General features: G+C 38.0%; 1 protein-coding gene and 1 long non-coding RNA gene across 3 annotated transcripts in view; both read left to right on the forward strand.

Moving 5' to 3' along the window:
• Positions 1 to 14,553: 14,553 nt before the first annotated feature.
• GALR1 (galanin receptor 1) lies at positions 14,554 to 34,313 on the forward strand. 2 transcript variants are annotated; one of them, XM_048939881.1, is made up of 3 exons: positions 14,554 to 15,705; positions 22,453 to 22,518; positions 27,310 to 34,313. In XM_048939881.1, exons 1-3 carry the CDS (start codon positions 15,016 to 15,018, stop codon positions 27,625 to 27,627), a joined length of 1,074 nt encoding a protein of 357 aa, XP_048795838.1. In that variant the 5' UTR covers positions 14,554 to 15,015; the 3' UTR covers positions 27,628 to 34,313. The 2 variants fall into 2 exon arrangements, with proteins under 2 accessions (XP_048795838.1, XP_048795837.1); XM_048939880.1 differs by lacking the exon at positions 22,453 to 22,518 and having other exon boundaries at positions 14,826 to 15,705.
• Positions 34,314 to 70,722: 36,409 nt separating this feature from the next.
• Positions 70,723 to 72,089, forward strand: part of LOC125690885 (uncharacterized) — a 12,397-nt gene continuing 11,030 nt past the window's right edge. The window contains exon 1 of the long non-coding RNA XR_007375820.1: positions 70,723 to 70,762. This is a non-coding gene — a long non-coding RNA (uncharacterized LOC125690885). The remainder of the gene's footprint in view (positions 70,763 to 72,089) is intronic.

The following is a 72,089-nucleotide window of genomic DNA, read 5'->3' on the forward strand; positions in this document are numbered from 1 at the left end:
ATATTTTCAAGAATATTATCCTAAAAATAGTGATTTCTGAGGAAATTACGTCTCATTACAAAAGGTAATCAGCATGTCCTGAGTTTGATCATAAAGAATGGCAGTATTAGAATCAGTCACTACAAACATATACCAGTTTAACCAGCCCTACAAACTATCATCCTTGTCTAGCATAATTTTGATTTTATTTGCAGAAAATATGGAAGCCGTTACAAACCAAATGGCAACAGTTTGACATTTGATTTTTCTTTCCAAGCACCTTGATGGAAAATACTCCCTTTGACTTCAGTGCTGCAGAATCAAATAAATTTTCTCTTTTTGCTGTACTGAGGATTTACTTATTTAGGTATTATCTCCTGTATAGATCTTAGAAAACATGTTCAAGGCAACTGCTAAATTGAAGGTTGCTCCATTAAATGTAATTCTGCTTGTTTTCCATGACACTGGATTTGGGATGCAATTTCTTTCCTTACTGGTGTATTCTAGATAAATTATGGTCTGTAGGTTAAATTTAAATGAAATTCATTTTTCTGACATTTCATGTCCATGATGGAGGATTGTTTTTACCAGACTGCCTGATTGAAGGAATTTGTGCTGCAGCAAATATCTCAACTGACCCTGAAGTTTCACTGAGTTGAAAGACAGTGAGTGCACAATTGCAGTCAATGAGATATCCTATGATCCCTCCCGTTTCTTGTCATATTTCTATATTCTTTTTTTTTATTATTATTCTTACTACCACTTTTTTTTTCTGACAGGCTGTAATGTCAAATGCAGTGCAGACAACTAATGCTCACTTCTGTAAGAACTGAACTCAGCCTTATCTTCATCTGTGATGCGGGCCATAACGCTTTTGCTATTCCAATCATGAAAGGCAACAAGTGCTGTTTTATAAATCTTCCTGAGTGGGCAAGAGCTCCGCTTCCTGAGGTTTGACTGTTGTTAGTGATAAAAGAGTACTGATTGAAGAGATTTTTTTTTTTTTTTTAATAGCAATACCATGCTATTTATGCTATTTTAGATGGATAAATAAGGAGAAATGAAAATTAAAACATTTTGCATGGTTATTCAGCTTTATACCTATGAATACTATATCAAAATATCTTCCAAGGATTTGATGGTGCTAGCACTGAAGCACACGATTAGCTATCCTATCAGTTCTACTGAAATCAGTGAGATATCCCACCATGTTCCTATCTACAGAAGCTATGTAACTTTCTACATGTCCTGGCATTTGCTGCATGCATTTGCATGCAACTGAATATTCGCATTTCCTTTAAGTGTGTGAAGTAATTAGATACTGTTTGATCACAGACACTTGTCAAAACGGTAGGAATTTAACAATTGGAAGATACTGCCTTTTTAGAACAAATGAAAGCCAGAAGAGTTTTTAGAATTGATCAAAAGAGGGAATTGCTTAGAACGATCAAACAGCTGCATGTTTGAATGATACTGCAATTTCAGATTGGAGCACAGGGTTACTATTCCTGTTATTAATCAACTCCTTTTCACTTTGTAGGAAATGAAGAGGGAACTATTCTTTTACCTGTTGTTTTGGAGAGGAAAAATAACACAACAATACAAGCAGGGAACTGAAGCACAGTTCATTTCACCTGTTGCCATTGGGTCTGGAAGAAAAAATAATATTTACTGTTTTCTACAAGCAGCATTTGTTTGTCTCTGAGGTGAGCAGTTTATCTGAGCATCTGAAGAACTCCCTGGAACTTTACTAAAGGCAAGGGAGAAAAACACAGATTCTGATCAGTTTCTCAGCATTGCACAAAAAACAACAAAACAAAGCAAAACAAAACAAAAAAACTGCTATGGAAAGAATTGAGTTTATGTCTCTTAGAATAAGTCTTTCAGCCTTAAGCCTTTTCCCAGGCATAGCAGTTTTCTTCTATGATTTACAAATACAACTCATCAAAGCTGAAAAACTCACCCTGCCCTTTTTGACTTAAGTAGTCAAAAGAAAAAAAGAAAAGAAAAAAAAAAAAAGAAAAAAAAATCTCACCATATGACATATGAGACAAACAAAGAGAACTCTTATATTTTCCCTTATTTCTTACCAACAGTGCAGGAACTCTAACCATAGAGAAACTTTTGTTCTCTTCTGTTCTCATGAATTTTGTCACATTGTGGAGCAATTTGTTAATCAGAGAGACCGTACCATAGCACAAGGAACATAAGGTTTCACAAACAGAAGCTCTATTTCTGTTCTGGAGTATTTAAGGCTTGGTTCAGTGCATTACTGTTCATTCCATACATACCCCCACTCAGAGAAACCGCTGGAGGGAAACTATTGCACACAGAATGGAATATTGTACCTTTACTGTGCTGTGTGGACAAGGTATAAACTAACATTCAATCTGATGTTGGGAACTGAAGATGTGGTATTGAATAAAAATCAATTTCTAGCTCTAAGAGAAATTGTTCTGATAAATCACACTCATATTCCTTGTACCATGCAATCATTATGAATTTTATGAAGTCCATCTACAGAGTGGAAGTCAAAATGTCGACATATACACTCATAAATCACTGAAGCTTTTTCTGGGATATTTTCACTGGCTTAGCTACAACTGCAACTAAAGTAGTACTTCACCTGATGTTAAGTAGGATTATATTCAAATTCCTATAGTAATTATCTTAAATACCAGTTTTATACAATGATCTAACATGCAATTAAAAGATTATGTGATGCTACATTGACTGCTATCCTAAGTGATTGAAACAAACATATTTTTGTACAAATTCATAGCAACATAGAATGCATCATAGAATGCCTTGGGTTGAAAAGGACCACAATGATCATCGAGTTTCAACCCCCCCTGCTGTTTGTAGGGTCACCAACCACCAGACCAGGCTGCCCAGAGCCACATCCAGCCTGGCCTTGAATGCCTTCAGGGATGGGGCATCCACAGCCTCCTTGGGCAACCTGTTCCAGTGTGTCACCACCTTCTGTGTGAAAAACTTCCTCCTAATATCTAACCTAAATCTCCTCTGTCTCAGTTTAAGGCCATTTTCCCTTCTCTTATCGCTATCCACCCTCATAAACAGCCATTCCCCCTCCTGTTTATATGCTCCCTTCAAGTACTGGAAGACCACAATGAGGTCTCCGCAGATCCTTCCCTTCTCCAAGCTAAACAAGCCCAGTTACCTCACCTTTCCCCACAGGAGAGGTGCTCCAGCCCTCTGATCATCTTAGTGGTCCTCCTCTGGACCCATTCCAAGAGCTTCATGTCCTTCCCGTACTGGGGACCCCAGGCCTGGATGCAGTACTACAGATAAATTCTGTAATTACTGTCAATACAGTAAGAAGGTGCAAGAATTCTCATTTGTCTTATACGTGTATTTGAAGTAGACATCTATAAGCTATAAGACTTTCAATAATGAACTTTCCTATCATTGTATTTTCATCAGTTCATAAAGCACAAAGTAACTTATTTTAGCCAAGATTTTCAGAAGACAGATTTATTCATTTATTCTAATATGTATTTGGTTTTTCATAATCATATCATGTTGTTTATTCATTGTCTGTCTATCTACAGTGACCCCTAGATCGTTTTCCTACAGCACTGTTTCCTCACCTGTTACTCCTCACCTGCATTGGCTCAGATACCATTCCACCACAAAGTGATATTGGTGTTCAGCTTATTTCAGATCATTTTGTATTTCAAGCCTATTCTTCAATGTAATGATAACAAAGCTGTCTGCAAATTTACCAACTGCACTCTTTATTCTGCAATTTAGATAACTTCTGAAATTATTAAAAAGGACATTACTAAAGTAAAACTTTTGGCTGTTATTCCATTCTGTACATTACTTGATTTTGACATTGAACATTTGGTAAACCAGAAAACTGTATATAGGATGTTTTCAACACCATATGTAATAATTTCATTAATATAGCTATGCTACCTTAGTTTTACTAGTTATGATTCTACTATAAGAGGGGTATTACTAGAATCAAACGAAGAAAGCACTTGTGAGTTTTCAGAATGAAGTCCTTTAATTTTGCTCTCTATACTGAATTAAAGATAGCCCTTATGAGTTATCGGTTTTTAAAAGGAAGCTACTGTTTATACAATGCATCATCAATTAAAGAAAAGTCTGTGTTTGTGGTTTAAATAAAAGAAGGTGCATCATTTAATATTCATTGCCATCTTGCAGAATTTCACTCAGGATACTGGTCAGACATTCAGATTTCATTACAAAAGATGGAAACATCAGCTGGTGCAGAAAATTCTTAAGCTTCTTGTACAGGAAAATCATACAATCATAGAGTAACAGAATGGCTTGTGTTGGAAGGGACTTCAAAGCCTACCCAGCCCAATCCCGTGCCATGGGCAGGGCAGCCCCCACCAGCTCAGCTGCCCAGGGTGCCATCCAACCTGGCCTTGAGTGTGGGATGGGGCACCACAGCTTCTCTGGGCAGCCTGTTTTAATGCCTCATCACCTTCTGAGTAAAAAATTTCTTTCTAATATCTAGCCTAAATCTCCCCTCTTTTAGTTTAAAGCCATTCCCCTTCATTCTATAACTATCTACCCATATAAAATTCAGTCCCAAAAGAAAGACTCGTTTTCATTTTTTTCTTTTTTCTTATTTTTTTTCTTTTTTCTTCTTTTTCTTTTCTTTTTTCTTTTCAAGAAAAAAACAAGCCCATTTTTTTCTCCTCAGTTTTTGTTTTTTCCCTATACAGGTTCACCTGGCTCCCTCTGGTGGTTACCTAAGAAAAATATACCTTAGCTTAAGGCCACGTCTTCCCCAAACCCACAAATTACATACTGTGAATTCATTAGGAATTTTTTCCTTAATAATAATTAAGACAAGATAAATTCATCAGAGTATGAGGCTGTGTGTAGCCTGCCATTCTTTCATCTAGACCATAATCCTTTATTTCCTGGACTAAAACATTCTAAAAATCCACTTTTTTGTTGTTGTTTTGTTTCCTTTATATCAAATCCTTTTGGGATTTGGAAAATGAGAACTAAAAAATACAATTAACCAGTAGGTTAATATCCCTAATTTCTTTCTTAATGATCCAAATTGAACAACTAAAGCTATAATTTCAGCCAAGTAACTTTTAATATCTGCAAGTATTCAGGCAAAATTCTCTTGTACACTGGGAGTGCCAGACTTTCTCTCAGCTGCTGGTAAATGCTGTTTACCTGGAGAGTGGATGTCTGGGGTACTGCAAACGAGAATGAGAGAATCTGGAGCTGGATTTTACAAAGGTTTTTGAAAATCTTTCCTTGAATGACATCGTGAAAATTCACTTCTGAAGACACAAGAAAAAAAGCAAAACAGCATTTTGATTTTCAGATGACAGTATTATTTAGTTTTCTATTGGCCACGCTTTTCACTGAATCAGAATATGAAAAAATACGTAGAGTTTTCCAGAGGTCAGACACAGATGATGGATCACATACTTTACAAAGTCTACTCTGTCTGCATCACCTTTACAGATGAACAGAAATAAAACTAAAAATCTGGGGACAAGGTCAAGCTTCTGACTCTATTGCAGAAGACTATACGTAACATCTGATTCAGGTAGAACACAAATCTACCTGAAATCTTTCTGATTTAGAGATGATTACAAATACAAAAGCAAGTAAATAAACAACAAAAAGCAACCTATTATTTCTATGATTAAGTCACTGAGTGCAGTAATGAGTTAATTTGGCACTGGTTGATACAAGTTGGTCTATATTAATTATATTACTATAATATTATATCACCTGGTGTAGGGAGCCTGCTTTGGCAGGGGGGTTGATCTCTGGAGGTCCCTTCCAACCCCTAAAATTCTGTGATTCTGTGATTAAGATGTCTGTATTTTCAAAAATTCAATGAACAGATAGAAATCTGAATTTAATAATTTCCTTTCAATTAAAAAAAAAGAAAGAAAAAAAAAGGAACAAAACCTCAAGCATTTATATTTTTCCTTCAGAATTCTTACAAGGAAATTAGTAATACAGGAGTATTACAGGATCTTTATCCTAAGATAGTAGGATAAATCTCTTTGAGTCATACATTTTTCCATAGCGCTGCAAAGAACTTCTTATGATTGCAAATTTCTTACGCTTAGAAGAGATGACAAATAATAGGACATAGAAGTAATTTTGTGAAGCCATGTCCTTGAAGTATTTTAACTTCCTAAGCATCAATTTGGATAAGCTCTGCTGAAGATTTCAGCAACAGTAGAGATTTTTTTGTTGTTTATTTTTTCCTGTGTTGAAAAAAGTCAAAAGAGTTAATGCTGTCTCCAGAAATCAGTAGCAAAAGAATATCCTTTCTGTCTCCAAAAGAGCATATTTCATGAATAAAATCATACTTTTGCTATGGAAATAGTTTAACAAGCATCAATGTGTTGTCATACGGATTGAAGGAACTGTAGCTACACTCTGTATGCAAATTTTGCATATTTTTCTTTTGAATGTCTTTAATACGAATGCACACAAAAAAAGAAAAAGAAAAAAGAAAAATGAGATAGAAGTCAGTGACAATTGTTCTTGCTGCTTTGTTTCTGTATCCATACATTTCCTTCTCAGTGTTTAGATTTTTCTTTTAGAAAAGTCTTACCATAACAAAACTGAAAATCTTGCATTTTAAGTACTACTATTCAATCACTATTATTTAATTGCTACTTAAGTCTAAAATGAATACATAAACAAAGACTTTTGTTAGTTGCTTAGTTGCTTTCATAAATGAATTCTTACAAAATTTATGAATCAGGTACAAAATTGGTATTTCATCTGAGCCAAATTATATTAGTAGCAGATTTCAATCTTAGAAACTAACAGTCAAATCTTGCTGTACATATAAAGGGGTTCACAAAGTTACATAAATTATACAGTCTATAGACCCGATAATGTGATCTGTTAAAGCATACCTGGACATGGCTTACCTCATGGGACAGCATTGGAATAATTTTCTTCAGGAATATCTGAGATAAGAGCGACTCGAAAGATTTTCAGATTTTCATGAAATTGCACTACTGCTGTTAATAAAATCCTTTCAAAGCACTGGACTTTCAAAATATTGTACAATTTATCCATTATGGAGAAAGATGCATTAGATTGGTTTAACAGACATATGTACTCTGTAATAGGAAAAGAGTGGGACTTTGTTTCTCACACCAACTCCTGCATCCTTCTTTCTGTATACGCTCAACCAGCGCTAAGCTTGAAACTGCCCTGGTTGTGTGCTGATTTTCATAGGTGATGGGTGAATCTCCACAGTGAAATACGTAAAAAATAATGGAAGGGGAAAGGCCACAGGTTCCCTTGTTCCATGCTGAGGCCAGTGACACAGGAGTGAAAGGAGCAGTGGGACACGTACATAAAGTACCCACACTTTTCCCTTGTATCTACTTTCAAAGCTTCTTTAGGATAGCTTATACTATCCTCTGAATTTCATAAAAATGATCTGTTCTTATCAAAGTGCCTTGCTGCTATAAAGGTGTTGCAGTTTCCAGAAAGACAAGCACAGGCTGCCTTTTTGCTTTGGATCTATCTCCTTTCCTCAAATCCCTCTGTCAGGTGAACACCTCTGCCTCTGAACTCTAAGATGAACTGTCTTCAGATACTCAAAAGTGCATGCAAAAGGAAGGAGAAAAAACTATTTCCCATGTTCACATAGCAGAACAGAGTACATTAATTGCAGCACTGGAAATGTGACACGATAGCAAATAGCTGTCTGACTGTAAATAATGGCTGAGTACTAAAACAGTTTCTGCAGAGGTGGTAGGGTTTCCAGCAATGGGGCTTCTAAGTGTAAATAGGTACTTGTCTGAAGTACTGAGATTAGTGATACATAACTTGGATCTCCTTTATCTTATTTCTCTGTTCCCTCTGCACGGCAGGAATTCTTCCAGCAGAACTCTCTTTCACAGTGCTTTTCTCAGTGAGCTTTGTGAGATGAAGGAAAGGAAGGCCAGAGGGAATGGTTTCAAGTTACGGCAGGGGAGATTCAGGCTGGACATGAGGAAGTATTACTTTTCAGAAAGGGTGGTCAGGCACTGGAATGGACTGCCCAGGGAGGTGGTGGAGTCACCGAGCCAGGGGGTGTTCAAGGAAAGGCTGGATGTTGTGTTGAGGGACATGGTTTAGTGGGAGCTATTGGGAATAGGTGAACGGTTGGACTGGATCTTTTAGGTCTTTTCCAACCTTGGTGATCCTATGATTCTATGATTCTATGATTCTAAGGCAACCTTTGCAAGATTTACAGAGAACTTCAACTAAACTATGAGTAATAACATCTCTATCTCAGAACAATGAAAAACAGAATCTGTCTAATAACATGAACAAATTCCATCCCAGAACAAATTAAAATACCGTACAGCTGTGCCTGAATCAATAAGCACCAACTTGAATAGTTACTATAATCAATAAAGAAGAAAAGTCTGGCTCAAACAAAATCAAGTGTAAGATGCCTCCATCTACTGTAATAAAAAGTCTCATTAATTACCTGAAAATAAAAACAGTTTCTCTTCCATCAGAACAATGATGAGAACTGGAAAAAGGAATTGCAGAAATTTGCCAACAGCAGCCTGACACCTGGCTTCTGTGAGCCAAACTAAAGCTAAGATCTAAGGCAACCTTGTGGTTTTCTATGTTTACCTTTTCACAGTGGTCTCTGTATTTCAATGCCTTTTTCTTAAATTCTGAAATAGACGAAGTCATAAATGCAGTGAGGTGATAAGCAGCATAAAATCCTCTGAAAGAAAACAACCTTCTAGATATCCCTAAGACTTCACAACTGAAATTAGTTTTAATTAACTAGAATCATAGAATCACAGAATCGACAAGATTATAAAAGACCTCTAAGATCATCCAGTCCAACCGTCAGCCCACCCCCACCCCACTGACCACGTCCCTCAGTGCCACATCCACACAATTCCTCAACACCTCCAGGGATAGCAATCCTATCACTCCATGGGCAGCCTGTGCCACTGCCTCACTGCTCTTTCAGAGAAGCTTTCCTAATATCCAACCTGAACCTTCTGTGGTAAACTTAAGGCCATTTTCTCTCATTCTACTGCTGTTACGCAGGAGAAGAGGCTGATCCCCATTTCATGACAATCTCCTTTCAGGTCCTCGTAGAGAGCAGTACAGTCTCCCCCCACCCTTCTCTTCTCCAGACTGAACAATCACATTTCTCTCAGCTGCTCCCCATAAGACTTGTGCTCCAGACCTTTCACAACTTCACTGCCCTTGTCTGGACACGCTCTAGGACCCCAATGTCTTTCTTGTAGCGAGGAGCCCAAAACTGAACACAGCACTGAAGTGCAGACTCACCAGTGCTGAGTACAGAGGGATGATCACTTCCCTGCTCCTGCTGGCTGCACTATTTCTGATACAAGCTAGGATGTCAATGCCATTGGCATTGTCTTATAAAGCATTCAGAATCTGTTTCTGATAGTAATTTTAATGGAGACCATTAAAAAGCCTTAAGGCTTTCTGTTCCTGCCTCACTGTTCATATGATCACAGTCTGCTGTAAAAGAAACAGCGAAGACTCTAGCAGATTTTGGCTACAAAAAAGCCTGCTCTTCCCTGCTGCACCTTCCATAACCATAGAAGAATAGTTGTGCCATTTTATGGAAACCACAATGCTCTGCTTATATAGGTATCCATATAACAAGTTTTCAATATCCCAAGAACAATCAGAATCACACAGTGTACATATTTGGTGACGCTATATCTGCATGATGCCTATTATTTTTCTTGCAGACTTGTACTTGCAGCTACCTCCAGGCTCTTCAGCAATGCTAGCAAATTGGATTTTGCTTCTCTTGAGCATAAGCCAGGGGTGATGGCAAGGCCAGGCTGCAGCTGACACCAGAGCTCTTTCTGAGGCTCACCCTCTCTCTCTCAGTTAATGTACTCCTACGTGCCAGTTTTCTCTCTTTGCCCAAAGCGCAGATGTGCTGTCCAAGATCCCCTGGGGTCCTGCTCTTTTTACTAGCATCTTTGCCCTGAACTGACCCTGTGCAAAGCAGCCTGCAGCCCTTTGGTTGCTCTACCAGCAGAACACTGCTGCTGCTGCAGCAGCCTTACTTTCCAAGTGATTTCTTTCCACTACTATCTCCTTAAATATAGTTAGCTTCGGTGTTTTCCATATGACTGAAGTATCTTTTCTAACCTGTATTTCCTACATGAGGACATGAAGTTGATTTTGCAGAACTTAGCATTGTCTATTCTTCCTCTGTTACTTCAAACCTGTCAGGTGTCCATCTTAAGCAGCTGCTTGAAGGGTCCACTGAAATGACTCTTGCATATGCTCTGCCCATGGCGAGGGTGCCTGCTGCACTCCTCCAAGTCTGCAGTACTTGCTCTGTTGTGCTCTGTTACAAGTGCTCATCAAAGTACACTGTTACTTCAAGAGAAACTAGGTATTGATCCTCTCTGTTTTAGATGAAGCACGGTTGTGTATTTACACCCAAGCATGTCACTTTGGCACTTGGGCTTCCTATATTAGGAAGCATCCCATGGAGCAATTGTCACAAATCAAGCAAAATGAAGCAAGGAACTGTCTTCATCAGCTACAAAAAGAGAGCATGTGGCTGGAATATGCTGCTTAGTACTCATCATTTTTACAGAAAAAAAAAAAAAAAAAACCAAACAACAAACAAACCACTGGATAAATATTTAATTTTTAAATAGAATATTTAGAATACTTATTTTAAAACTAAAGGGTTTTAGAAATTATCATTTCAAAGTTAATTCCCTGATTTTGAATGTCTATACTCTAAAGGCTCTTTGAGAACAATTTAAGAACTAGAAGAGAGAACCAGGAGAAAACAATTCAGCACAAATTCTGTGATAGAACAGCAATATCTCAGATGAATAGGGACAGATGTTTGCTACCTTCTAAATGTCAGGAGCAATAAACTTCAGTTTATTACTGACACATCTCCACTACGGAAATTCAAATGTACTGACATCTGTGACCTCAGGGTTACATTGTTCCCAAGAATACATAGAGAAGGCAAGTTAATGCCAGTAAGTACTTGAATTTTCTGTATAACTGGTGAGTCAAAGGTGACTTTTGAATCATGAACTTTTAGCTCAGCTTTGGAATGATATTTAAAGTTCATTTCTGCTGAATTTCTACTCCAGGAACTGTAGTAAACAGAAGTAATGGGGTACGATTGGGGTGATTATTGTTTCTGAGTTTGTTTCAGAATTTGAAAAAAAAAAAGTCAGTCTTGAAAATCAGCCTTTTTTCAGCTTTGTGTTTTATAAACAAATCATGGAGCAGAGTACAGTAGAGTGGAATGCAAACAATATCGATACTGCTGTGCAGTTTAGAGGCTTGAAGCTTAACTCCAGCTCAACTCCAGGCAAATTTAAAAAAAAAAAATAATTATATGGAAGTGAATAGATTTTACTGAAACACATTTTCTGACAAAAGGTTGTATGCTCTATTATTTACATCGTATTCTATGATACACAATATAAAAACAGAAAATTGTGTATCAGTAAGAATAATCAGCTTCCAATTTTTGCACCTCACTTATTCATTGTGTCCTAAAACGGACAAGCTGGAATGTAACTAAAACCCAGCAGGAAATGTGTGTTAACTACTTATTCTTTCTATGCTAACTAAACATTTAAGAGGTGCTAGCTAAATATTCATTCTCAAATATAAATGGACTTTAGTGACATTACTGTGATTATATGTTTTATGTATGTAGTTTTCGTAGTGACGTAGACTATAGCAGTAATGAATGTTTTAAATCCGTTTGTTGGATTGTTAAATCATGAGTTCTCTTTTCTGGCATAAAAATTTACCAATGTAATTCAAATATTTTTATTATCAGAGCCATATGAAAAACCACGTTTCCAAACCAATCACTAAAGTGAGTGAAAGGAAGACATTTTTGTGATGTTTCCTGTCAGTATTACCTTCCTGATTATACATTAAGGAGTAAACATGTAAGCCTGGACTTCAAGAGGTACTTAAATTCCCATCCCCCTTATAGATTCCTTGCATTATTTTTACTACTAATTACTACGAAAAACTGGGGAGCTGACAAAGAATACCGAAGATGCTGTCCACAGGCATAAGAAAATTGCATTTAATTTCCTGTTATCTACCCAAAGCATCAAGCTTTGCTCTTTCTGAAGTTCATAAGCTAGTCTATTTTTCACAAAATGAGATCTTTTTGTGTTCAGGATTAGATTCAATAAAACTAGAATCAAGGAAATGCATGAATGACATGCTTAAGAGATCTCCATTGTAAAGAGATGGAAATTATTTTCCTGTAGTGTGATGTACGTTTTGTACCGATTTTTTCTTCTCCCACTTGCCCAGATAGTTTTTAAATTTGATTATAAAATTATTTGTACTGACTTCATAAGAACTTTCCCTTTAGAACTTTCTGTTGTTTTGGCTGTTTACTCCATCTAGATAATGATGGATTGAAATGTCAACACCTGCTTGTTTCCATCAGTTTTAACAGGAGTCGTGGGTTCTGTCAACACGTGAACTTTAATGATATAAAAGCCTATGGGTCTATCAACTTCTCTCCTATGAAAGAAAAGCTACAACATGGTTGTGCTCTCTGTTGTTTGGCTTGCTGCTTTTTTCTTTTTCCTCATGCTCAGCTGAGGCCTTATAATACTGTGTATGTTTCTATATGTGTTATACAAGCATAAAAGTAAAGCAGAGCTTGAGCTGCAAAACTGACAACAAAACATCTCAGGAAACTAATAGAGCCAACACTCCAGTCCAGCCCACTAATGCAATTTTCAGGTTGCTTTCTTTTAAAACTGATTTTGTTTCTATATCCATTTTCCCTGCTCATTTGTCCAATACCACAATGTGATATACTTTGGTCATCATTCAGACAATACCATTCAAAGGAAAATATTTCCTGAGAAATAGAAGAAAGCCTGAGCAATGAGGACTAATGACACATTTCAGATGGAGAGTTACAATTAATGCAATATTAGCACTGGCTTCAGCAAGGCTAAGGTTTCACTCCTGATATCCTAGAAAAGGTTGATGTCTGGCAACACGACATGATTAAACCGAGGGAATGGCATGGAGCTGTGTCAGGGAAGGGGAAGCTGGGGCTGCACCAGATGGTGGTGGGCATGGAACAGGCTGCCCAGGGCTGGGCACAGCCCCAAGCTGCTGGAGTTCAAAGAGAGTTTGGACACTGCTCTCAGGCATACGGTTTGAATTTTGTTTGATTCACGTAGAGCCAGAAGATGGACTCCATGACACTTGTAGATGTCTTCCAACTCAGGATATTCTGTGATTCAAAAGCAAAACATCAGCTTCGTGTATCTCAAATAACGGAATTTATAGCAATAAACATAGATGTCAGTAACCCTAAAGGAATCTGTGTATGCTTCAATCTTTTTACCACATACTTGGAGTATTTCTAATAAGTCCACTGTATCTGGTATATTCTAAAAATGTTTAACACCTGTTCTCAAATCCCTTACAGAATCACACAGTAGTAGGACCAAGCAGTAACTGAACATGTCAATATAGTGGTAAGGTATGCACACTATGAACAAAACAACAACAAAAAACAACAACAAAGGAACCCTCAAATCTCTTAGGAATCTTCAGTGGTTTATTTTTAGTTATTTGTAACTTCGAAACTGAGTCATGATGAATACAGGAAGCAGTTCAATCTAAATCCATTGAAATCCATAGAAACTGAATTGTGCTCTCCCATAATGTTATGCTTTGGACATAATGCACCAGATGATAAGTAGGATTAATTCCCATCTAGATCAGCAGAAGTCAATGGCTCTACAGTCAGCTGATGCACAGCTGACAAAAGGTTGTCTTAATACAAGCAGCAAAAGGAAAGGTGAGGAAAAAAAAAAAAAAAAAAAAACACATTAAATTGTGGAACACAGAGAAGCAAACAAAAGCTTGTGTCCTAAGGAAACACATCTGAACAACTAGTTCTCTTTGTCCCCACTGCTCCCTGAGTGAAAGGTGCTGCAAATTGGCACTGAGCTCTCAAGTACATAGGACATGGAAAAGAGCTGTCTGAAGAAAGACATGGCTCTCCCAGCCCTTACCTCCACATGGGTGGAGGGGATTTGCAACAATTCGCAGTTTCATCCCTTGAGAAGAGAGACGAAGCAATGCTATCATCAGATGTAGCGCACAGATAGAAAACGTTTCAAGAACTCTCCAGCAATCCTGCTTTATTGGCAAGGCACACGTGTGTGAGAGTATTTACGTGAACTCATACACACAGCCTGCGGGAGGCTCTGAGTTCTGTCCAGCTCTGAGAAGAACCACTGTTTAGACGCTCTAATTTTGGTCCTTGGAAGAGCTCCCTGCTGCTGCCCGACTGAGCTCATCGCTGACTAACAGGGCACAGAGCAGAGCAACGGGGAGCTTTGGGAACGCGTTCTTCATGACTGGTACGTGAAAGGTGGTCTTTTCTTTGCTTGTATGAAGTAACAGCGCTTGCCACTTTTTGCCCTGCGATCTACAGCCCATGACGGAACATTTAATAGCGAGGGAGGTGAAAACAGAGAGACCGGGCTCTGAGTAATCCGTCCGAGCTTCCACTGCCCTCCACTTGTCCGAGTTCGATGCAGAGCTCCCACAGCCCTGTCAGCCGCCGCTCCAGCCGGCACAAGCGGCAGAAAGAAGTTTTCCCAGGTGGTTGCCCTGCGAAGCCGATTACCGGTTAAATCGGGAAGAAAAGAAACCCTTCTGCTCCCCTCTTTCCCGACCTGCCGGCGCAGCAGGAGCCGGAGTGAGCCTGACGGAGGCGGAGCGGAGCGGAGCGGAGCGGAGCGGAGGGAGCGCGCAGCTTGCCCGGGGCTGCCGAGCCTCCTCCACACCCGGCTGCTCACGTTGGGTGGCTGCGGTGCCTTCCTCCTCCTCCTCTTTCTCCTCCTCCTCTTCCACCCCTCTAACCATCCACCCTGCCCGGCGCTGGCAGGGGCGGCCACCACCTATCGCGGGGCTTTGCCTCCGCCTTCCACCCGCGGAAACTTTGCTTGGCGTCAACGGGAGAGGATGGAGCCAGGGGAGCCCCTCAACCGGTCCCAGGAGGGGGCAGAGGTGCCCCGCGGGGAGTTCAACGCTTCCGGGCTCCCTGACGCAGAGGGGAAGCCCCTCTTCGGCATCGGCATCGAGAACTTCATCACCCTGATCGTCTTCGGCTTGATCTTCACCCTGGGGGTGCTGGGCAACTCGCTGGTGATTACGGTGCTGGCTCGCAGCAAGCCAGGCAAGCGTCGCAGCACCACCAATATCTTCATCCTCAACCTGAGTATCGCCGACCTGGCCTACCTGCTCTTCTGCATCCCCTTCCAATCCACGGTCTATGTGCTGCCTACCTGGGTGCTGGGTGCCTTCATCTGCAAGTTCATCCATTACTTCTTCACCGTCTCCATGTTGGTGAGCATCTTCACACTCTCGGCCATGTCTGTGGACCGCTATGTGGCCATTGTGCACTCGCGGCGCTCCTCCACCCTGCGTGTCCCCCGCAACGCGCTGCTGGGTGTTGGGCTCATCTGGGCTCTCTCCTTTGCCATGGCCTCACCAGTGGCTCATCACCAGCGCCTCTTCCACCGCAACGGCAGCGACCAGACCTTCTGCTGGGAGCACTGGCCCAATCCACGCCACAAGAAGGTCTACGTGGTCTGCACGTTTGTCTTCGGTTATCTGCTCCCCCTGCTGCTCATCTCTTTCTGCTATGCCAAGGTGGGGCAGGGCGGGTGCTGGGGAAGGGAATGTAAAAAGCGATGGTGACCGTGGTGGTGGGTGTCTGTGAGCTGGATTTGGACATGTCCAGTACACAGATAGACACAGCATTGTTAGGAGCCAGCAGCATTAGGAGGTGAGGGGGCAAGAGTGAGTTTGTGGGGATGGGTTTTATAGTGGAGGGATGGCTGGGGACATGTGTGTGTGGTGCAGACAGGCCAAGTGTTGCATGGAGTTGCTGGGGGTGTTGTGTGTTCTTCATACACTTACAGGTCCCCTCTCCTTACAAAGTGTCAGGAAGCCCCAGAGCTCTGCTGCTTCCTTTGTGACCACAACTCTCTCATTTCCTTGCAGTGCTGTATGAGGAGTTTAATTCGAATGAAGTGCAACCAAGCAACAAGTTGTTCAGGCTTCCAACAAAGCAGTGTAGCAAGAGTGTTGAAAACAAAACAGCAAAACCCTACAAATTTGTTCTGATCCAATTAACATGTTAGGAGCAAAAGGAATACGGTGTTCTCTGGTCATTGTGAACCTCACCCTGCTCTGCAGAGGGACATTTACCTCAGAATTCAGAAAGATCAGATGCTAGGAAGCAACAAGTGAGAACCTGGGTAGGAAACAAAAATTAGTACTGTTGTCTGAATGGGTTTACTTAAGGGCTTTCTGCTCAGGCAAACAGTCACGTTTTTCTGCAGATGTTAATTGCAGTCTTTGATGTAGTATCAAGAGGAACCAGAGCACAGGCTGTGACCCACTGAGCTGCACAGAGATCCTTCCAGTCTGTGTCAGCAACCTCCAGTCGCAGGATTTTTCCTTAGGCAGTAATTTGGGTTCAAGAGGGTAGGACAGCCCTTGCAGATAGGGACTGCTTAGATGTCACGAAGTCACATCTTTAATTAGCACATTAAATAGGTATAGTTAACATGTTCATACACAATTTTATGCTCAGTTGTATGTATTATGTATATAATGTTAGTTTAATTGTGGAAATTCTGGTTGGAACAGCATCCAACTCTATTAAACTTTGAGTTATGCAGAACTCAAAGGATGATGTTTTTAAACTGTTGCTGGTAGTGAAACAAGTCCAGCCTCACAAATGGAGAAAAAAAAAGTTTTTCTATGTAAACTGCATTCTGGTTTCCCTGGGTAAATACACTGGCACCTCTTCTATGTGGTGAATGTAACAGCTGTGAGAGGAAAGAAACTTACTGTAGCCTTGTATTGTTAGAGTTTTAAGAACATAGTGAATATTACAGGTAGAATTTCAGCTGTTATGAATTCTTTCTTATATTTGTAAAAGCCAAACTATTCTCAATTTCAGCTTAATTACTGGCCTTAAATATATAATTTTTATATATATATAAATATATAAATAAATATGACAGAAAACTGAAAGCAAGTCTTGAAAACTTATGACAGATCTGCATAGTATACAATAAAGGGCATTTTTAAGACTGCAAGTGTAATAAACGGAACATGCTATATTGCAAAGCCCTCATATTATAGTAGATACCTCAATGTAAATATGAATATCTGTATTTAGAAAAAAACAACCCTGTGTGAAATACATGCCCAGAACAAGTCAATGAAAGCAAATCCACTCCAAGTTACAGCTAAAATCTCATGCTCACATTGCTGCCAGGCTTGAGCCTCAGCCCAAGCAGAGGCTTGTTTTGAGCCTGTATGTACAACCCTGCATGCTGCAGAGTTAAGCTGAAGAATGAATTCCAGGAGACATGTTGTATTCCCACTGGTGTCAATAAAGCTGAAAAATGTCATGGCTCATAGAAAGCTATTGGAGATGGTTGAGCCCTGCAGCACAAAGGCTTGTTCCTGCCCTCATTAAGAGCCATGAGCACATCTCTGACTGCAATTCTGTGACACATGGGTTACAGTGAGGGAGAAATTAAGAACAATAGAAGTTGAAAATCAGAGCTGAAGTTTTGTCACAGCCACTGCTACTCTCCTGAGTCTCCACTGAAGTGGGTCGCAATAGGCTCTTATTGATGTCCCTAAAATGGTGTGATGTACAACAGATATTTTGGCTTCTCAATGCATGCAGGGTTAAAAGAGAACTGCTCTGTAATAGCATCAGAAGTATTACAAAGATAAACACATTAGTTTCTTATGGACTTTGCTGGTTTTCATGAACTGTGGATCAGCTAAATAACACAATTTTCTGATGCAGTAAATTGAGATGAAGGAGACACATTTCTCTATTTGAATATATTGTCTTTTCCAGGCTCCTTTAAGGCATTTCTGTTGTTTCCTTTTAAAGCAAATTGCAATTGAACTTTCAGTTTTGAAAGTCTCATTTTTTAGATGCTCTAACAGGGGACTGAGTTCTTTCCCTTTCTCTGTTGCTCTTAAATTATGTTAGGAGAGATTCATTTTCATGGGGTTCTGTCCCCAGTGGACAGCAATATTGTTACGAACCACAGATAGTGCTGAAATAATGGCATATGCCATAGAACTAGAACTGGAAATCTCAAATAATCTGCTCTTAAGACAGAGCTCATGCTCTGCTGTGTGCTTTGAGCTCTCCGTTTCCTCTTCCCACAGATAACTTTGGGTCAGTTTTAACTAAATATGGCATAGGAGTAAAAACATGAGAAGTTGTGATATTTCCTTAGTTTTGTGAAAACAGGAGCCAGTGTAGAAGACTAAGAGTCTCAGTCTTCTCTGTTCTTTAAAGAGTCAGAGTGCACCCAGCTGCTGAACACCAGAAATACCACATGGGAAAGAGGTTTTGTGAAGTGCCTGCTCACGGAGGAGGTCATCTTCTTGAGAACTTGTGGTCAAGAAATCACAAATCCTCAGAAAGTCAGCCTTCGTTGGCCCCGGAGAGCCTTCAGAGCTGCTCTTTAAAGGAGTTCACAACTTCAGGCAGAGCAGTGATCATGATATGGTCGTTAGTTGAGTTACAGCACTGCACGTAGACAGTCTGTATTCTTACCTTTTATAGTTTATCAGATTTTACTTGCTGTATTTTTTTTTGTTCCTTCAAGTACGGGTTTAATAAATTGATACATTTACATACTAATATGTTATTAAGGGGCAAAGTAATACATGCACATTGGGCTCCTACCAGTTGGTACTTGTCCAGGCAGTGGAGTGTGACAATGGGTTTTGGGTACCCCTGCTGTTGAGAACCCAATTATGAGGCTTGAACTCTTTCAAACATCTAAGCTGGACACCTAAAATCATTAGCAAACTTTTCCTTTTATAGATATATAATGTTAAAAGCTATTTTTTAATTTATTCCTTGCCTGAAGAATGTTTCCATTATTATCTATCATTCTGAACATTCTGAATTCAAGGAAGTCATGTATGATTTATAAGGTTGGTTAAAAATAAGCCATACAAAAAAAAAAAAAAAAAAAAGAGCAACATTACAGCACGTTTACATGGTTCTTAGCGACAGATATTGTATCTTAAATTTACTGAGCAGAGAGGGAAAACTTTATAGGAGAAGACTGAACTTCACTGAAAAGAAAAACAAAAAGTTATGACACATTAGTGACACTTAAATGAAAGAGGGTGAAAGATCTGTTGTGACAATAAAAGTAGCTGCACTGCTTTAAAAATGGATTGCAGGTAAAGGCACTTGAATTTAAATAAGGTTAATAATACAAAATGTGGTTCATTATGTAGTGGTCACATTATGGCTCTGTTAAACAAACAGTTCACTTTTATTAGATAATGACCTTGGGCAGGCTTTCCTGCTGTATGGTTTTAAATGGATAAAGTAACAAATAATGAAGGTGTAGTCAGTTGAACAGTTATGTACAGACAGACAGGAAATACGCTTTGAAGCAGTGCAGATTTCAAACTTTTGTATTATTTGGTAGGCTTATATGAGTAGGTGCAGATAGCTTAAGCTGTTTTTCCCCTCCCTTTTTGAAAAATCCATTTTTCAAATTCTTTTGGTTATAGTGTCTCAGTCTGTGCTACAAAGCCATCTGAAGGTACTTTCTGAAACAGCCACAAGCAAAATGTGATAGTCTATAGGCAAAAGCAAGCTTCCCATCCAAATGCTCTCAGTGATAATTTTGGCTGTACAGACTGGACTAGCCTGGAATTTTTGTACTTTTGTCATCCTTCAAGTCTTCTTACACCCTATGTCACAGAAGCATAGCTGCCGTCTTGCATAAACCCATCTCCAGAGCACAGAAAAGATATTCTTTCTCAAGAGCCATAAATGAACTCTCATCAACAGGTACATGAAAGCCAGAGTTAGCAATTTCATGTGAAAAGCTAATTTTTCCACAGACCTGAACTTGTTTAAAAATGTAACCTTTAATAAATGCAACAGGTTATGACTTTTTTTATCAAGGCTTATATTTTATTACCTGAGTTAAATATGCATGTAAATGTATTAGTGGATATTGTGAGAGATTTTCTTTAGAATAGCCTGAGACAAATTGAGAGGAATAGGCAGAATTAATATTCATTCAGGTGAAGTGGCTGTTAGAGGAACAATTAATTATTTCTTGGCCCAGAGAAGAGATAATTCAAACAGGGTGGTAAGGAGAGGTGACTTTGATTTGCTTTGTAGTGTTCGTGCATAAACATGGCCCTTAATATCCCTCTGCATCTCTCTGTATAGGTCTCTGAGTACTGTTCCACAGCTGTTGATCAGTAATTCGATTCTGCCTGCTTCTTGCTGCTGGTTTGCATACCATCTGGTAGAATGCCATGCAGAGCCAGCATGTTTTCACTGCAGAGGCTGCACATCCTTATTCCATAACACATGTACACAATCTGAAAGAGAGAGAGTTGAGAAAGATTAATTGGAAGATTATCATCTAAATATTCAACTCACACAGAATTTTTAGTAATAGATTTGTCTACTCCATCTCTCTTCATACTGGAGAAAGTTACAATGCAAAACAGCTGCGTCAAAAGTTTCAGAATGAGAGAGCTGATGTTTATAATTTTAAGAGTAGATTTTTCAGTTCTGAATTTTTGGAAGAGTGCATCTAACTTTAATATTGAAAATCACAGTATAGTACAGGTTCAGGGTGGTAGGAGACAGGATCTGCAAAGGTCTGGTGGAAAAAGCCTATCTACTTAAGTTACACGAATCACAGAAACATAGAAATCCCAAATTGGAAGGGACTTACAAGGATCATTGAGTCCCATTTCTGGCTGCTAACAGTACCACCCAAAAAGAGACCCTATGTCTGAGAGTGTTATCCAAATGCTTCTGGAGCTCCAGGAGCTTTGGGCAGTGACCACTGCCCAGGGGAGTCTGTTCCAGTGAAGAGGGAGGATAAATGAAAAAGAAGCGATGAGAAGTGAACAGCATTTCTCCCATGATCTTCTATTTTCACACCCATGGATTAACCAATTCAGCGCTGTTGTACATGGTGAATAAACGATGTGTGAACCAGAGGGGCATCTCCTTGCATTTCAGAGGTTTTTCTGTATTTTCCATCTGGTCTACTTCATCCTGGAGTAGGAATAATGGCTGACATCCAGCCAAAGCTGGATCTTCTCAGAGAAAACATATTTGTTTTCCTGTCCTGTCTTTCCTGGGTTCAGATTGTCCTGGTGGCAGCCAGGCTGGTATTTCAGATGTTATTATGCTGGTATTTCAGCATATATTTGTTCCTTCAAAAGAAGATTTTTTAATGCATATTTATTTTAATTCTGGATCATCTTACCTATTTAATAGTTGTCAGTTCACCTTGGAGGTATGTAAAGTGTAACTGTGACATCACAGCTATCTAACTGAAGACTCTACATTCTGACTTTTTAATAATTTTTAATATAAATAGAATACATTTATTATATATTATATATTATTATATATTATTATTATATTACATATTTATTAACTATTAACTATTTATATATAAAATATAAATAGTTTTAATAAATAGATAAACACATTCTTACCATATTATAATTAAATCCTTGAATATACTTAAGTATTTCCATTTTTTAATTTGGTATGATTTATCATGTTAAACACATTCAGCTGAAGAACATATACCCTGCTTCTCTGTGTACCCACAAATCACACTATATGAATATTTTACATTCAGTTAATAATGGCTGAAGATAAAGTAGGGATGTTCCTCTATGCACCCACTGTCCAAACTCTTACGTGAAAATCTGCTCTCACTTGATGAATCATTTTGAAGTATATTAAAAAACTACTTATGAAAGCTACATGGCAAGTATCATCAAATTGTTCATAAAGGTCATGTCTCATGGGAGATACATCTCAGTATAAATTCTCTGTAAGAGCCTAAGCATCTTTCAAAGATCACATAGTGCCAACATCCTGATTATATTAACTAAACATCCATCTGAAGAAAGCAAATTATGCAGGTGACTCAGAAAAGCTCTGACTCAAAACATACACTTCTTATGTTACATGCAGTAAAGGTCATTCTAAATTAACAAGCATTGACATTTTTATAAAGAATAATGGCTAATTCTAGCTGTAGGGAAGGTTTCAATTTATTGGCTCATTTGATTGTAGTATGTATTTGTTATATAATGCAACTGTATTTTGATAGAAGAATTCAATTGTGATATGTAATTCCTATTTGCTGGTTAACTACAGATATACATATGTAATTCCTTTGGATTTTATAATATGAATTTCTAAAATGTTTAAATGGATCATTAATGTTTGTAAGCAACTCATGCAGTCCTGGAGATCGTGCTCTAACAAAATGGTTTTGAATTTTAGAAAATGGTGAAATACAAGTTGCAAATTGATCGTTTCAGGTTCTTAATCATCTGCATAAAAAGCTGAGAAATATATCAAAGAAGTCAGAAGCATCAAAGAAAAAGGTAGATTGCTTTCATTACCAATTCCTATTTGTTTATATTGTAGTTTTATGGGTAAGATGATTTGCTATTCTGTTGCTTGTTGCCAAAGACGTAATGGAGAAAAATATTTGAAATGGAGTATTTGATGACATATTCAGTGCCTCTGCAGGATAAGAGTCTTTCCTGATCAGGATTTTCCATCAGAGTGGTCAAGCCATTACTTGAAATCCCCATATTTTGAACACTGGAGCATGTGAAATTCAGTCATGGAGAGACTACCTCTCTCTAATGTAAATGTTTCTTTTCCCTCACTAGAATTTTTTTCCCTAAATTGTACATCTCTCTCTCTCTTTCTTTCTCTCTCTCTCTCTCTCTCTCTCTTTTTTTCTTTTCTAACTAACTGAATATTTTTAGCAGTTTATGAAGGATTCCTAGGTTACATGACAAGACTTCCAAATGAGATTCATTACAATTCCTGATAGTAGTCTAAAAAGAGACTTTTGTGATTTTATGATTTTCCATAAAACATTTTTTCTTCTATGTTCAAGACTTCAGTTATATACTGCCTACAAGTGGAATTGTGAAGGGTCTTTGAAGCACAATATTAGCTTTGCAATTTAGAGCAATATTTGAAAGATGTGTTTATGTAGATATTTTGTCAGATAATATAATATGGTTCTGATTTTTGAGCAGATTTGACCACAGTAATAATTTGACTAACTTCTCAGTTTACGAATGTGGAGTCAGAAACAAGCCTTAGGCTATAGCTCTTTGTTTGATCTGATTGCTATTACCATATGGGCATGCAGACTGTCTGCAATGTAAATGAGATATACATGGGCACAACGGGGAATAAATAATCTATTACTTATGCATTCTCTATTTAAAAAATATATATATCTTAGTCAACAGATCTCAATTTCTAAATTAAAAGCATTATGTCTTTGATGCAGTAAAATACTTAACATAAATAATTTGCGCTTAATCTCATCAAGGCCAAAGGTGTTGTTTCAAAAGGCATTCTCTATGTTGCCATCCCTGCTTTTATGTATGTTATTTTCAAACTAGAAATATCTGCATCTCGTCTAGGTACAAGCCCTTTATGCAAATAAAAATCATATCTAGCTATGAACTTGCTTTCTTAGTTTCAGGGGAAAGCATTATATGTATGTTCATGACTATTCAGGTGTCTCAGTGTTTAGTAATGGAAAGTCAAACAAAATGAAGTGGAAAATTTTTTGACTTAGAACTTTCTGATCCCAAGGCCTTACTTAGCTCATGATTTCAAAACAATGCTGTTTTCATTAGTATTTATCTTTCTGGTTACTGTTTCTCTTTTCCTTGCAGTTTTGTTAAGAATAATGCGTTTAAGGCCAAGTTCTACAGCTTTATTCAGAGCTTTATAAAATTTTAGTATCACAGAATCACAGAATCATATGGGTAGGAAGGGACCTTTGGGGACTCAACAACCTCTCTGAGCAGCCTATTCCATGCTCTGTCACTCTCCAAGTAAAGAAGTTTTACCTCATGTTCTTATGGAATTTCCAGAGTTCCAATTTGTGCCCATTGCCCCTTCTCCTATTGCTGGGCACCACTGAAAAGAACCTGGCCCCATCCACTTGGCTTCTATCCATTAGATTTTTATAAGCATTGATAAGATCCCTCCTTAGTCTTCTATCCTCCAGGCTGAACAGACCCAGCTCTCTTAGCCCTTCCTCACATGGGAAATGTTCCAGGCCCCTAATAGTTTTTGCAGCCCTCTGCGAGGCTCTCTAGAAGTTCCCACTTTTCTTGAACTGGAGAGCCCAGAACTTGACACAGCAGTCCAGATGTGTCCTCACTAAGGTAGGGTATAAGGGGAGTATCACCTCCCTCGTCTGACTAGCTATGCTCTTTTTAAAGCACCCAGGATACCATTCTCCTCCTTGGCCACAAGGGCACACTGCTTGCTCATGGCCAACCTGTTGCCCACCAAGACACTCAAGTCCTTCTCCACAGAGTTTCTTCCCAGCAGGTCAGCCTCTAACCTATACTGATGCAGGAGGTTATTCCTCCCCACATTTAGGACTCTACACTTGCCCTTGTTGAACCTTATCTGGTTTCCATCCTGTCCAGGTTTCACTGAATGGCAGCACAGCTTTCTGGTGAGTCAGTCATGCCTCACAGCTTTGTATTACCAGCAAACTTGATGAGGATGCACTCTTTCTCTTCATCCAGGTCACTCATAAAAATGTTGAACAAGACCAGACCCAGTACTAACCCCTGGGAAACATCACTATCTACAGGCCTCCAATTAGACTCTGTACTGCTGATCACAACCCTCTAAGCTCTGCCTGTCAGCCAGTTCTCAATTCACCTCACCATCTACTTGACTGTCCCACACTTTCTGAGTTTACCTATGAAGATGTTACAGGAGGCAGCGTCAAACGCCTTGCTGAAGTCAAGATACACAACGTGCACTGCTATCCCCACACCTATCCAGTCAGTCATGAGTTCTTAGAGGCTACCAGATTGGTCTAGCATGATTTTCACTTGGTGAATCCATGCTGGCTAATCCTCATAACCTTTTTCTCTTCCATTTTCTTGGAGAAGACATCCAGAAGAAGATGTTCCATCATCTTCCTGGGGACAGAGTTGAGATTGACTGGCCTATAATTTTCTGGGTCCTCCATCAAGTCCTTTTTGAAGACTGCAGTGACATTGGGTTTTCTTCTAGTCCTCAAAAACCTCTCTCATTCTCCATCATCTTTCAAAGATCATATAGAGCAGCTTGGCAATCACTTCTGCCAGGCCCCTGAGTACTTGTAGGTATATCTCTTCAAAGCCCATGGATATCGTTCAGTCAAGTTTGCTTAAACCTACAAAATTGATTCTTAGTAGCAGAATCTTAATTTATAATGTGTGAATTTAAAAAGTGAATTTGAAATATAAATGTGCCTAAATGCTGTTCTTTATGCTTTTTGGCCAGGAAACATCAACATGCATTTCAAGTTTTTTTTATTTGCTGATGAAAAACCCTAGGCGTGATACCATTACGTAAAAAAGAGCTGCCCTTTAGTGTTACCTTGGTTGCAAATTATAGTGATGATACTGGAAAGGTAAGCTCTGAAGTGAGTCTTAGGATGAATAATGGGATAAAACAGATGCTGTGAGGACCGTTACGAAAAATTACTTGCTTTGCAGATATGAAATACCTTAGTATAATAGTTACAAGAGATACATGGTCAACCTCAGCTTTCAGTTGCATTTATACAGTCTATTGAAAGTCAATGATTTTCCTGGTGTCAATTAAAAAAAAAAAAAAAAAGAAACTCAGGTAACACATCTTTTAAGAATTAACCGTGTGTGCCATAACCAGACAGCACGTTTGCAGCTGGAATATTAATGCACTAAAGGAATCAGAGAATCAATTGTTCTTTATTTATGCTTCCTTGTTAGCACGAGGAAGACAGCTTTCCTGATGAGAGCTGAAAGAGGAAATATCTGTCTCGCTGCTTTAGCATCAACTGAATTAATCTTAATATGGTTAAATAGAAAAAAAGGCTTGTGAATAAATTTGAACCCTTGGGACTGAAAAAATTATATTTACTAGAAATTTTGGTAGCCAGAAACAACATTTGTCATAAGTTATTTCAGGCTATTGCTGCAGAAATTAAACTTTTCCCTGCAAGTTTCTACAAATTAAGGCACATGAAAATTAACCAAGTTAGTGAATTATTACTGAGCATCAATCAATTTAAGAAAGTATGAACCAGGATCAATAAATCAGCAAAAAGTCTGCGCTGCAGCATATATCACTTCATCAGTTAGTTCTGCCTGTGAGTAAGAGCTAAAATTATCAGAAGAATTATGTTGTAAAGTGTTAATAGAGTAATTATAGTGGTCCATAACATAATATGCATTGGAATTACTACTAGGCTCTCAATGGAAAAGTGGCACTTGCTAGAGAAATGCATTTTGTTCAGTGCCTGCAAAGCAGTAATTGCAGTTTTGGAAGAAAGTGAAAACTAAAGAAAACATTGTAAGAAAAACTCCACTGTGCCTGGAAAAATACCTGCAGTAACCGAAAGGTGATTGATCTGGTGACTGATACTCCAACTCTCAGAGGGGATCTAACAAACTTAATGGCCCTTTCTTGTGAGAATACTGAAAGTGGAGTCAGGAGGTAGAATGAAAGTTATTTCACTCCTTACATTCAATGTATAGTTACCAGAAATCTTGTTCTTTTTCTTTTCTTTTTTTTTTTTTCCTAGTTGTATACCAGAATATTGTTGGATGATTCCAATGGACGTTTTATGCTTAAAGAGTAGACTTTAAAAAATACAGCAATTTCTGCTCCTGCCTTTAGACTCTTGAGCAAAGGGTTAATCTCATTGCTCTTATCTCTTTCACTGCATGCCTCCATGTACAATAGATCTCCCTAGAAATCTGGTCAGAAATCCTGTGTACTGTATTAAAACATGATTCATTAGATCTGGATGAGATTTCCCAGAGACCTATGTTATTAATTTATTGCATCAGTCCTGAGTCCCAGAAGAGGTTAGCACTTTGTTTAGGGAGTGAGGAACATCATTCTTTGCCTTTGAGAAAAGAGTAGAAGAGTTTCTCTTCTACTGTGGAAGCTCATGTTCTTCTTGCAATACTACACAACAAAGTTCACATAGGTAATGAATTAAAATATTAATAAATATTCAGAAGTGTATTCTATCTGTCTACTTTTTATTATTATTATTATTATTATTACAGATAATGATATAATAAGCTTGTTTTTAATACTCATAAGACATCTGTGTTTTCCTTTCCCTGTCTCAGACAGCACAGACTGTGTTGGTGGTGGTAGTGGTTTTTGGCATCTCCTGGCTTCCGCATCATGTGATTCATCTCTGGGCTGAATTTGGAGTTTTCCCACTGACTCAAGCCTCATTTCTCTTCAGGGTAGCTGCACACTGCCTGGCTTACAGCAATTCTTCTGTAAACCCAATTATATACGCATTTCTCTCTGAAAATTTTAGAAAGGCCTACAAACAAGTTTTCAAATGCCAGATAGGTAACGAATCACCTCTGAATGATGCTAAAGAAAATAAGAGTCGGATAGATACACCACCATCTACCAACAGTACACATGTGTGAACTTTAGAAAGTCCTGTTTGCTGGCTCTTCAGCTGTATGAATGAACGAAACTTCTGGAAAACAAAGCACAATGAGCTTTATCACAGCTTTTTCTTGATAAAGCTAATAGGTATTTAAGGTAATGAAATTGCATTTGTAGCAAACATTCATGAAACTGGTATGAAGGAAAACCAGGCTGGTCCTTTGTATTGTATTTTTGCCAAATGAAGCTCCTGACCTTTGAAAGATAATTCAGAAACAAAACAATGGTGATGATTTGTGTGTGTTCCTATTCATTAAGCATCATGTGTATAAGCATTCAAATGTAATATACAAGAAGTATTCGTTGATATGGATAAAACACTGAACTTTCTCACGTCTTACTCCATAGAAGCAAAGAGATGGCTAAATTTTCTGACTTACAGATAATAAACACTGTGGTGGTACTACAATTTCAGAGAGGAAAAGTTCCATTCTCTGTTCAGGTTGTTTTGACAATGTCTTTTGCCTTTATAAAGCAAAGATGGGATCTGACTTGGAGTTGAAATAACCCACGTACAATTTGAGACAATTGCTTTAGAGAGGCAACACTGATTTTATCTGTTCAGCTATCTTTTTAATGTAACGTGGTGAATGATGATGTACTTTTTACTGCTTTGTATGCCTGCCTTACTGCACACACAGAACTTTTGTGTACACTATATAAGGTTTTGTTTATGGCCTGTGTGAAGTTCTATCAAAATGAAAATTTGTCTGAGGAAAGCTTTTCTTTAGCTGCTGCATGTGTGTTATGTGTGTGTGTGTGTTTTGTTAACTTTGTTGAGTTTGAGATGGAAATACAGTTTTAAATGTACAATATCAATATATATTTTAAAATCTTATGTTCCATAAAGAAAATCCAAGCAACGCATAAGTACTTAAAACAGCAATCCTTTAAAAGTTCTAATGGAGGTTTGATACAATGTAACTCTAAAATGGTAAATTTCGGAGGGATACATTTATATCAGTACAAGGTGTGTAATACAAATCACAAATAAAAAGTGTGAGGGCCTCAGCACTTTGAGGACATATTGTTAGCGGAAGTATGATATGCTTTTACCATTTACGTCCATGACCCATAGAGTCATAGAGCAAATTAAGTTGAAGAAAAATCTTGGGATCCTCTCAAGGCAGGGTGTATCGCTTCTTGTCTAGGTATGTTTTGAGATTTCCAAGGACACAATTCAGCAGCTCATCAGTCATAGCTGGGATTTCCCTTGATGTAGCTTGCAACCATTTCCCTTTGTCCTCTCACCAACCCTTGAGAAGACTCTTCACTCTAACCAAACATGCATAATTGTAGATGACAAATTAGAGTTTCTCCCTGTCTTCTCCAAGCTGAAAAAATAAAGTGCAAAGTCCCTGGTCTTCCACTGGACTTGCTCCAGCTTGGCCATCCCTCTCATGCACTGGGATGTTCCAAACTGGACAGCATGTTTCAAGTGCTTTCCCATGAGTATTGAGTAGAGGGGACAAATCACCTTCCTTTACCCCATCTTTTTCTACAGAATTGCATTCAGCTTGATTTTGGTTGTGCCTTTGTTGAAATTTATTAATTTGATAACTGTTGTCCATTCTCTGGCTCACCAGGTTCTTCCAAAAGAAAACTCAGCACTCAAAAGTATCTGCTATCCCCCCAGGTTTGACGTCATCTGTGGCTTGCATTCTGCACCCTTGGTTTGGTCTTTGCTGAAGATCATGTAGGCATAGAATGGGTTAGGCTGGAAGAGTCCTTATAGGTCATCCAGTTCCAACCCCCTGATGTAGGCAGGGCATTCCCCACCAGAGCAAGCCACCCAGAGCCCCATAACACCTGGCCTTGAACACCTCCAAGTAAGGGGCATCCACAGGGTTGACCTGGGCAACATGTTCCAATGCCTCACCACTCTCAAACTTTCTTCATAGGAGAGGTGCTCCAGCTCTGTAATCATCTTCACTGGACCCACTCCAAGAGCTCCACATCTTTCCTGTGCTGGGTGCCACAGGCCTGGACTCAGTAATCCAGATGGGGCCTCGTAAGGGGAGAGTGGAGGGGGGATAATCACCTCCCTCACCCTGCTGGCCACCCCTCTGTGGATGCAGCTCTGGATGCAGTTGGCCTTCCAGACTGCAAGAGCACACTGCTGGCTCCTGTCCAGCTTTTCGAAGATGTTAAATACTGTTGGACAGATGCTCTGTCAGATACCTTTTTTCCACAGACTTACTGATCAGTTATGGAGGGTGAGATCACATGAAAATGTCTGTTTACATGTCAGTGCTACGTGGAATCAGTAAAATAATATTGAAGACATGCTGGTGCACACATGACATTTGTGTCCAGTCATTCATATGAAGAAGCAGTTTGAAGTTACTGTCAGGATCACAGAATATACAAGAAAAAAAAAATGGAAAAGAGTTTATCCATAGCACATCCTTTTCTGGGTTTGATTTGATATTAGAAAAACACTCTAGCACAATGTTACTGTTATACCTAGCTTTCAGGTTTTTTGGTTTTTTTTTTCAGATTCCAATCACTCAAGTTATTAAGTCACTATCAGACCACACTTGAGTTTGTAACATATTCAGTGATCTTGAAGCTACAAAAATTATGTTTCTCCTTTTTAAAAATTGCTTTCTAAAAGTTATTTGAATAAAAAATTACAATGTAAATACAAGTTTATACAAGTAAAAAGTTAACATGGTGAAATTATGATTTCATGAGAAAATTGCATTTTTTCTTAACTGTAAATAATTTTAAACCTAGTGACATGACAGCCAGTAATAGGACTTCATCGGCTTGAAATTGTAAGGATAAAGGAGTGGGGAAGGCCTGTAGTAAGAACATGTTTATAATGCCCTGTCTGATTTCTGCGTGTGTCAGTAAAACTTGTGTCTCAGAGACGTGTTAAAATCATTGGCCACTCCAAAATTCAATTTCCTGGCTAAAACATACCCCTTTTAGTCAGTGTCTCTACCATGGCTTTGATGTATCCACTGTAAGCTAGAGGATGTTACATGTAAAAACTGTTAAATAATGTGAACTGTGCCTAACCCTTGAGGAGATGGAGAGTTGTGCAGGGATTTGTGCCAGAAACATGGCTAATTTGGGCAGAAAAACAGGGAACAGGCACTGATTCCCTTGACAACAAAATGCCTGACTACAAGGTCTGAGTTTGCTGACAGGTTATTGTTTATTTTGGAAGACTTGTTTTTTTTAATACGCTTTGTGACACATCTGTAACCAAAAACACTAATTTCAGTGTACACTGAAGCCAAAAAAAAAAAAAAAAAAAAAAGATTATTTCTCTGGCTGACGCTGAATTTTCCACTCCAATAATTCCACTGAATTCGACTCTATTGTATTAATAAGGCAATACTATTCCATACAAAAAAAAAAAAAAAATAGGCAACAGGATGATGTAATTCCTCTCAAACTAAAGCACTGTACATACATGCAGTTAAACAATTACTTAAATATATGCAAATCTCTCAAGTTATATATTTCAAAGCATTGTGAGAATTAGAGATCCCCAAAAGAAACAGCTACTCACATATTTATTTATAAATGCCTTGAATTGTTATTGCACACACAGTGTCAAAATGCTGCCTCTTTGCTCTGTTTCAAAAGTATCTCCTGAAATTAAAAACATGCTATACATTTAAGACTGATGATAGTAGTAGTATATCCCACCAGAACAAGCAGTAAGAGTTGTTTAGTCCTTAAAAATGTATCTTAGTAGAGAAACACAGAAGAAGTTTAATGTCTCATTTCTTGCACATTTCTTAGCAGTAGGACATTTCAGCAGGTTTCCAGTCAATTTTGCATTTCATATTTTAGAATTTCAGGTTTTCAGTTGCTTTTTTTTAATTTTTATTTTTAAACCAGTTTTGTTTTTAAAATATCTGAAAATTTCAATAAAACACTGTGTCAGTGGAACTTTGAAACTGTGAAGATTAATGTTTAAAAGAAACTAGGAAATGGCTCCATCAAGGTTCTTCATGCAGTGTTAGCCCTACCTATCTGCGGTAAGCATTTCAGGGATGGTAAAAGCTGTTAGATGAACAAAAAATTACAGCAGTGCTCTTCTTCAGCTAATACAGTCTAAAATATATTTTGTGTCCTTCAAGATCTGTGTGAACCCATATGCACACTGTGGAGCACTATAATTACACTACATTTTGAATCCATATATAAAATGGAGACAAAAATTCAGCACTTAAGAAGCATACTATGCTTATGAAGGAGACAATAACTTCCTTTCAGAGTGAAGATAAAACTGAATGACTACTTCTGTGTGAGCTATAAAATTACACAGAACTTTCACTCAGAAGTATGCATTAAACATCTACGGTATAGTAGAAACATTCAGAATTTTGTAAAAATTGTTTCATATTAAAAATGAATGTAGAAGCTCCTTGCATTTTTTTTTTTATGCTAAGGTGGATAGCAAAATCATATGCTAGAGTAAACAATAAATATGTGACAAGGCTGTTTGAAATCCTATGTAAGAAATGATGATGATTGTATAAGGAGCAAACTTCAATTTTGTAGCCAGGTGTTCCCAACTGCAGCCATAACATCCCGTGAGTATTTATTATGATGAAATTAATTGTACCAGTGATTATTTACAACTTATTCTGAAGTCTTTTGCTATATTTAAACACTGGAGAAAAAATACATATTACTTAATTTTTCACAATATTTTTCACAATAAGGCAGTGTAATGATATCTTACAATCCTTTGAGCTTTTTATTCACTTTGTACATGTTTTCTTTCTTAAATGCTAATACTATTCTAATCATAATCTATTATATATGCCATGGTTTTATGATTTTTTGTTATCAGTATTCCACATCATAACATCATGCCAAGCACTGGGAGTTCATTAATTAAAATGAATTAAAAATAAAATTAATTAATAACTGGGAGTTATTAATTATATAACTATCTCCAAGAGATAATCACTAAGCTTTGTATATTTATTGTCATGGTGAAATCAGTGTGTCTTTAAACCCCATGTTGTAGGGAAAGTGAGGGATCTTTACAGAAAACAACGTTGGAAATGCATTATTTTAGACATCTTATCTTCATGGCTGCTTTATAGCATGATGTGTCACATTGTACCTAATGACATTTGTTATATTTTGGGAAAGGAAAATATCAGAGAAAAGATCAGCTTCTACCTTACAAAGTTTGAGCTTGTGTTATTTATTCAGAATACATACAAATGTTGAAGATGAAGAAATTAAAATTGTGTTTGTTTCAGTGTATAATGAATGTAAAGTAACACAGTTGTTCTAAGATATACTGTACTTCGCATGATTTTTCAAATGTTTTTTTTCCAATACATTTGTATTCTGTTTCTCTATATGATATGAAAAACTAGCCCATTTTCTTCCACAGTATTTGTAGTGTATTTGAAAACAAGCAGTGCCCTCTGGAAAAATCCCAGAAAAAGTAGAGTATGTGATACTCAATAGAGTTTCACGGCTAGATATTGTTATAGATTGAAAATACCCTTAAGAAAATTTAACTGATATAAAATACACTCTCATTTTCAAGTGCCTAAATGCAGGAGGTATGATCTTTCATTTAGGTTGGTAAAAGTCAATTGAAAGCAATGGAACTTATTGAAATTTCTTATTCAAGTACAATTTCAATCTCTGCGATTCATGTGTTGCTTAAGAGACAAACAGAGCCAGATCCATGTATTTGAATATGAAAAGAAACAAAATACTTCAATGATCTGAAATCTAAACTTTTTTATTAGATGAATGCCTCTAAGAGGATCCACTTTTGGGAGGCAGTCAAATTGATGTCTATTTGTGTGCAGGTTTTCATTAACATAAAGCAGTGGCCGTTTAAAACAGTAAAATATCTACATGAATATGAAAGCAGAATATGATCGGTTCCACACCTAACGAAATGTATTTTGTAAAAGCAAATTAAATGTTACAGCATATTTAAAATGATGTGCACTTTTAATCTATGATTCTAATCTATCAATTTTAGCTATACAAATATCTTGTGCAATTCTTGAATGTGTATACATATGTACTTGACGTTAGTACATGCAGGGGAGCACCCTGGCTCGGTATATTTACTGAACTAAGTCTGAAGTCTCATTTTATAAAGACATTCCTTAAATATAGCATGCTCCCCTTGAAAATGTTTGTTCTATCTCCATGTGCCTCTCCATGGTTATTCAGTTCTCTGCTAAACATGTAACTATCTTTACAATTTAGTACAAGAAAACTAGTAGCTTTAATATAGTACAACAAAAAATATCATTTTACTTAAGAATGAATAAAATGAGGTAAACTTTAGGAATCAGTTATTACACTGAAAAATGATGATCTTGAAATTGTCAGCTATTTTAACATAACATCTGACTCTGCAACTGAACTTGCAAAACCCCTGCAATTGTGAGTTCAGAACATAGAAATACCTTAGATTTTGTCACTGGAAACACTGCTGCAGAGTGGCTGTCACACAGAAGTTTCTCAAAGTGCTAAAAACAACAACTATGAAAGGTAGGAAATGTCAGCAATTCAGCATAGAGAGATATGATTAGTAAGTAGCCCAGTTACATCACATACCTCTGTACCAGTAGAATCACAGAATCATTCAGCTTGGAAAAGACCACTAAGACCATCTGGTCCACCATCAGCCCACCCCCACTGACCATGCCCCTCAGTGCCACATCCACTTGGTTTTTGGGCACCTCCAGGCATGGTGACACCACCACCTCCTTAGCAGCCTGTGCCATTGCCTCACTGCTCTTTATGAGATGAAATACTCCATAATATCCAACCTGAACCTCCCCTGGTGCAATCTGAGGCCATTCCTTCTTGTTCTATCGCTGTTAATTGGGTGAAGAGGTCAAGCCCACCTCTTTACAGCCTTCTTTCAGGTTCCATGCCAGTCCCTCTGGCCTGTCGCTGTCACGCAGAGCAGAGCTCAGCGCTACCCCTCCATTCCCTGTGAGGAGCTGCAGCCATCATGAGGCCTCTCCTCAGCTCCTCTGCTCTGCGCTGAGCCAACAAGGGGACCTCAACTGCTCCTCACACATCTGTTAGAGAAAGAAGTTAAACGATGCTATATGCTGTTCTCATTTTGCTTAATTACTTTTTGCTATAATCACTTCAAATGTGATCACTTTGCATAAGTTTTGCACAGCAAGTTACAGTTCTCATGAGAACCACGATCTGACAATTGCCAGCACATCTTAAGCACCTGGCAATAAGCATGCTTCAGGCCTTCTGTCAAAGCTAAGCTTTCTACCAGCCTGTTGTGAAACGGTGTTGGAAACATTAGCAAGCTAGAAGCTCCCATGATCATGTTTACATTTCAGTTCTACTTACATGGAACTTGTGAAAACTAGTGGTTTCATGAACACATATGAAACAGCTCTGATAGAGGGGTCAGCATTTTGGGGAGATTTATTCAAGTTGGCTGGTTACATAAACCTGACCCACTCTGTGTCCTGAGTGAGTTAAGAGCTTCAATATCTCTCTGGTACTGAATTCTGCTCACTTGCAGGAGCTGTACAGTGCTCTAATCATGGCCCCCCTGTCCCTTGGAAGGAGTTTTCCTTAGTCTGCTGTCAGCAGTTAGACACATACGTATGTGCTACATGCACTTCTTCCACAATGAACCTCTGCTTCCCTACTTATCCTTCTTCCATGCTAGCTTCCTATGGGGTTAAAAGGTGGGAAAACATGCAAAAGTCACTTATGCTGTTTCCAAGCCTTCTGGAGACTATTAAAGACCTCAGTGCTACAGGAGAGCATTGTTTTGTCTATGGTAAGTAAACTGTTAACAGTTAGATTAGGGATATTGAGCAAGGAAATTACTTTTCTACTTTCAGCCCTGAAATGTGTAATTCTTCGGTATCACAGCAATCTCAGGGAATGTCTTTTCTCATTCCTCCCCATCTGTTGCCATCTGCCACCTTAGGTGAAATTTGTCTTACTCTGTATATTCAAATAAATGAATCCTGCAGTTCTTTGTCAAGACAAAATGTTCTGCTGTAGATACAAGGATATCCTGATAACATGGCCTGATGCAGAAGTTGAAGATAATACATACTTATTAACATCGGAGGAGGAAAAGAAAGGATAAGAGGTGAAGGAAGTGTTGAAGAACATCACTGTTAATAAAAGGAATGTATTTAGAGCTTCAACTTTCAACTTCTACATAGACAATACTTTCTCTGTAGCTTGTATGTAGTTCATCACTATAACAAATGAGAAGAATCTTCTGGAGTTTGATTGTCATTTTTACACAGTTATTTCTCAGTGTTGAATAAGCCTTGCAGAATCATGTTTCTATTTCCTTGTCCCTTGTTGCATGAAAAATTGTCCTGATATGTGTTTTCAATTGCTATTCTGTTCGCATGATGAAGATTTAAATATTCTCTTTAAGTCCTTCAGTGTTCTTGAAATAAAAAGGTTCATTTTACCTCCAGGTCTGCAGATTCTTCAAGGCACTATTTATGTATAAATCACAGGTAAGCATACAGGGAAATAACCCAGCATCACTTGAAATGCTTCTTAGAGGGAAAATGAAGCACAGCAATCAGGTCCAAGTCTGGACTTACAATTTTCATCTAAAGTATACAGCAGATGTTCATTTGTGCAACTTGTTTGGAAATAATGCTTATACTATAATCCCATGCTAGAAAAATGCTAAGGCTAAAAGTAATGCAGAACTGTATCATAAATATGGATAGAAACTACTGTTCAGATTAATGAGAACACAAGGATGGTCATGCAAATCATTCGACACTGTACCTCATGACATACTGGTCACCAAATGGGAGAAAAATGGATTTGATAGACAGACCATCCACTAGATAGGGAATTGGCTGGATGGCCACACTAAGGGAGTTGCAGTCAATGGCTCTGTCAGTGTACAGGTAGAGACCTGTGATGAATGACATTCCTCAGGGATCGGTGCTGAGACTGGTGTTACCTAACATCTTTGTGGGTGACATGGACAGTGGGATCAAGTACACTCTGAGCAAGTTTGCAGATGACATCAAGCTGAGTGGTGCAGAGGGAAGGCATGACATCCAGAAGGACCTGGACAGGCTGGAGAGGGGGGCCCATATCAACCCCATAAAATTCAGCAAGGCCACATGCAAGGTCCTGCACCTGGGTCAGGACAATTCCAAGCACAGGTACAGGTTGGGTGGAGAATGGCTTAAGGGCAGTTTTTAGGATTATGAGCCAGCATTGTGTACTTGCAGCCCTGAAGGCCAAGCATATCCTGGGTTGCATCAAGAGAAGCACGACAGGCAAGTCAAGGGAGGTGATTCTGCCCTACTACTCTGCTCTTGTGAGACCCCACCTGGAGTACTGAGACCTGTTCTGGGGCCCCCAACACAAGAAGAACATAGAGTTGTTGGAGCAGGTCCAGAGGAGGACCACAAAAATGATCAGGGGGCTGGAGCACCTCCTCTGTGAGGACAGGCTGAGAGAGCTGGGACTCTTCAGCCTAAAGAAGAGAAGGCTCCAAGGAGACCTTATAGCAGTCTTCCAGTAACTGAAGGGGCCTACAGGAAAGCTAGGGAGGGACTTTTTATAAGGACATGCAGTGACAGGACAAGGGGAAGTGGTTTTAAACTAGAAGAGGGTAGATTTAGACTAGTTATCAGGAAGAAATTCTTTACTCTGAGGATGGTGAGACACTGGAACATGTTACACAGGGAGGTTGCAGATGCCCCCTCCCTGGAGGCATTTGAGGTTGGTTGGAGCTTTGAGCAACCTGGTCTAGAGGGAGGTGTCCCTGCCTATAGCAGGAGGGTTGGAACTGGATGATCTTAAACATCCCTTCCAACCCAAACCATTCTACAGTATGATTCTATGTTTAGGAAGTTTTGTAGCCATAGAAATCTCATTAATCTGATTTTATTGTTTTCCTAATTTTACAAAATCCAAAAGCCTTCTATGCCAAATGAGACAGCATACTGTATATACATTAGTTATTCAATAGTTGCCATTAATAAGTAAAGATCAGTGTTTGTTCCTCTTTATATACAACAGCATTAATGGCTTAGTTCAGTACAAATGCAAGTAAATGGACTTTCCCACTTTTGATCTGAATTTTACAGTATTTATCAGTCCTTAAGTGTGCTATTCAGTGGTCTTTCTACTCTTCATTGTGTAATACAGACTTTCATACAATATTAAATGAAATACTTCCATCAGTATAGGAGAACATATTGATTAAACAGCTGTTTCATATCTGATATAAAGGAAATGATTAAACAGCAGCTATGATGCAAATATTTTATTTTTAATATCTGAATTTGAATTTGAATTGTAATCATTTCTTCTAATATGAAAGATATTTGTAATATTTAATTCTTCCTGGCTGGAAAGATGGAAACTGAATGTAATATATGTTTGATGATACAGATTTCTAAAAAAACAGGCATTGATCAAATTAAAATTCACAGAACTGACTGCCTATGCATGTCCTGCTTTTCTAATCTGTAAAAAAAAAACAGCAATACTCTTACTGAAAAATCCTTTTTGAAATTACTTTTATCCTACCAAAAAATAACTGCCTCTAAGAAAGAAGAGGGAAAAAACTTTCAAGGCTACATTTCTAAAGCTGAGAAATGTATTCTATTTCGTTCAAAAAGGCAAGAGAATAAAATAACCAAGTGCAAATAAGGGTAAAACTAATCTATTACTGCTGCATGTTTGCGTAGGTGACTAAGTCAAAGTCATCCCTCATTTTCATTAAAAGAAACAATGAAAACTCTTCCTGACAAATGAACTCTATTCTATTACAGTTATAGTTGTATTGATAACTTCTAATGTACTTCAGCTAAACAGCATACAAGTTATTCTTAAGTTAATTGTACAGACATTACTGAAGGAAAGTAAAAGATAACATCATGAATATATGACAGTCAAAGGTATTTAAAGAAAAAGTGGGATTCCAGGTTTATGGATGTATGGATGTATTCATATGGTTTATGAAACAACTAGATGGTGCTTGAGCATTCCATAACATCATTTAGTACCAAGTGAATATAAATCACAGAATCACAGAATCACAGAATTGTAGGGGTTGGAAGGGACCTCCAGAGATCATCGAGTCCAACCCCCCTGCCAAAGCAGGTTCCCTACAGTAGGTCGCACAGGTAGGCATCCAGGCAGGTCTTGAACATCTCCAGAGAAGGAGACTCCACCACCTCCCTGGGCAGCCTGTTCTAGTGCTCCGTCACCCTCACTGTAAAGAAGTTCATGCGCATGTTTGTGCGGAACTTCCTATGCTGCAGTTTCCAGCCGTTAAGCAGGTTAAATGACTGTTAAAAAAATTAATTTGCATGATACCAATGGTAATTCAGTTAAGGAACTAGAAAATAGTCTCTTAGAGTATCAGTCAACATATATTAATTAATATTTTTAGTCCAGTTTTACAAACTGGAGAAAATTTATTCTTTCTGTTCCCTGAATTTTACCTTAGCTTTGCTTCAGGTTTTACTTTATGCTTTCTGCTTACATACCTTTTTTTTTTTTTTTTTTTTTTTTTTGTAGGCCGTATTTTTACTTATTAAAAAAAAAAAACAGATCATAGCTGTTCAGAACTAGTTATTTACATCTGATATGTTTATATGGTGTTCGAAATGCATGCAGTACTAGTAGTAAATGAGCCACATTTGATTGTGCCTATCTCTAAGCTGGTTTCTAGTTCTAATCCTATGATACCCCTGAGAAATCAAGAGAAATTTTAGGTTTATCCAATGGAAGTGACCAACCTAAGTTTCACAGAGATACCAAACAGATGTCAGTAGAACATCTCATTCTGTGAGCATTATCATCTCATTAGGAGCTCTGAGAATTCTGTTCCATTAAACTGGGAACAGGCAGACTGGAGGTGTCTATAAAACATTATGCATCTCTACGTGTATGTTCACTGTGCTTAATCTTCACTCCTTCTAACAAGGTTTTCAATGAGGTTAATTGTGTTACAAGACTTTACCTCTAAGAGTTCTGTAACTGCAGCTGCAAGACAACCTCAGTGAGATCACTGAAAGCAGATATCTGCTACATTTTGAAAGCTCATTTTGGTATAGTTTTCTTCAGAATTTCTTCCTATCTATTGTTTTGAATCCTAAGTGCTTATTTGTCAAAAAGTGCTTTTATTGATGTTAAAGGTAGCATTTCTATCACTTTCAATAGAAGAAAATCCCAAGGAAGTGGTAGTATAACTAATACAATGAACCAGCTGGATGTTCTAGGCAATGATGTGTCCCCCTGACAACATCTCCTGCTAGATGTAACTGTGATGCCAGGTTACTGTTCTCTAAAACCCCATGAGAACTGTCTTCCAGTGGCTGAGCTCTGGCAATATAGATCATTACTGAAACCTAGGCAATCTCTCCCATCAGGAGGTGGAATGGCAGCCTGAAGCATAACAGATGTGTTAGTGACTGATCACTCACAGCTGCATGGTGCAGGCCAGTACTTTCTCCTTCCCATCATTTTTGGTATGCCTTAAAAACCTGGGGGTGATTTGGTTTTTTTTGGTTTTTTTTTTTTTGTTGTTTTTTTTTTGTTTTTTTTTTTGTTTTTTTGTTTTTTGTTTTTGTTTTGTTTTGTTTTTGTTTTGTTTTGTTTTTTTACTAGAGTAGTAGTCCTGAAACCTAGAAGTGGGTTTCCACAGTCTTTAAGCTATATTTCACAGTTAAAACATCATACTCTTTCAAACAGTGATGTCAAGGATAAAAAAAGATGTGGTTAGGAATAACAGAGACAACAGCACAACTATTACTTCATATCCCAGCAACACATTCTGTATGTTACATTGATTGACCAGGTTAAAGGTTTGTATTTATCATCTCAGAAGGTAAGTGGCAGAGTTTGAGATGCTGACTAAAAATATGTTTTGGAGGCAAATACTTTGGAGAATGGTAGAGAGAAAACAGAAAATGAGATAAGAATACAGGTTCAAATTCTGATATTTGAAGAAGCATGTTTATGTTGTGATAAACTGAAAAAAAAGAAGTATGTTCCTTTCACAGAGTTGTCTACTAAATATACACTTGTGCAGCATATCATACTGTTTTTTAAAAAAATGCATATTTTTAACTTGAGATTGGTGAGTTAAAAGGCATAGTCTTGGTGAATGTATGTACATGCTGAGCAATTTATTATGGTGACTACTTGACCTTCTTATACACAAGAGTACACTGGAATGAATGAGAAACTTTCTCAGTAGCATAGAAGTGATGACAGGTGATAATTTACTTGTCCTGTAGATTTACAGGAGTACAGACTTATAATTTACCAGCACACCTTGTTTCTAGTTATCAAACTCTAGGCAGTACACATATATTTTCTCTGTTCTTTTCCCCTTTTCCCTTTACTCAACATTGTTTCTCCCTGAACCCTGCAGGTAAAGACACTCTGGAAAATCTGTATACCTGAGTTTTTCTAGTTGCTCTTTTCCCACCAACTCTCACCCACTTTCCTTTGCTGCATACAAAGAACCTTCACCTCACTTCTGCACAAAGGCAAAATTGGAAAGTGGTAACAAGATTACTAGCAGAGCCTTTATTTGGTACATCTCAGTACATACTTCTTTGCCTGATAATATAATATGCAGAATTTGACTCTTATTTAGAAGAAATAAGCCTTCGTACTTGATCTGTAAAAACTCAGCCAGTTGTACCATCCAAAAATAGATAAATGTATATTACGGATGTCTGTTATCCCTAACTAGTTAATGTAATGGCAAATTTGGTTTTATGGGCAATAGCTCAAGAATACTATTTTAGAAAGTCACCACGATTGCTCTCTGCCATTCTGGGCATTGGAGTAGAACCAATAATCTGGTAGATGAAAGAGTGCAATGTTATAAGCTTGAATAAAACTCGCTACTTATCTTTTTGAATGGATTTTGTCAGCTGAGGAGTAGAGGAGATAATCACGCGTGATAGTCTTAAAGGTATCCAAGAACTGTGCAATGTCTTGTGCTAAAGACATCAGCAACTGACATAAAAACATTCACCAGGCTGTCTGTGAGCTCATCACTTGAATTAAAAAGTCACATCTTGCTGGGTTGACGGCTGATGGCCCCAGGCTATATAGGAGCCCAGGGGTGAGCAGGAGCAGCCAGGGATGGCAATGCCTCAAGGTCCTTAAATAAATAATTTGCTTTTTTACAAACTCATCAACACTTTAATCATAAGATGAAGCCCATAATTGACTTGTACTAATGGCACAGAGATAGCTAGGCAACTCCGAAGAAGTGTCGTACAAACCCTCTGAAGAAGTGACAGAGCAGATAAGTGTCTAGAGAGTTATATATTACACATATTTATTCCATTTTAAATTGTATTAGGAGCTGAGAAATAATTCTAAAGGAGTTGAATACATAAAACAAGACTGTATTCTCATAACTACAGAGTGTAGTGAACAAATAAAATATACAGTATTTTACAAGGTAATAAATATTTCACGTGTATTGTGTAAATGTGAAGATACTGTAAAAAGATGTCTGTTTTTGGCAAAATGTACCCAGCTATATTACTATCCATTAGATCAGCTTAAGGTTTTTTACGTGTATTTGCTTAATCATCTTTGCAATGCCTTTGTTTGTTTCCTAGCAGAAGCATAGGAAGCAATGAAAGCTAAATAATGTTAATAGGAGAGGATTAGGGATTACTCAACTTTAATCAGTTTGAGTGAGAAATCACAAGTTTATTAATAGAGTTAGACCTCTAGAGAGCCAATGGGTTTTTATGAGTCTAATTTTTTCTACTATGGTGCAGATAGAAAGAGTTTGGAATTCATAATGTTATAGTTTATCTGAGATGATGACTTACATGTAACTTGAGAGCACATTTTTCTGTTGCTCTCTTGTACAACATCAGTTTGTATTTCTATTGCTCTTCATACACATTTTAATTCAAGCATTTTAGTTGCAGCAGGACTGAGATATTTGTAACATTGCTTATTACTGTAAACATTAAAAGAGATAAAAACAAGCTAGCTGGTGAGGTAGTCATGGGCATTTGATGACAAATTCTGATATCAAGCTCAGTCCAAGATCAGAACTTCCCCTGCCTCACAATACAAAGTGGTAATAAAAACTCATTTTCTTGATTTTGTTTCAGAAGGTGTTATGCAGGTTAGCTTAGTAAGTCTTATGCTATGTAACATCCTGCAAAAAACCTGTTATAAACTGACATAAACTCCATCTTGATCAGCTCATCCACACAAATTGGTGGATTATGACCAGGGAACTGCATACAGAGCTAGATAACATCTTTAATGCATTTGAAACAATTGTGGCAACATTGGGATATTGCAAAATTTGTTCCAAATGGGTCTCACAAATGCTCCACAGGAACAGAACACTGACTGCAAGTTTATCAGGATCTTTTGAACCAATGCAAAGATGAATGTGACAATTTCCTGGATAACATCACTACTGATGATGAAACTTAGTGTCATTGCTATGAGATGGAATCAAAAGGGCAGTTCATGGAGTGGCAGCATGTGAATTCCCCATCAGAGGAAAAAGTTCAAGCCCTCAGCACCTAAAGTGCTGTGCACTCTCTCTTGTGATGGGAAAGGGGTGATTCTTCTGGATTTCCTCAAAACTGGGCACACCAGCAAGTGAACTCTGACTAAGCTGAAGGCTAAAACTTCCAGAGTCAGGCCAGAGCAGAAGACAGCCTTTCATTTGCAACATGATTGTGCCAGGCTCCATACCAGTTTGAAGAAGGTGGAGCACACTCCCTGGCTGACCTGTCCTACCACACCCACTGTGTAGTCTGGATTTGGCTCCTTCTGACTTCCATCTGTTCAGGTCATCATAGCAGCTGTGAAACTGTGGACCACCTCCATGGTGCAGATCAGTATGAGGGCAGAATGTAGGCTCTTATTCATCACTAGGAAAAATGCATACCTAGTAGTCATGACTGTTGAAAAGCAACATTTTGTAGCTGAGAATTTGCTTTATCAAATAGTGTTATTGTGCTCTTTGTGTCTGTATTTGTAGTTTCCATGGAAATAAATAGCTGCTATTACTTTCAGGGTGACCTACATAAAAACCCTTAAACTTCGTATCTTTTGCACACCAAGCATCTGTACTGAAGCTTTGTCCTCCTTATTGACAAGATGACAATTCACAGAAATAAATAAATAAATAATCCAAACAGCATGACAGTCAAATCTTCTATAAATTGTTCAGTAAAGGCTGTTATTTTTTTGCATTGAATGTTTGCATGCTTTTCTCCAGCTGCTGCAGAGAGATTACCTTGCCAAACTTCACAATAATAAAACACATCACTACAGAACAAATTTTAAAAAGAATAGCAAATTCTAATTAGACAAGTCAGGTTCTGAAATTCGTTTACTGAAAATTCTCTGGGTATGTGGTTCATTCCCAAGACAAGGCTTTGATATTTGAAACTATTTACTTTGATAGATCTCCATTTTTTCACCCTTTTCCTTGCCAAGATACCGTTAGAATCAAACTTTCTTATTTATTCTATTTATTCTGTGATACTGGGAGGTTTTTCGAAAGAAATGAACAGCTTTGTTTACTACTAGACTGTTAACACCAATCTGCAGTTCTTAATAGGAAGGAGTGTTCCAGCATTTTAATCATGACTAAAGTAGTGTATTTGATATTAGATGCAGCATATAGCATAGTTTTGATTGAATGTAATATTTGTTACTGTGCATAGTTAGAAAAGTTAATGATAATTACAAATGGATACATTTTAAGATAGGAGGGGAACTGTCATTTTCTTTTGACAGATCTCCTTTATGACATCTGTTGTAGATTTTGATCCAGCTTCAGCACAGATTTCTCAAGGAAAGGCCAGAATGGGAGAAGGGCAGAAAGTTTTCATGTTAGACCTGGTGGATATAGTTATACTTCTCAGTGATATGAGGTAATTGCAACTGTATGCTGTTCATTTTAATTGGGCTTGCATCTGCATATTGTTCTGTTGAGGTCAATAATTTTGTCTTTGAGTAAAATTGATCTTCAAAAAAGGGCATTCAGCCTGATCTGAAGAAATTGAATCAAAGGACCAAACTTTGTCTGAAGAAATCAAGATGCACTGGCCAACTCCTCCTTTCCAGTCTGTATATTTCTAATCTAATAGCATTTGGTGTCTGCCTTCTCCCTTTTATTTCTTTTTTTTTTTCTCCATTCTCTGCCAGTTGAAGGTCTGCTATGAATCCTGGGAACCAGAGGAGGCTTAGGTTAGATATTAGGAGAAAGTTTCTCACACAGAGGATGGTGACACACTGGCACAGGTTGCCCAGTGAGGTCGTGGATGCCCCATCCCTGGAGGCATTCAAGGCCAGGCTGGATGTGACTGTGAGCGGCCTGGTCTGGTGATTGGAGACCCTGCACATAACAAGAGGTTGAAACTAGATGGATCATTGTGGTCCTTTTCAACCCAGGCCATTCTATGATTCTATGATCCTCACTCCAAAGCTTGTGGATGCTTTTGTCTACAAACAAGCATTCTTGGAATGTCAGATAGAGAATAGGTAAAAGCAACTGCTGCTGTTTGGAAGTTGTTTTAGCAGTTCTAAAATAGAACTATATCACATTCTACGTCAAATATACATAGTGATAATGAGACAGGCTCACAACTGCTGTAAATCTGCCAATTACCATTGATGCTGAGAGCACCTCTGCAGCTTGTACTTGTACATCTTCTCTGGAGATTATTTGTCTGAACAAAGACAGTGAGAAAACAGGAAAGAAAAAAGCCAACACCATAAATAGACTTTACCAGGAAAAGATGTTAATAGAATGTACATCACAGAATATATCTTGCACTACCTATGGAATTTAAAACTTTTTTGAAAAGATTTTTCTCATACCTATCTCTTTATTTTTTAATTGCAAATGTTGGCAACTGAGGAAGCATGTGTGATGTGTACACAGAGATGTACCAACCACATAAGAGAATAAAAAATTAGCTTTTCAGACAAGAACAGATGGATTAACAGCCACACCAAAACAATGTAAATGTGCACTTCCTTATGATCACTAACATATGTGCAGAAAAGGATTTTTTTCATAATTTATAAAATATATATGCATTTTGTTTCTATACTTGCTGTCCAGATTCTACTCTCACTTTGTCAAAACTGTAAAATGAGTTTTGTCACCACCTGAAGCTGGCATAATCTTCATGAGGTTTAGTATATATCTAAATGAATTGTACTTGTGTCACTCCCAGTTTTTACTGGCTTTAGACAGAGAGAACACTTGCAGGGAGGAGAGAGACTGACAGCAGAACCTGCTTTATATCCCTCTAAAGTGGCTGTGAAATTACGGGATTTTATTAGATGTCAGAGGTCTTAGAAATGTTCACTAGAAGGGCAATGATTAACAGTACATCTTCCTAGCCCCTGACAGCTTTTTCTTACCTTCTTTGTCTGTGCTAGCTACAACACGTCTCTCATTTGTCCCAAAGGACAGTTTTTCTTCTACTCCTAAACCCTAAAAATTCCTGAAAGAAAGAAAATATCTCATCTCATCCCCATTTAACTTTAGCAATAATCACTCCTGTGCTATCTCACTTCTCTGTCTTCTGTGCTGCAGAAAGAGCAATTTCCATCCATTTCCAATCCAGTTCCATCTGAGCAATTCAGTGTCTTTTCCTAAACTCAGAGCAGGGATTCCTTAGCATTCAGCAACAGCATCTCCAGACTGTTTTTACATGCATTTGTATGTGCAAAATGATGTAAGGACCTCCCATATCCTTTTGTCTTGCTCGGGAGCAAGCTGTCTGTACATCAATGATTATAGTCCATAGTTTGGTTTGTCTGGTTATTCTGACTGCAATACCTAGCTCCTATGTGAGACAAGGAAAAACTGCTGTCATCAAGTGTACTAAAAATGCAATAACTAGTTTGTTGTTTATACTGGTATTTGAATTCAATCACAGATGATGGAAGATGCTTCATGCAGGGTTTTGGTGTTTTTTTTCTGATAATAGAGATATTGCATTTGCCCATTATGTTTTATTCTGTTAGAAAAGGTCTTATTTTCCTTCTCCTTTCTGCCTGCTGTTCATTTAGGCTTTGAACAACAAAGTAACCTAGCTATTGACATAATTGTCTAGTAGAAGTACTAACTGTGGCAAACATGAACAAAACCGCAAAACATTTTTACTGTTGTCTTCAAAGAGCCTAGATTGAAACGTGTTTTGAGTTTATCAGAAACCCAATCTGCACCAGTATTCCCATTGATGTGAGAATGAAAAAAGAAGCTGAGGGTGAAGCAGGGCCGTCACAAAGACGGGAGGAAGAGAAGTCAGAACTCATAATGCAAACAACAACCATCCAACCCTTAACTATATGCAAGTTGCAAGATATGCAAAAAGACTGCAGCCACATCCAAGTAAGCATATTGTCACCTGGGTGCTCCAGTGTTGGGATAATGAGGCCAGTAGCCTTGACTTAGTGAGCATTGAAGCCAGGCAGTTAGGAACCCTTTCTAGGGAAGATGGCATTGATAAACAAATTGAAAAAGAAACACAAGCTTTTATCCTATGGAGCCTAATTTGACAATATGAAGAAAATTTCTCATCCTGCCTATGGGCCTGTGTCTTGGCTGTAATGAAACTGTTCTGGGCGTTGTAGCAATTCAAAGACAGTATGTCCTACTTCTCACATGTATGGACCAGTGTCTGAGCTATTAGATGTAACTGTTCCTCTGTTCAAGGGAGGAGGTATAGCGGGTACACACCACATGCCACCCTGTGGTTTTACCTATATGATCATGGATTGTGTGGATTCAATGGCCTGGCACATCAGAACCACAGGAGTATAAGCCCTACTGGACACTGACACAGTGTACTTTAAAGCCAGCAAGTTATAAATGGGCAGAACACATCCATATTTCTAAAGTGACAGGGGGATCTCAAGCGCTAACTATTGGAAGCTGAAGTCAGTCTAGCTGGGAATGAGCAGCAAAAACACTTCATTGTGACGGGCCCAGAGTCTCCATGCATCCTTGGTAATGATTACCTCAGGAGAGAGTACTTTAAGGACACAAAATGGTACTGGTAGATTTTTAGTATAGCTGTCCTGGATATGGAAGACATCTGCCTACCTTGCCCAGTCTCTCAGAGATCCCCCTGTTGTGGAGCTGCTAAGAACAGCAGCTTCTGATTGCTATCATAGCAGTGCACTGGAGGAATTATCCCACCAACCGAGATTCTCTAATTTGCATCCTTTAGGAGTGAACTATTATCATCTGAATGAAGTCATGAGGCTGCTGAGTGCTGCAGTGCCAGACATGCTAGCCAAGCCATTAAAGCCTCTCCGGTATGGGAGACAATGGCTGAAATATAAATGTGGGGAGGTCTGGCAAGTTGATCATATCACAGTCCCACAAAGCGACAGTAGCGAGTACTGTGTTCTTTCGATGGTGGAAGCAATCACCAGCTGGCTGGAAACATGTACTGTGCCACATGCCACCACCAGAAATAGTATCCTGGGCTTGAAAAAGAGTCTTATAACAACACAGTAGCCCAGAAAGAATTGAATCAGGAAATGGGACTCATTTCCAAAACAACTTCATAAACACCTGGGCCAAGGAGCATGGCATCCCCTATCATGCACTACCCTCTGGTAAAGTCAAATATACAATGGATGTTAAAGACTACATTGATAGCAATGGATGCTGGGACTTTCAAACGCTGGGACACACATTTAGCAAAAGCCTCCTAGATAGTCAACAGTCAGGGATCTACCAATCGAGGTTGCTCTGCCCTACAGAAAGATGAAGTCCCTGTAGCACACATAAAAAACATGCTGGGTGAGACTGTCTTGGTTATCTCTGCCTTGGGCAAAGGCAAGCCCATCTGTGGAATTGCTTTTGCTCAAGGACCTGGGTGCATTTGGTGCATAAGGATGGGGAATTCTGATGTGTACCTCAAGGTGGCTGGATGTTGGGTGAGAATAGCCAATAAACAATGCTATTACAGTAAGAATCACCCAGATTAAAGAAAAAATTGGACCTTTTCTTCCAAGCCAGAACTGGCTCTACCATGCAACAATTAAGCATCATGCATCATCTATCCTGCTCTGAAGGAGAGATGACATATATGTCATATTTTCATATGTCGTATTTTCAAAATATGTCATTTTTTCATGACATATGGAACTCAAGTCACAGAATAAATTAACTCCATAGACAGTTTAGAAGGATGGTATCTGCTTAATTAATCAAGATGTTTGGGAAAGCGCAGGACCTGAGCATGATATAAATGGTATGCAATAAGGGATGGATATTGTCCTGATTTCAGCTGAAAAAATGTTAGTAACACATCCATATTTTGATTATTGCTGAGTGATCAGAACACATCTAAAGCTGGCCAGGGCACTTGATAGAGAAGGGCCACTGTCTTCACGGCACCGGGCAGGTGTCAGGACAGTTGGCACTAATTAGGCCAAGGGTTATTCCATACCACATGACATCGTGCAGAAGGCCATTAGACTGTGGAGGCAGCCACTGCTCAGGTGTTGTCAGGCACTTTTCAGCAAGTGGTGAGATGCAGTGCTGCTGATGGGCTGCCAGCTTGTGTGTAGTTGCAGTGTTAGCTGGGCTTTGGTTGGCAGGTGGTGAGTAATTGCACTGTGGGTATATATCAGAGATATATAGTTATCATTGCATTTTTTTTTGTTCCTGTTTTCCTTTTTTGTCTTAATAAATAGTTTTTCATCTCAACCTGCAAGTTCTGTTTTCTTTCCATTTCACTCCCTTTTCTGACTTGGGGACAGTGACTGAAGGGCTATGTGGTGCTGAGGTGCTGCCATGTTAAACCACAATATCTTACAATAGAAATAAAAGATGTAATTTACACTGGAATGTTTTAAACTGTGTTTTTATAGCCTAACAAAATGTTAAACCGAAACAACACTTTACTTATCCTTAAGAGTTTCACAATTAAGTTGAAATAAGTAGAATTTTTAAGTTATGTCTTAACAATAAGTTACTTTACACTAAAGCTTTAATGAGAGCCTAACTTCTGAAATGGAGTCTGTCTCTGCTTAGAGTGCTGAGACCAAACTGTACTGAACTTATAAAGTATAGAACTAGAAGCCTATGTTTTCTGTTAGAAAAGGAGCTGTGTAGTGTCTTCTTGTCCACTTCTAGCTTGCAATCTTTTCCCTTGTACTGTTTTTCCACAGGCTCTTTCTTTCTCTCTCTTTTTTTTTTTTCTCCCAGTCCTCTCACACTATTTTGCTTGTTTGCATAATCTGAAAGGATTTTTTTTATCCACTGCAATTTCATTTCTGAAAAGCTTTTCTGTAGCTGGCCATGTGTTCAGCTAGTTTAATTTTTTTGCTTCTTTTAAAAATTCTCATTTCATTATATTATGTTTCAAGCATAATATAAGCATCTTGGGGCATGTTAGATATGAAGTTAATAAATAAGCATCTATATTGATGCATTTTAAACATAGAGAGTTATGATACATTTTCTTGTTTATCTGTCTACCCAAAGTTATTGAAGATGTGCTAAATTAGATTATTAAGCATTCAGAGATGGCTGAAGTGGCACAGTAGTTGCAAAAGTGGTGCAAGAAGCAAAGGGATCCTCAAAGTAGTTAACAAACACTCAAGGCCAATACAATGTAATGATCAAGATTTACTGTTTTCTGGGTTTCAAAAGCAACTGGGAATAAATAAATTACGTAAATGTATTCAGGAGCACAAATCCTCCAGAGTAAATGTCATTGCAATCGTAAACCACAGACTCTTTAAAATTAACAACTAGTATAAGACAGCATGTGTCTGACTCCTGGAAGACAAGTCGATTACTTTTCAGAGATGGATTTGAAGGAAGGAAGTGACTCCTTGAATGACGCTCAGGGAAGGAAATGTCAGGAAGGGGAACTGAGAAAAGTCACACGTGAAGTATAAGACATCTTCATTCCGAGATCATGATAGATGTGCTTTTGATGAAGATTGGCTGTGAAAAATACAGATGGTATTACTATTTTAGTAGTACAAGACAATGGAATGCAATTAACTTGCAAGTAACTGCATTTCTTATCTAAGAGAATAAATTAATCTTGCCTAGTTGCATTCATGATTATATATGTAAAGGCAGTAATTTTAACTGGCTCCTGTGGAATACAATCAAAAATAAATCTGAAACTTAATCTTGCAAATTTGCTGATGTTAAGTCCCTGCTCAAGATGCATTTAGCAGGAGTTAAGTGTGCATGTTGTTGCACACTGTCAGAGCTATGTCAATATACAGGCAGAGCATGTATTCACTATACATTGCAAAGTTCTCAGAATGAGTTTCAAATGAGATAGTCCTAGAAAATGGAGTCAGCATAGTCGGATGGGATGCTTGTATGGTTTGGCTAAGTCTGAGGGTCCTGCAAGTACTGAGTACACATTTCGGCCACAAGGACCCCAGGCAACGCTAACAGCTTGAGGTAGATGGCTGGAAGACTGTATAGAAGAAACAGACCTGAGGGTATTGGTCAACACTCAGCTGAACATGAGCCAGTGGTGTGTCTAGGTAGCCAAGAAAGCCAGTGGCATCCTTGCATGTATCAGAAATAGTGTTGCCAGCAGGAGCAGGGAAGTGATCATCCCTATGTACTCAGCCCTGGTGAGGATAATATTAAGTACTGTGTTCAGTTTTGGGCCCTTCACTACAAGAAAGAACACTGGGGCACTGGACTGTGATCAGATCAGGGCAATGAAGATGTGAGGGGTCTGGAGCACAAGTCTTATGAGGAGCTGCTGAGGGAGTTGGGATTCTTCATTCTGGAGAAGAAGAGGCTTAGAGCAGGCCTTATCATTCTCTAAAACCACCAAAAGGGTGGTTGTGGTGAGGTGGAGGTCAGCTTCTTCTCCCATGTAACTAGCAATATGATGAGAGGGCATGGCCTCAAATTGTGCCAGTAGAGATTCAGGTTGGATGTTAGGGAAATACTTCTCCGAGAGAGTAGTCCGAGAAGGTGTTGGAATGAGCAGCCCTGGGGGGCTGAACAGATGAAGTATCCTGATCATGCATTTGGAGCTGTTTCTGCCTCTGTGACTCATGTCTCAGCAGCTAATGTCAGGCTGGAAGATTTGGTGAACCCAAAAGGCCACATTAGGCTAGCATCTTATTTTTGATGGTGGCAGAAGATGAATGTTTGATAAATAATACTGGGCAAGTTATACAGTAATTCCTTCAGATAGGTTCCTATCCTCTCTGTTTTCAACTCAGGGACTTGAGAGTTGAAGGTGATTTCCATGTATTTGTTATATGCAATTAATTAGCTACTGAATCATCAGTTCAATTTTTAGTCTTCTAGAGATAGCAGACAACCAGGAACAGAAAGAGTAAAACATTAAAGGAAGCAAAAACCTTGACATGTACCACAGTAGAGCAGACTGGTTGATAAAGTTCACAGTCTCATCTGGTGACAGCCCCACTCCAGCAGGGCCACCCAGAGCAGAGTGCCCAGGCCCATGGCCAAGCAGTGGCTGGAGATCTCCGAGGAGACTCCACAGCCTCTGGGCAGCCTGTGACAGTTCTTGGTCATTTCTTTCTTCCTTGTTAAATAATACAGAGTATGGCCAGGGCTGGAAAATAAAGCAGGAGGCCTTTGGTTTAGTTTAGCTTAAAGATGCCCTCCCAGCAGCCACTGTTAGTGAGTCCTGAAGTGAAGAGAATTGGTGGGAAGAAGTATTCCTCTTGTTATGTCACAGGTCTGTGGAACAGGAGCCACTTGTAAATGTTGTACTGTGCCAAAGGAAAAGACAATGACCTTTGCTGCAAAACACCTTACAAAATGGGCTGCTTAAGGTCCCTCACATCTTCCCCTGGGTTCCTGCCTTTTCTACACACTACTGAATCATAATAAATGTTGCTTTGTTATGTAAAAATGTCGAGGCATCAGATTGTTAATCTTTCTAGCCTTGACATTTCCCCCAAGCTCCTTCCTTTCCTGAGTCATTTGCCATTGCCTGCTGCTCCATACTTCCCAAACATCTTTTCTTTGCAGTGTTTTCCATCCACTCCACTGCTACCTAAGTCACAGAGAGGTTTTTAACAGTTTTCTGCTAAAAGACTGGCTCAAGCACAGTTCCGGCTGAAATAAGAAAAAGTACATTTGTTAATTGTTCCGTTTCCATGGCACCAAAGTCTTCAGGCTTTTTATCTCTTGTTTTGACAAGCTGTCTTTGTACTGAAAGACCATAAAGATCATACGCGGGTTTTATGCTGAATGCTTTTGTGCTATCAGCTCCTTTGTGATCTGCAAATGGCAAAAATACAGGCAGCAGGACTGCCAGACATAAGGAGCTGCTAGTCTGTCACTTTCCTTCATGCCACAGAAATGAGATGAGAAACGGGCTGTATGAATGACAGGGAGGTGCAGGGCAGAGGCTGAAGGTAGGCTGGCAGATTCTCTGAGTTTTTCCCTTGAAGAAGCTGTTTATCTCTGTGACCTGGAGGCAAGTGCATGTTTAATAATGATAATAAAGTGCTGCAGAGTAATCCTTTATGTTATTCATTAGATTCAATGTTGTGTATGTAGAAACATGCTAGGTGAAAAAGGCACCTCTACTAAATACGAATTATTTTACCTCTCCTGGCAAGGTACATGAAAAAGCTACCGTGTGTTTTGATAGACCAAAGAGTTCTCAGCACTGGCACTGCCCACTTTCTTCCCCCATCTTACTGTCTGTCTGTCTGCATTGTCCTGTGCATCCAAAAATTCTATTTACTGCTGAGAAGTGATAGTTTTGAGGGAGCTCTTTGTAATACGTTTGTTTATTCCATTACCAAATGTTATAGAATATACAATGCTGAATCCACTTCACAGCGTTACATATTATGTGATTACTCTAATGGAAACATGCTCAGGCTCAGACAAGAGATTTAGGTGATATTTCTTGCCGCAATAGTGACTTTTTACTTGAATCTTGTGCAAACTAATGCAACTTAGCTCTTTTGAAGAGCCAGTGGCCTTCCTAGGATGCCTTTGTGAAGGATCGTGAGGAAGGTGGAAGTAGAAGAGGAAATTCTTGTGGTTGGTGACAAATCCATCAGTCGTCAGTCTATCAAACTGTACATACATTCATCCTACCCAATACAAAAAGGGGATGGAGTTGTCATTTATAAGTGGCAACAAGACAGACAGAATTAGCTGTCAAGGAGGCAAGACATGATTTTTTTCACTGTAAACGTGAGCGAGTTCTCCTTTTCCCACTCCTCTTGTGCTTATTGCTTCAAGACGAGCTGGATGGAATCCTGGAGCTTACATCTGACTGATGCAGAAGCACTCAGTAGGCACTGAAGAGATGTGTACTGCTGCGTTTAGTGCGGCTGTGAGTAATATCAAGTGTTGCAAACTGAAGCACAGATCACATCTCCTCCATTTGGCAGACTGTCAAGTGCAGCTCAGTTTCTGTCTTTCACTCTGGGAGCAGTTTCATTGTTTCCCTCACAAACTGCATAGAATGGCGTGGGTTGAAAGGAACCTCAAGGATCACTTACTTCCAACCCTGTGCCATGGGCAGGGCTGCCCCCCCACAGCTCGGCTGCCCAGGGCCCCATCCAACCTGGCTTGAGTGCCTCCAGGGATGGGGCACCACAGCTTCTCTGGGCAGCTGTGCCCAGATTTTGAAAAGGAAAACTCAATTTAATGGAGTACTTTCTTGTCTGAAACGAAACTTTGCCATCACTAATGACCAAGGATATTATCACCTTGGGTATTTTCAGTTGTATTTGTAGATATATTTAGGTATTAATGTATGTATCTCCTCATCTATAAATATATTTCCTCTTAACCAAATAATAAAGCACTTTACCAGGGAAAGAGGCTTGTTTGTCTCTATCTCTCTGAGCATTCTGATATCACATTTTATTTCCTAGGCTGGTTGTATAAAACCTAAAAATAAAGTTTGGAGTGTTATTTTTTTAATTTGCACTCTGTTTTATTGTTGGTTGGTTGTGTGAGTTTTAATTTTTTCCTGGTCTTGCTGCTGATCTTGGATATGAAGATGAAAAAGTTAAGAAGGAAAATTGTAAGACAGCTCTCTTTTTCATCTCCATGACCAGTTTGAAGTTTCTAAATCCACTCCAGTGAATTTCAGAACTGCTCTTGTGGTGGTTTCCAGTTTCATTCTTTCTTGGAATTATATTCAAATCTAAATCTGAGTGACTGGGAGCTGACCTTAGTTGTAAGCATTGTATATAGAAATGGATTTCACTGAATGCTGATTTATGTGGTTATTTGAGGCAGATATTAATGTACATATTAATGGTGAACAGTTAACATGATGTTTGATACCCTTTATGTATTGCAACAACCTGTTACTGCTCTAGGGTTAAATTATAGTAAAATAGGAGCCAGCTTCTTTTCCAGAGCTAGAATACTTTTCCAGTACTGGATCTTATCTAAAGTTTAGTGCTGCACACACAGTCTCCCTTTTGGATGAGTACTTGGAAAACTCAGTGATGAAATGATTATGACAGTGGTTACAGAACAATTATGATAAATATGACTGTTTTCCAATCTGGAACAGTGGGAAGAGGCTAGGAAGTTCAGTTACTAAAGTGCTCCTGGGAATGCTTCATGGTTGCCTACTGATGCTATCCCTGAGACACCATGATTCTACCACATCACAACTACAGAATTTTGCTTATGTTGGCACAATTAATTTGCGTTTCCTCCTTTCCTGTGTAAAAAACTGTGGATTTCTGGCAAAAGTCTACTGGACTCAAAGTCTTGACGGGAAAAAGAAAATGAGAAGAGAAAAAGTTGTGGAGAGGAAGTTACTTCATTTAATTCTAAGGGGAGTAATCTGATACGTTTCCATTTCAGCATGCTCATCAAAACCTGTGGAGAATCTTCATCACGTGTTAAACAGCTTCTCACTGCTCTGTAAAACCAGGCTGTATTCCCTGCAGCACAGGAGGAAAACAGTCCCAATATCAATAATCTGCAGAAGCACTTGTACCAGATACCTCTGTCTTCAGGAAAAATTCCATTTGTCTAGTACTTCTGGTTAGTGTAGCTATGAGTTAATATATCTTTTTTACCTTTAAAAAAAAATAAAAATGATCAAGGCCAATCTCAGTAATATATGTATAAGTGTTTTATAGGTTTTGACTAGGTAGCTTCTTCTTCATCCTTCCTAGAAATATTATCCATACAAATTTCCTAATCTGTGTTTTTGCATCTATACATCTATAGCTACCTATGTACTTGATTTATCTCTGTATTAGTATAGCAGCATTTGATCTATAGGATCAAACACTGGGACATACTTTATGGTAACAATAAAATATACAGATTTTGCGATTCATGCCTTTTTATTAAAACTTTATTCCCTTTTTATTCCTATATATTTAAAAAGTCAGTTTAAGAAGACTTCTGTTGCTCCAGTAGTAATGTAAAACACCACATACATCAAAGACACATGTAGTTATGCAGAATGGATTTCACTCCTTTTTTTTCCAGTCATACAAATAGATGATAAAAACCAGTATGAAGACAGTTCACTGCATGCTAATACTAGTGAAAATAGAAACCTTGGAAACTCATGAATCTTGAGACAGTGAAAAAACTACATTTTGAAAGTATAACAAAAAATGCTACTGATATAGTAGGGTATCACTGCATAACTGAAGGTAGAAACTTCAGGTTTGGAGTGCAGAGACATTATTTGCTCTTTGCTGACTTTTAGAGAAACATTTCCCTCCCTATTGAATACAACCCTACTTTGGCAGGTACTCAGCTTTTGTTGAAAAGCCACTGATGATCCCAAAAGATACTGAAGCTACCTTATACAGACATAAACTTCTTAGACTGGGACATTTTCTCTTCCAAGGGTTGTGTGCTCTAAACATGTTTATCTTAGAAGCTAGCTGATTTCAGGTACCCATCTTTGACATTCTCGGGCTTATTTAGCAACAGAGAAAAGATTAGGGTTCATCAGTGATGAAGTTTGGAAGTTGTGGCTGCACTAAAGAGTTCCTCCCCATACCTTGCTTTCCCAACCATAGATGTTTTGTGGTATTTGTTGTTGTTGTTTTGCTTTGGGGGAAGAAAAACATAAGAGAGGTGGTTTTGCTGAAGATAAGTAACTGCGGCTCTCCTGAGTTATTCAGAAGGCAGGCACCTAACATCCAAAGTAATGAATGGTAATGAGTAATGAATTTACTCCTAAGATAAAGTATGACAATATTTTCAGAGTTTTCCTCTCCTCCATTATCATGGCTGTTTCAGTCAGTATGTTATTTAGTCAGCCTCTTTATGTGCGTGTTCATTAGATTGTGTCCTATTCCTCAGTGCTCCTCAAAGTGTGTGTGTGGCATCTTTCAAACTGTAAGGTTTAATAGGCTTATGAAAGTCCTACTACACACAAATGTCTTGCAGCAGGTACAATGTTTCAACAAGTGGTGCAGTTCAATGTCTGAGCTACAGCATCACACAAGTGATGAAAACACTCAATGAATACCCTGAAGTGTTTTCTGTTACATGTTCTCTTCCTGGATGAGTAGTAGCATTTATCTAATTCTTCCTCACAGAGTGAAAAATACTATTCAGAACATGAAGAACTTCTTCAGACTCTGTTAATTTGTCATTTGTTTTTTGTCTGAGCTGCTTCACTAGAAAAGATGGATACTATTTTTATCACTGTGTTTTATCATCTAGGATGCATGATGTTCCCTCTTTTGTAATGTACAGCTGAAATTAGGCCTCAGAAATAAGCTTCCTGAAAAAAGGAATAGAGATAAGATCCTATACACTATATGCTTCACTCAAATCTATGAATTTTCAGACCTCTGTTTAAGCACGATCTCAATCATCTCCTGCTTATTTTTTGAAATATTTATCTTCTGAAGAGAATGTTTGATGTGAATAATTAGTAAGTAGAGACTTGTTTTGGTGCGTTCACTCAAAAGGCTTGAATCTGTTATCAGCTGTTTGTATTTATTTATTTATGTATTATATTTTACAATAATACGAAATGCATTTCCAGTTAGTTTGATTTGTTGCACTACTTAGATTACATGGGACCTTAAGATAACTCAATTTTGATGACTAGAAAGCCGTTTCTAAAACTTACCAAGAATAAATGCATATAGATTTTTCAGGCATGAAACTTCAATAGAGTGACCTTTGCAATAGTATTTGAATGACAAGAACACAAAAGCATCATTGGAAACCTGGCATTTGTTTTCAGATATTGGTTTATCTGTTAGTCGATTTTAGTTGTTGTTTGTTTGTTTGTTTGTTTACGTTCTCTTAGGTTTGTTATTTAAAAATTGTTTTCCTGTTAGACCTTCTTTACAATTTTTAAACTTGTTTGCTTAGGTAAGCAAATGGAATTTCTGACGAAAGCTAGCCCATGAACCTGGTAATAAAGTATGTGACTGCCTGCACAGGCAGGAATACTGAGTTTGTAATTTTTTTATTCTTCACAGCCAAACTGATTTCTGTTAATTTGTTCAGTATCTTTTTAATATCACCTCTTGAAGAAAATGGAAGAACAATCCAGCTACTCACATTGTGAAAAGAATGATGTGGACTGTATTTTACGATATTCAGTAACCCAAGAGACCTTGAAGTTTCCCTGTTCACATATGACTACATGGGCTTATCTTCCTAATGGGTTCATTAGAGTGTTTGTCTTAACATGTACTGAGGAAGGGCTTTTTCTTTTATGCATTCAAGGATTAGTCCAAACACTGACAATTTGAACTGGGGCAGTTTTCATGCTGGTATTTCTGATTTAGCTTACAGGCTGTCTTTAACAATATTGATTTTTTTAATACACAAAGTTGTACAATTTTAGTTAAATAAATCAATAACTTTGTGGAAAGATTTTTCCCCAGAGCAGCTCAGAACTTCTTTCAGACCTGACTGATGACTCCCAAACCAGATGTGCTAAAGGCATTTCTGGTCTTGAAGTCAGGATGGAGAGCAAAGAATTAGTCTTGGGTAAATGTCTAAACGTCCTCGGGGCTCTGCTTGAGAAACCAGCCCTTAATGCATCAAATTAACAGTGATATCTCAACATTTGTTCTGTGATAGGTGATTGGCAACACTGAAAATATTGGGCAATAACACTATGAAATGTACTGGTATTGTTTCCTGTTGAATACTAGCTGCTGCTAAGTTGATCTCATCTACATATATAGACTAGTTGTGTCAGTTATTAGTTATTTCAGAAAGGATTTTTTTAATATCTTTTTTTGTGTGTTTTTTTCTGATGTTAAAAGAAATAATAGGTATTGCTGGAGCTGGTCAAAGCGTTTTTGCAACACAAAGATGAATTTTAACACTGTGATTAGAGAAGGCCTTAATTACTTGCATATTACACAAGTACTTAAAAATGAAATCATGAAATCTTGACTGTGTAAAAGATGTGTGCCTTAACTGGCTTCTGCTTGTGGAATGGAATAACTAATATATTACCTACAATATTTTATATGTGATTGTTACTTTTTTTTCTGAAAAGTCTGGAATACGTACCTTAGAAAATGCTATTGGGAAAATGAATAATCAAACTTACTGTGTTCTAACAAGCAGTAAAAATATAAGCAAGTGTGGAAATAAGTGAAAAGAGAGTATGTCTTCTCAATAAAGAAAAAAAATAAAATGCTATTAGCAAATCAGAAATGATAAGCAAGGTCAATCTTGCTTACTAAAATTCTTGATAATTTTAACAGTCGGTGGATAGTTCATTGTGTTTTTTTTTCCAATCCCAATTATTTAAAATGAATTAGAAAATTGGGAAAATCCCATAAGATTTATTCTTAAATATAACACACAAGTGAATGACAATTTTCTCTTGTAGTATTACAAGTAGTTCAGCACCTCAAAGTCACTGCAGAGCAACAAGCTTTGTTTTGATACGCTACAATCAAGTGAGTATTTAGACATAAAAACATGGTTGGAAAACTTACTTTAGATAGCTGACCTTTAAAGGGAGAAAAATACTGCATCTTCATTTCTTCACCATGTTTTTCCCCTAGATTAAATGCGTTGTTAGATCTGTAATCAGCAAATGACTCAGCAAACAGCACTTTTTACTTTGAATTACAAACATCTTTCAGCTCCTGGGTTTCATGGAGATCTCTTTAGTTATCATTTGCTTGACCCCATATTTTGGGAAAAATATATATATATGTGTATATTTATATGCTTAATTTCAGTCCAATTTATGTGATCACATGGTGATTCATGTAATGAAGAAGAAATAGATTTCAGATCTTTGCTGAAAATTAATTTTTTATTGTTACTGTGGGCAACATTTTCCCTTCCCTATGAAAATGTTTCTTACATGCTTTGTCTTACTCAAGAGATGCATGTTATCTAGCACGGGAGCTGTCTCTACCTCTGTGTATACACAGCATAATGATATTGTGGTTTCTTTTTGAAGCCTTTAAGCGTTACATTATTAGTGCTGCATTAAACTAGTGGTGAACTAGAGAACAGCAGAAGACAAAGGTAAACAATATGAATGGCGGATGCAGACTGCCAGTATTATTCACGCAGAAATAAAATCCCCAAAGAAATTCAAGTTTGGAAAACAGGGTGACGAGTTTCTAGACAAAAAGCCTTCAGAAGATTCAATGAAATAATGGACTGCAGGAAAAAGCCTTCTCTGCTGGAAATATCAGTATGGAATGTGGTGCTTTAAGACTGCAAGAAAAGTAAAGCAGTACCAATATCATGGCCAGGCCACACATATTGTCACAAATTTTGAAACCTGGGATGAATTAAATGTGTATCTTGATGGGCATCCTAGCTGAGGAGGACAGTATTACTAGTGCCTCTACCTCAAGTACTAGTGGATACCTTAAGTTTTATTTTGCAAGTACATAACTTTTGTAGATATACCTTTTTCATAAACCTGTAAGGCATTTTTCTAAATAACTACTTAGTTAATCTTATTCTAAATTAAATTGAGTTGTTGGTGGAAATAAGATTCAGTAATGTCCTGATTTTTATGAATAATTTTGCAGGCTGGATTATTGCAACTAATTATAACAAAGATACTGAAAAAAACACATTCTTTTGAGAAAGAACAAAGTTTTCATGTACGCTTTGCTATACATCAAAGATGTCCTGTGATTATGTCCTGACATTATAAATATGCAAGTATTTGGAAATTTAACTTTCACAGTATTGAAATGAATTAATAAAATGTTTTATCTGTATTGTACATTGTGAATATGCTGCTGGCCAATATATGTTCCATTCAAAGTAATTTGAATAAAACTTTTTAAGTATGAAAATGCATTGTAATATTTCATTCTATTACCTGATTGTGCTATCCCCTTTTATCTATTATTCTGTTTTAGTCTTTTGTCTTCACATTAGTTTGCTCTTTGGGCTTTAGCTAAAATTTAATTAAGTATCATTTTGTATTCACTTTTCCACCTTTGTTCCAAATTTTGCTCAATATGCTTAGTAATAAGCAAAATCTTTCAAATCACTGAAATAGGGTTGTTTTTCAAATATTTTTGAAGCATTTCATCTTTTTATACGTCTATTAATTAACATAAGGACTCTGTGAAAAAAGAAAATATAGTCCATGGAATATACTTCCGTTACAATTTATTTGAAATTTCTAGTAGGTATTCATGAGACTGGAAGCAGCCAAAAGTACTTACTGCAGTTGTACCAAAGATTTCCTCCATCAAAAATTTATTTGTCAATAAAACATCTGTCAATTTAAAAAAAAAAAATTAAAATTATATCCTTAACACATTTTTTAGGCAGTTTGTACAAAAAGTATATATATATTAAGCTCCCTGAAATTTTCAGGCCATCAAGATTTATCATAGAACCATAGAATGGCCTGGGTTGAGGAAGACTACAGTGATCATCTAGTTCCAACTCCCCTGCAATGTCCATGGTCACCAACCACCAGACCAGGTTGCCCAAAGCCACATCCAGCCTGGCCTTGAATGCCTCCAGGGATGGGGCATCCACAGCCTCCTTGGGCAACCTGTTCCAGTGCGTCACCACCCTCTGTGTGAAAAACCTCCTTGTGATATCTAACTTAAATCTCCTTTGTCTTAGGGAGTACTAGGGATGTCTCATTCTCCCTTGTCCTATCACTATCCAACCGTATGGATCTAATTTAGAGAGATTTTAATTGAATAGCTTCATTATATTTTTTATTCGAACTTTCAAATTCTCATGTGACATTTCATTCAAAGCTATCTTCAAAATCCCCTCAGGTGGAAATAAGGCTTTCTTGGTATGATTAATGTCTTCCACAAGCTAAGACTTACATCTCAAGGATCTGTATCATACATCACTGATCGATTCCAAACTTTAATAGGATAGCACTCGACAGTACAAATTCCTTACCATTCTACCCATAGTCTCACAGATACTAGTCCTGGCATATTTCTTTTTAACATCCTAAATATATTTTTCTTGTCCGTAATCAACTTCTTTTGTTAAAAAGCTTTAATTGAAGACAAATTCTTTTCAGCTGAAGTCTGTTATTCACACCAGAGTGTCGATATGACATGGCACCAGTGCAAAATTTACTAATTGCCCTCTGAAACCATTCATCACATGGTGACATTTCAGGACACTGGTGGGGAGTGTATTCAGCTCGGGTTAGGGATTTTGTTCCAAGTATTTTGTCTTTTATTGGTCACTGTGAAAAATATTGCAAGGTAAAAGAATTCAGACCAAGTCTCTTTTACCTACCAAGAACTGAAAAATATTACCATCATTGGCATTATCATTGCTAAATATTAATTGAATCAAGGAGATGATAATATTCAAACATGAAATACTAGAAATACTAGAAAAAATTTTCACAATAATAGGTGTAAAGAATGGTTTTATTCAACAGAAATATTATTCACAATAACTGGAATAGCTTTTTTATTTTTTTTAGGCTATGTCTTCTCAAAACAATGTAATTAAGCATGTAATAAAAAAATCATTTTTTCCACCTAAAAATGTTAATAAAAATATTTTTTTCCACCTAAAGTGTTAATTAATTGTTTCTGAAAAGCAATTCAGTACCTGATTTAAAATTTTCTTCCCCCGAATTACACAGAAATCGACACTAATTAAAATACGAGTACTCTGCAAATATATCCTACTTTCTGTAACACTCCCAAATTTGGAGATATAAGGTCATTTCTAGCATAATTGTAAGAAGCATGTTATGGAAGCAGCATAGTTCCCAGTTAATTAAACTGGGTAGAGTACTTGATTTTATATCAGATTCACTCACACAAACGCACGTAGGTCAGAAGAATATTTCTTGTAAATGCTATCTACGAGCCACTGTATGAAATAGCAGTATGTAAAAAAACAAAGGACCCCTATGACAAAGTGGGAAACCATGAGAGAAGTTAACCCCTACTTTACCATCGACATTTTTCTTGCAGGTCTAAAGTAAAAAACCACTTCAAAATAAAATAAACCCACCCATTCTAAATACTTTCTTTCCTGCTGGTATGTTTGAGAGCTTTCCCATGAAAAAGCAATATATAACTTAGGATTTTATGAGCTTTCAGTTACTTGGGAACACGACAGAATAAATCAAGTGCTGAGTTTTTTGGCTTAGCTTTCATGAGACTTCACATTAATGTTTCTAAGCCCAGCATTACTGCTGAGAAGCTTTTTGGGCATGCTGAGAATCGTTGCTCTAAAATATCACAGGAATATGTTGTATTCTCAGATGCTGTCATATCATGGTTGCCCCTCGAAAAGACAAAAACGAGGAAGAACTGTGGCCCCTAAGTGTAAGAGTGGCTTCACACTGACTAACCCTCTCTTAAATCCAGATGTTCTTAGTGATCTCACATTTTTACTTGCGCGCCATGACCTATGGCAGCATTCATCTGCAGCCTTTCTGCGGTGTAGTGAAAGTTCATCTCTGTTGCCCACAGTAGTTAATTCCCATAAAACATGTCAGAAAATCTGGTTACTCAGATCCAGGGTTAAAAGGGTGGCAATGACACTCTTCTAGAAACACCACTGCTAGTCTGCCTTTGTAAAAAGGAATAGCCCTCTGGATTGAGGATATTGAGGCAGGAAGGGGATTTTGGAAAAAAAAAAAAGTGGTATCAGGAACCATTTTATAACCATTTCATTGCACTATTTATAGTTCCTGGGAATGATGATAGGGTTCAGAACAGAAAATCCATATTATTTTGATTATCCAGGCAGAGTTATGAGTGTTTTTATATCTCACTGTGTAATTTTATTTTGAGCTCCATTTTTCATGCAGAATTCTTCCTTGGTCCTAAACAAGGTATTTATCTGTGAATAAAATAAATTTGCCAGTCTCTTCATGCAGTTGTTTCATCAGCTGATTACTAGCATTCTGAATCAACTAATATACTGGAAATGCAAACTTTGTGGTGAGTCAATGAAACCAAGCTAAGAAAAAAAGCAAATAAATAGTTTGATCAAAAAGAAGGAAATACGTAATTGCTATTTCAAAACCTTTTCTTGCTCTGTGGCTAATCAGACTTCCCTCACAGGTTCTGTACTGTCTTTTAATAAGAATGGTCAAGCATTCTAAACCACAGTCTCTGGAAATTATTCTTATATCCTGCTAAACAGATGGCACAACTGTCCTGTAGCTTTATCTGACTTTAGACATTCAGGATTTCTAGAACTTCCTGTAAAGACAGCAGATGAAGGTTCATTCCATCCTCTTTCTCCTGGGAAAAAAATCATTTTGATTATTCAGTCACAGAGAAAATTTATCAGTCCTTTCATACAACAATACATTATATTTGCTCCCAGTCAGAGGTAGTGGTAGGGTTTTATATTTGTTTGATTGCTGTATGTTTTGTTGTTCTGTTTTGTTTTGTTTGCAGTGTTTGTTTTGCTTTGTCTTTTAAAATATAAAAAGATGTAAGGGCCATGTATTTTCTTGTTGCTGTTGTAGCACAAAGAAGAAATTTTGGAGTTTTTTCAGATTATGAAGAAATCTACTTGCAGCAAGTTGTTTGGTTTTACTGGGTTGTGTTTCTGAAACTTCCATCCATTCCTTAACTATTTCATTTTTAAACAGCTGAAAAGCTTAGAACTTAGACAACTGTATTTTAGTGAAAACGTAGGGCTTCATTTTTTAAGATATTGCAGTGAAAAATTACAATAATTAACACCTATGCAATCTTAAGTAATACATTAAGAATTCAATTTCTGAACACGGTTCAATTATTGTGCTACGCATTCTGCCTGCATTTCAGACACTTATGTATATAAACGTGCGTAAAATTGGCTTTGCAATTTTGTTGGCAGAAACCTAAGCCTAGGTACATGTAGGTCCTATTTTGTCCCTTTTTGTAATTATGGGCTTTGTCTCATCTTGTCAGTTTATGTAGTGTAGCAGACATTTGCAAGTATTCTCAATTATTTTTAACAAGTACTCATTGTACAGTGCATGAGACTGTTACTGTTGGTAAGGTAATATTGATCTAAATGCAGAAAACATTCTGCTTTGATTCAATTTCCATTGATGTGTGTCGGTGTGTTGAGAATAACGTAATTAGGAGGAGGATATTCCCATCCTTTGCCAGAAGGTATCCAAGAGCATTATTTTGTGCAACATAGCTATGTCAGTCCCATATCCTTTTTGAGAGCTCCTTTCCTTTATATGAAGCTTACTAACTTGGTTAGCTCAAAGAAGTCTGCTGAGAATGTCCTCGGGATTCAAATGCTTTATCAACCAAGATTTGCTACAAGAAATTGCCAGATGCAGAAAAACTGTACCCCAGCGGTCCTGACTTGTAGCTGCTTTATTTTGTAACTACTTGTATCCTTGGTAACCAACCACATGGAAGAAAAATGCTAGAATCACCTGAGTAACCATGGAAACACAAACACTTAGGAGTAATTGGATAATCTGACCTTACCTACACAACACAGGAGATGCTTTCTGTTTAATACCTGGACATACCACCTTGAAGTTAGTCTTTTGGAACAAGTAATGGTTTACCAGTGTAAAGTGAGAAACAAAACACATATACAAAACACTCAGTGGAAAATAAGATTCTCTGTGTGCTTTTCCTTTCTGATTACTTTTAAATTAAAGAAACAAAATTCCGTTGTCTTCTATGTCTATCAGCTAATAGTAGAGCACATGCGTATTCCTGTACAAAAGCTTATACTGCCAGTACAATGCAAGGAATGGGGGTACATCCCTGAAACATGCCACATACAGCATCATGTAGGTACTGGAGCAAATGCACCCCATAACTATATATCTGGAAGATAAAAGAACTGTGCATTATGGGGATAATCTTTAGTCTGAATGTGTTCTAGATATATCCACATCGTGGTTGAAAAGGGCAGTGTACTGCTCGGCATGTCATGGCAAAATATTCAAACTAGATCAGTTTGTACTGGATGAACATGTGTACATCTTATATACATACGTATTCTGCGATTTCCCGCAGTAAACTTTTCTGCCCCACAGCACTGGTTTTGTTGCTGCCCAAAAAACCACAGCTTCCTACACAGTGAAAATGGAAAAAGTTTTGAGGCCATATCATGTTTGATTCTCTACTTTGACAGTTAAATAGATATGCAAGATGTCACAAAGAAGTCAAAGCATCTCTACTGCACATTATGTAAATTACCCATTTTCTTGATCATCTCTAAGATCTAAGTGCCTCAGAAGCATTCTAGTTTGCCAAGATAAAAAGAATTGATTTTTTATTGATCTGGGAGAATTCTTCATTCTGTTCATTGGTAGGCAGAGAGATGAGTAGATGGGGTAGCTGAAGTATCCTTAATGTTTTGTATTACCAATATTTGGTCACCCTATTGAGCAGCTGGAAACGAAATAGAGCTTTTCAGCTGCAAGTAAAACCATTCACAATACTGATATTTAAAAATGCAACTTTGTGACTGTATATTCCTTCCTTCCCTCTCCCCAAACTCTTTGGTCTTTGCTGCTAGCGACCCGCTTCCATTGCTCCACCAAAGCACTGTGCCTGTAGATCAGACTATGAGGTTTAAATCTTTGTTTGAAATGCCAGTGGAGATTTCGTATTTGTTAAGGTTCTCCTACAGTGTGCTCTGACAAAAATACTTTCTCTTTGCTGTGCTATGGGATATCACACATCTCTGTAATCCCACAGTTTCTGCATTTTCCTCTGTCTGTACTTGTTGCTTGTCAATCTGGGAGAGTTCTTTGTATAGATGAGGAAAAAGTAGAGGGTGATCCTCTCCCCCTGCTCTGCACTGGTGAGGACACATCTGGAGTTCTGTGTGCAGTTCTGGGCTCTGTAGTTCTAGAAAGACAGAGAACTTCTAGAGAGAGTCCAGTGGAGGGCTGCAAAGATGATTAAGTGCCTGAAGCATTTCCCCTTTGTAGAAAGGCTGAGGGAGCTGGGACTGTTCAGCCTGGAGAAGACAGAGAGAGAATGTTATCAATGCTTCGAAATATCTTAACGGTGGGTGCCAGGTGAGTGGGTCCAGGCTGTTTTCAGTGGTGTCCGGTGACAGGACAAGGGGCAACAGGTACAAATTAGAAATCAGGAAGTTGCATACAAACATACAGAAAAGCTTATTTATTTTGAAGTTGGCAAAGCACTGGTACAGGTTGCCCAGAGAGTCTGTGATGTTTTCCCTAGAGATATTAAAAACGCACCTGGATGCTTTCCTCTGCAACCTCCTATAGAGAACCTGTTTTAGCAGGGAGTTGGACTAGATGGTCTCCAGAAGTCTCTTCCAGTCCCTACCATTTTGTGATTCTGTGATTCTTCACCTTTAATTCTTACGCTGCATTTTTGTATGGAACTGGAATCCTTCTGCTGACCCTGGTGGGAGGACATGAGATGGACCAAGAAGAGCATTCTAAGGTTATCACAATGAACTTGCAATTAAGTTTTAGGTAAAACTTCCTTTGTCTTATGGCGGACAGACCATATGAAGCTGATGTAAGAGTATGGTGCATAAACAACGTAGTATTTGGAAAGCATGAATGTAAACAGATACTCTGTGGTAAGGGTTTGTGTGTTGCCTTATAATTTGTGGAAAATTTAAGGTGCATCAGCTGTCCTTTCTTGGAGCCTGCTTTAATTTAGATCTATGATAAATTGCACCAAAGGTTGTTTGGTGAAATATTCAACTGCTATTTCTTAGAGGCAGTCTGTGAGATTTTCTAGTTTAATGCTCTGAAGCACCAAGGAGACCATAAAGTAAACAAAAATACTACAAGAGTGAAAGTTATCTTCCAGTAAGAATGAAAAGTACCAATCTAGACCAATTGCTAAATTTTACCTGTGATTGCCAAATTCCCTTTAGATTTTTTTTTTAATACACTGCAGAAACATCTATGGATGTATGGACTTACTTTACTTTTATAGGTTTTGCATCACTCAAGGCAGATGGAAACACCTTTTAAAACTGGTGATCACTCTTGACTTTAAGACTTTGTGATTTTGGCAGATTTTGAACTTTTGAACTGATCTTTCAGAGCTAAGTTATGCTTTAAAAATATTTTAAAATGGGTCAACAGCTCCTAAGACTCTTGAGTCTTTCATTGTTTTAAATGAAATTTGGAAGATTAACTAACCTCCCTCATTAGCTCCCCCAGTTATCACCTCCCAAGTGCTGACAGCTGCAAATCCCTGGAGAAAAAAAAATCCAGTGTCTTAGTGTTTAGCAGCCAGATTCCCTGATGAGTTAATTCTTTGTACTTTCATGGACTTTTTCATTGACTTCACAGTAGCACGTCTGAACTGCAACAGTCTGTTGCATTTCAAATACTTTATCTGAGAATGATTTTGATTTATTTGTATCCTATGGAGACTCAATCTGGAATGGGATACCGACCAATCCCAGATAGAGAAATAGGAAGCTGTGAATTGTCACATAACATGGGGTAAGTGAATACTGGACATAAATATTCACTGTTCTTGTACCTGTTTGGTGCTTGTGCTTAAGAAAAGGGCCTCCTGCCAAGCTTGAATCTATCTCTGTCTCCAATGGATTGTAAAATACTGGCATTGTAACAATTAAAAACTTACAGTAGCCAAATTAGCACCTTGTTCTCTGAACGATCATACTCTGGCACAGGGAGCAGGAAAAGCCAGCCAACTGGCTAGCATGGTACATGTGAGTAGAAGAATCACGTTTTGCTGTGTTTGGGTGGTCATAATTATGACTAATCGAGCAGAAAACTCTGAAATGCTGGTGATGGTATCTGTGGCATTAAAAATGAGAGATTTTAATATGGATGTTAGTGAGGTTGGAAGAAGGTTGCTCACTACATCTTTGTTGAAAGTTATTTGTTATTCTGCTATTCCCTTTCATCATTAAAGAAGAAAATATTGATGTGTTTGACAAAGACCACTCCTTTTTCCTGCAATTGCCTTTCTATAGATAATTGAAATAAATAACTCAAAAACTGGAAATGTAATGCATTAACTGGTCTAAATGATCAAAATACTATATGCAACTTATTTGTTTATATTAAAATCAGGATTATATCACTAGGAATAATTAACTATAAGAAGAAGGAAAATGAGTTTTCTCATTATCAATGCCCTCTCCATTTTCTGTGTGTTTCCCTCAAGCACTGCTTAAAGGCTTACAGAGAATATACAAAGATACAGAGAAATACAAAGATTCAGATATAATATGTGAGAAAAGTAACGTAGTCTAACTCAGTAATTTGCACTCATCAAGAGCAAATGCTTGTGACAGGCAAAACAGGAACAGGAAGGACTCTTTTCTGCAACTTCTCTGATGTTTGTAATAAATACATAAGTAAACTTTTCAGAGATGTCCTTAAAGATAAAAGAAAGCTATTGTAGAGGAAAAACAGTGAGAAACTGCTTTGGTTCTGACTGAGACATTTGATGCATTCCAGCATTTAAAGCATAGACCAGGTAGTTTTTGCCCATTTTCCCCATCTGTGTCCTCTGTTACTCATAGATTCTTCATCTCCTTGAGCATACTTTGTCAAACATACTTTAAAAAAAGAACTGCTGAGGATGAGAAACTAGGAGGATGAGAGTAATAATAACATGAATTAGCAAATATCCCACATCTAACAAAGGGTGAAAGGACCAGAAAATAATTATTTTATGCGTGGAACTGCATACTGGAGAAGAGGAGGTTCAGGGGAGATCTTTATCTCTACAACTAAATGAATGGAGGTTGTAGTGAGGTGGGAGATAGCCTGTTCTCCCACGTAACTAGCAATATGATGAGAGGGAATGGCCTCAAGTTGCACCAGGGGAGGTCCAGGTTGGATGTTAGGAAATATTTTTTCTCCAAAGGAGAATGTCAGCTGCTAGCAAAAGCTGCTCAAGGGAGGTGGTGGAGTCAAGAAACATTTAGGTGTTGTACTGAGGGACATGGTTTAGTGGGAAATACTGGTAACAGGCAGATGGTTGGACTGGATGATCTTAGAGTCTTTTCCAATCTTGGTGATTCTATGATATCACTTTTTTTTTTTGTTTTTTTTTTCAACTCATTGGGTTACATAATTTTAGTAGCAGAGCTGGGCAATATTATTCCATTTCCGTGAAACGACAGAATGTAGAATCAGTGTATGCATCTTCCACTTAAAAGCATTTATATTTGCATTCAGAGCATGAAGATAACAAAAAAATACACTTCTGAAAATTTGGCCCAGACTTAAATATGCCTTAAATATGAATTATTCACACAATAGCTTTGCATTTTTTATGCTAATTTTTAAAAGTAGTGCCAAAAGAACAATTTTCTGTCTAAAATCCTGTGTCTTTTCCTATTTTTATAGACAAATCTTGAAATCTGCATGCATCGTTACCTGAAAATTTTAACCTTAGGCCCTCACTTGTCCTCAATCTGAAAAAGTAACAGAATATATTGATTTATTTGACATATTTATTTGACATTTATTTGGCTTTTTTATTTGACATGTACTATACAGTATTGTATGGGGCTGTAGAATCATGGTCTGACCCTCTGAGGCAAGCAATGAGTCAGCAACGGGAGCACAGGTGAAGGCAATTCACCTGTGCTGCTGGAAGGGGTGGAGCCTGGCTGCACCTCTCTTAGACCTATTTAAGAGCTGACTACGAGTGGGGAAGGATCTCTTCTGGAGATCCACTCCACTGGAGTTTACCATGCAGACCCAGGATAGGGTGAGTGTCCTTTTCTGTTCCAGTACAATAATTATATAAGCTAAGCTTTCGAATATACTATATCATCTGTATATTCATTGGTTGTACAAGTATAGTAAATTTGTTTTCTTAAAATCATCCTGAAAGTTACGTTTTGGCACTGCAATATTTCTTAACTCTACTAACAAGCTATTTTTAAGAAATAAATTTTTTTTAAAAAAGTACTTCTCAAGAAGAAGAATGAGGCAGTGGCAGAGGTTGCCCAGGAAGGTGGTGCAGTCACCATTCCTGGAGGTGTTGAAGCACTGTGTGGAAGTGGCACTGAGGGATGTGGTCGGTGGGTATGGTGGGGTGGGGCTGACTGTTGGACCAGATGGTCTCAAAGGTCTCTTCCAACCAGAATGATTCCATGATTCCATCCTATGTAGTATCACTTCTATAATTCTATAATAGCCAGAAGTATATTTATCCCGCAACTGGCAAATCAAACAAGTGTACTTTTTTTTTTTTTTTTTCTCTGGGGTTGAAATGTGAAATAAAAAAAAAAAAGTCACTGATGTATTGTGGATGAAAGAGGCATTCTGCACAAGGCTGAGAAAGCTGTATGAGCACATAGAATTTGCTTAGCAGGCAGCCAGTAATCTATGTGATAAGATGTCACACTAGATATGTTGTCAATAATCCACCACTGTATCTAAGATCTGGGCAATGTGGAAAATTGCTCCAAATCATTGGGTAGCATATTTCTTCCATAGCTACCTCTCATAGCTGTCTGAGGTAGCTTCATGCCTCTGGTAGAAAGTTCTCTGAGCTCCTCAGTTAATCCTGAGAATCGTGCAGCTGGCTGTGATGTGCTTTTTTCAGCATCCTGACTTGCACAAGGCAGGCTGATGGCTCTCATTCCCACCTCTCGCTATACTGACTCCACAAGATGTCCTTTCTGAGAAGTTATTGTGGGTAATTTTCCAGCAGAGAATTCTTGTTCCTGGAAGACAGGCAGTTTGTAGGGTTTGGTGATAGTTGTTGTTGTTCATTTTGTTTTGTTTTCCAAAAGTAGCTGAAAAAATTATGTTGAATTAAATATGTCTATTATTTCCATTGCCAAAATTATTCTATCTTTTCTTGCTGGATATGCTGCAAGTCACAGGAAGACAGACAGATGATCAGGAGGCTGAAACTGATAAAATATTTTGGGATGTTTCAGTATGAGAAGCTCTACACAAATGCATAGTAACAATAATAATATAGACATTTCCAGTCTGCTCAAATTTAAGGACAAATTATCATTAGAGTAAAAAATGAAATTCAGATAAAATCTATTTCTCAGGCCAGCGTTAATCAAATAAAT

Source organism: Lagopus muta, chromosome 3 (genome assembly GCF_023343835.1).
Source record: "Lagopus muta isolate bLagMut1 chromosome 3, bLagMut1 primary, whole genome shotgun sequence".
NCBI lineage: Eukaryota > Metazoa > Chordata > Aves > Galliformes > Phasianidae > Lagopus > Lagopus muta.

Excerpts from the sequence above, each read along its gene's own strand:
- GALR1 (XM_048939881.1), top strand. The coding sequence starts at position 15,016 with ATGGAGCCAGGGGAGCCCCTCAACCGGTCCCAGGAGGGGGCAGAGGTG. Across the intron at positions 15,706-22,452 it reads TCTCTTTCTGCTATGCCAAG|GTTCTTAATCATCTGCATAA; the intron begins GTGGGGCAGGGC and ends TGATCGTTTCAG. Across the intron at positions 22,519-27,309 it reads CAGAAGCATCAAAGAAAAAG|ACAGCACAGACTGTGTTGGT; the intron begins GTAGATTGCTTT and ends TCCCTGTCTCAG.